The sequence below is a fragment of the Ursus americanus genome, chromosome 12 (assembly GCF_024610735.1).
Source record: "Ursus americanus isolate L20-20 chromosome 12, mUrsAme1.1.p, whole genome shotgun sequence".
In the NCBI taxonomy this organism is placed as follows: Eukaryota; Metazoa; Chordata; class Mammalia; order Carnivora; family Ursidae; genus Ursus; species Ursus americanus.
This window is the reverse complement of record NC_142138.1, coordinates 12,070,656-12,140,949: the sequence shown is the minus strand read 5'-3', so window position 1 is coordinate 12,140,949 and position 70,294 is coordinate 12,070,656. Positions and strand designations below refer to the sequence as shown.

At 51.3% G+C, this 70,294-nt stretch overlaps 2 protein-coding genes across 2 annotated transcripts in view; one reads left to right on the top strand and one right to left on the bottom strand.

The window, feature by feature from the left end:
* Positions 1–28,645: 28,645 nt before the first annotated feature.
* Positions 28,646–57,571, top strand: DHCR24 (24-dehydrocholesterol reductase). The gene is made up of 9 exons (XM_045802249.2): positions 28,646–28,977; positions 32,446–32,601; positions 39,536–39,641; positions 40,353–40,471; positions 42,407–42,670; positions 47,501–47,644; positions 53,315–53,512; positions 53,813–53,991; positions 54,759–57,571. Exons 1-9 carry the CDS (start codon positions 28,747–28,749, stop codon positions 54,910–54,912), a joined length of 1,551 nt encoding a protein of 516 aa, XP_045658205.1. The 5' UTR covers positions 28,646–28,746; the 3' UTR covers positions 54,913–57,571.
* Positions 57,572–64,685: 7,114 nt separating this feature from the next.
* Positions 64,686–70,294, bottom strand: part of CIMAP2 (ciliary microtubule associated protein 2) — a 24,490-nt gene continuing 18,881 nt past the window's right edge. The window contains exon 10 of the mRNA XM_045801328.2: positions 64,686–64,758. Coding sequence (XP_045657284.1) covers positions 64,686–64,758 — 73 coding nt within the window. The remainder of the gene's footprint in view (positions 64,759–70,294) is intronic.

The following is a 70,294-nucleotide window of genomic DNA, read 5'->3' as shown; positions in this document are numbered from 1 at the left end:
CGTTTCAGTTGGGGTCTCCTCTTGGAGAATTCGATCAAAGGCATAGACGTCCCTAAAAGTATATACATCCTCACAGAATTCTGCATGCAATTTCAAGAGATTTAGGGGCCCCTGGCTGGCTCAGGCAGTGGAGCATGTGACGCTTGATCTCGGGTTGTGAGTTCGAACCCCACGTTGGGTATAGAATTTACTTAAATAAAACTTAAAAAAAAAAAAGACACTGACAGATTTGTAAACCTTCTGAAGCTCAGTCTATGGGCTTCAAGTTAAGAATTCCCGCATTGGGGCGCCTGGGTGGCTTAGTCATTGAGCGTCTGCCTTCGGCTCAGGGCGTGATCCCGGTGTTCTGGGATCGAGCCCCATGTCAGGCTCCTCCACTGGAAGCCTGCTTCTTCCTCTCCCACTCCCCCGCTTGTGTTCCCTCTCTCACTGGCTGTCTCTATCTCTGTCAAATAAATAAATAAAATCTTTGAAAAAAAAAAAAAGAACTCCTGCATTGGCATAAAAGCCCTTTGTCTGGTTTCCTGGCATGATCTGGTGTCACCCCTCTCCCCGGCCCCCTGCCCCAGCACCTGGTCTCTAGCCGTGCCTGCTTCTCACACGCACAAGCTGCTTCGTGTTTTACTTTGCACTCCCCATGCCCACGCTACCCTTCCAGTTTACTCTGCAAAACTCAGCTCATGGGTCATCTCAGTGAAACATCCCTGTTTCCAGTCTACCCAAGCGGAGTTTCTAGATTCAAATAGGTCCTAGATACCCCCAACGTCATTACACATAATTCCTGGTAAAGCTTGAAAAAGTCTGGCGACTTTCCAGATAGGAACGACGCATAAAGCACAGACATTTATGAAGAGCAATTCTTGACCATGTCTCTGTAGATATTACTGTGGTCTGGGCGCAATGGGGCGAATCCAGCCGGCTTCCTGTTTTTGTCCTGTGAACTAAGTCTGTGAACAGCCTGTGGACAAAGAGTGCTTTTTACCTTCGTAAATGGCTGGGGGGAAAAATCAAAAGAGGAATAACATTTGTGACACATGAAAATTACACGAAGTTCAAAAGCCAGTGTCTATAAATAAAGTTTTATTGGTCACGGCCAGCCTCAGTCATTTACATACGGTCCATGTCTGCTTTTGCACTATAATGGCAGGGTTGAGTCGCTGTGGCAGAAACCATATGGCCTCCAGAGCCTTAAATACTCACCTTCTGGACCTTTGCAGAAAATGTTTGCTGACCTTTACTCTAAATAGTCCAAACAACCACCGCATTTCCCTGACAGTAAGATGTCATCAATCATATGACACCATTAGCTATGTACCACCAAGAAAGAAATGAGGCTGCTAATTTGATCTTTATGATGAATCCCAACGTCAGAGAAGTTAACGTTTGCTGGGGAGAAATGCCTCTTTGGAATTGATGAAATAGTTCTTGAATGCTTATTACGTGCCAAATAATATGCCAGTATTTTACATTCATTCTCTTCAATAATAATTCTTAATTATTATTATCCCTTATCCCTAATGAAACATTTCCCCAGAGGAAATAACAACTATATGTTCTAGCAGAGAAAACAGTTCAGAGAGGTTCAGTAAGTCACCCAAGGCCACACAGAGGAGGCAGAGTTGGCTAACTCGAAACCTGACTCTTTTCCACTCCACCAGGCTGCACTCTAACTCAATCCCTGTCCAGACCCTCAATCCCTTGCCCCTGAACTCTGCGCTCCAGCCATAGTCAAGAAGGAACTGAAGACTCTCTGGGTGCTGAGGCTTTGCAAATGCTGTTCCCTCTGCTGGCCCAGTCCCTGCCCTTCTCGTCCTTCCCATTCCAGCCCACACATCGCTTTCCTGAGGAAGATTTCCCAGATTGGATGAGTGGCCCTGTTTTTGGATTCCCGCTCAGAGTGCCAGCTTCTCTCTCTGTGTCCCCATGACTTAGATCGCATTCGTCAGAGGCGGGAGCTTTTCATCCCTACAGCCCAGTACCGAGCACAGTGCTTCGCGCAGCGTAGGTATCCAGTGCATGTGGGCTGTGCAAGCAAGCGGGGCAGCTGAGGGCCTAGGGCTTGAGCCCAGAGTAGGAGGACAGCAGAGAATGCCCCAGCCCGGGGGCTGACGACTCGGTCCCTTCTCGACAGCAGAGGTGACCTGGCATCCATCACTTCCCCACAATGAACCTCCGTATGCTTGTGTCCTGTGCTCTCTCTTGCAAGCCCATCAACAGGGAGCAAAACATGGCAGGTGGAGAAGACACGTGATAGCTTGCACTCACATAGCCCTGTATTCCATGACAGGCACTGCTCGAAGCGCTTTGCAAGGTGAGCTCATTTCATTCTCCCAGCAGCCCACGCGGTAGACGGGGACACAGAACTGCAGCCAAGTTAAGTCACCTGACTTGCTAGCAAGTCGCAGAGCCGGGATTTGAACTCACACCGTCTGGCTCCAGGGTCTGTGCTCATGACCACAGCGCTGTACTTCTAAGTCGGCAGAGCCTGCTGAAAGGGACAGAAAGAGTTACGGATGCCAGGCACTGGCAAAGAGCCGGTGACAATCGAATCTGACCCCCAGTCATTCCCCGGCTCAGAGACAGCAGGGAAAAATCAAGCTCACTTGTCTCTTGCCTAAGAGAAGAGAGCAGACCAAACCTTCCCCATGGAGGGGAACCCTCCTGGGAGTTTGATTCAAGGACAAGTGCATCACATGTTCCACCATCCAGGAGGCCCTGAGTCACCGAGTGGACAATGGCTCCTATTATGGTTTTGCTAAGTCCCAGACCTGCAGGAAACCATGTCATTTCTGGAAGCAATCTGACTCTGCTTCCTTGGAAATCCCAATGTTGGAGGGCAAGCTGGAGCCTAACTCACCAGGACTGGGCAGCCCCATGCCGCTGTGTTAACAGGCACCTGGCAGGTGTCAGAGGACACCTTGTTCTGCCCTCGAGAGCTGAAGTCACTGTTCTGAGTTCCTGTCATCTTGAGCCTGTGGTGAGGACACTCAGGGTCCAGCCCAGGTGGGCCATGCGCTGGCCGTGAGACCTCAGGGACGTCACTCACAATCCTGGGCCCAGGGAGGACGCATCCTCATGGGACACTCCCCCAGGTTATGGTGCCCACGTTCACCTTTGCAACCCCCTCCCCCACCAGCACCAGCACAGGACCAGGAACAGAGTGGGGACTCTGTGAATGTTGGAAGAATCTGAAGGAAACGGTAGTGCCGTGCCGGGTTTGAGGGACTCTGATGAGAAATAATAATAATAATACAACCTCCTTCCATGTGTTCCCCCAACAACTGTATGCGAAAGGCATGATCTTTATCCCAACTTTCCATTTTAGGAAAGCTGAGGTTCTGTGAAATTAAAGGACGTGCCCAAGGTCGTGCCACTGGTGGCTGCCATCCAGACTGAGCTGTTGGGTGAGGACCCTTGTTGTATTCTTAGAATCCTCGCCTGCATTTGTTGGGCCGGATTTCCCAGGCTGCAACATGGTAGGATAGGAGACATCACAGCACTCGGAGTCGGCCTCCTCACTTATGAACACTATGTCAGGGCTCAATTTGTTCAGCAACACCAGAACCCCAAGTTTGTCACTGGAGGGGATGGAAAGTAAAACTAAAGACAGCCTCTAAGTGCCACCTTGTGGTGAGTGTTGTCATCGTATGTCCAGTCGGGTGCTTCTACATCTAAGGACACACGGGCCACAGGAAAAGGGAGGGCTCCAGTGACCTCCACGTGGCTGTGTCCCCAGAGCCAGAAGCCCCATCTCCTAGGCCCAGAGAGTTCACCAATGGTCTTTAATGGCCCAGGGTTGAGGCCCCAGGCACTGCCCCCAGGAGCAATGGGGTCAGTTGCCCACCCGATGGTCCCTGATCCCAGGGGGTGCCATGTCCTGAGCTCCCGCCAGAGCCACTTCTCCCCTCCCTGCCTCAGTCTCCCTCTCCCTATCCCCCATGTCCATCAATAGCACCTACTTCCACACTGGAGCTCTTCCCAGCGCTCTCCACCTTCCCATCCTACCCCAGTTATCACACCCGAATATTATGGGCATTCCTCCATTTCTCTCTCCTTCCCATCACTGTGCTAGTCCAAGCCACCACCGTCTCTGCCCTGAACAACTTCTAAGGCCCGCTTACTGGCCTCCCCACCTCCGCTCTTGACCCCTGCACTTGCTCTCTGCATTATGACCTGAGTCAACCTTCTAGAAGGGAAATCTGAGCAGTGGAAATTTCTCTGTAGAAAACCTCCAGGTTGCAAAAGTAGGGTAAATGTACAAAATGGATATATAAAGGATGGAAAAATTAGTATGTAAAGAAGTTACGTTTAACAGTACCCAGTACTTGGCACATATCCACTAAACCCTTGCTCCTCAAAGCGCATCTGAGACCAGCAGTGTCTTTTGTCAAAGACCTAAGTACAAGACGTTAATGAAAGAAATTGAAGAAGACACAAAATAAATGGAAAGATATGCTGGGCTTGTGGATTGGAAGAATTAATACTGTTAAAATGTCCACACTCCCCAAAGCAATCTACAAAATTAATGCAATCCTTGTCAAAGTTCCAAAGGCACTTTTCACAGAAATGAAAAATACAATCCTAAAATGTATATAGAGCCACAAAAGACCCAGAATAGCCAAAGCAATCTTGAGAAAGAAGAACAAAGCCAGAGGCATTGTGCTCCCTGATTTCAAGCTATATGACAAACTTATAGTAATTAAAGTACTAGAAATAGTATTGGAATAAAAACAGACATTCAGATCAATGGAGCAGAACGGAGAGCCCCAAAATAAACCCACACATATATGGTCAATTAATTTACAACGAAGGAGCCAAGAATATACAACCAGGAAAGGACAGTCTCTTCAATAAGTGGTGTTGGGAAAAGTGGACAGCTACAAGCAGAAGAATGAAACTGGCCCACTTTCTTACGCCATGTGCAAAAATTAATTCAAAATGAATTAAAGACTTGCACGTAAGACCCACACCACAAAATTCCTAGAAGAAAACATAGGCACTAAGCTCTTTGACATGGGTCTTAGAGATGGTTTTTGTAATCTTACACTAAAAGCAAAAGCAGCAAAAGTAAAAATAAACAAGTAAAGTTTTATCAAACTACTAAGCTTCCACACAGCAAAGGAAACCATCCACAAAAGGCAACCTACAGAGTGGGAGAAAATATTTGCAAATTATATATATGATAAGGGGCTAATATATAAAATATATTAAGAATTCATACAACTCAACCTCAAAAAAACCAAACAATCCAATTAAAAACTGGGCAAATCTGAATAGACATTTTTCCAAAGAAGACATCCAGATGGCCAGCTCGATACCACTCATCATCGGGGAAATGCAATTCAAAACCGCTGTGAGGGAAAACTCAACAAGTTAAAAATAGAACTACCCTACAACCCAGCAATTGCACTACTGGGTTTTTATCGAAAGGATACGTAGTGATTCAAAGGGGCACGTGAACCCCAATGTTTGTAGCGGAAGTGTCCACAATCGCCAAAATATGGAAAGAGCCCAGATGTCCATCAGCTGATGAATGGATAAAGAAGACACGGCATGTATACACAATGGAATATTACTCAGCCATCCCCCGAAAGAATGAAATCTTGCCATTTGCAAGGACGTGGGTGGAACTAGAGGGTATTATGCTAAGCGAAATAAGTCAGTCTGAGAAAGACAATTACCATATGATCTCACTCATATGTGGAATTTAAGAAACAAAACAGATGAACATAGGGGGAGGGAAGGAAAAATAAAACAAGAGGAAAACAGAGAGGAAGGCAAACCATAAGAGACTCTTAACTCTAGGAAACAAACTGGGGGTTGCTGGAGGATAGATGGGTGGGGGGGTGGGGTAACTGGGTGATGGGCGTTAAGGAGGGCACTTGAAGGAATGAGCACGGGGTGTTATATGCAACTGATGAATCACTAAATTCTACCTCTGAAACTAATAATACAGTATATGTTAACCAAATTTAATTTAAAGAAAACATTTTTTTAATAAAAAGCCACAGTGAGGTATCACCTCGTCTATGGCCGAACCACCCTGAACTTGTCCAATCTCATCTGATCTCAGAAGCTAAGTGGGACTGGCTCTGTTCAGTACTTGGATGGGAAATACCAGCTGACTTCAGAATGACTATCACCAAAAAGACAAGACATAAGCGTTGGCAAGAATGTGGAGAAAAAAGAACCCTCCTGCACTGTTAGTGGCAATGCAAAGTGGTGCAGCCGCTGTGGAAGACAGCACGGAGGTTCCTCACAAAGTTGAAACAGAAACACCACCAGACCCAGCAATCCCACTGGGACCACCCTACAACCCAGCAATTGCACTACTGGGTACTTATCTGAAGAAAGATGAAAACTTGAAAAGCTATATGCATCCCATGCTCCTTGCAGCATTCTTCACAATAGCCAAGACAGGAAGCCACCCACGTGTCCTTCGGCGGATGAATGGGTAAAGAAATTGAGGCATATATATACAACGGATATCAGTCAGCCGTAAAAGAAGAATGAAATCTTGCCACTTGCGACAACATGGATGGACCTTGAGGGCATTATGCTTAGCGAAATAAGTCAGATCAAAAAAGACAAATACTGGCTGGTCCGTCTTAGATGTGGAATCTAACATACAAACAGACAAACGGACTAGAATAAAGACAAAAACACAAGCTTCCAAGTACAGAGGACGGATTGGTGGTTGCCAGAGGCGGGGGTTGGGGCGAGGTCCCTGATTCTGAGCTGCCAGGCCGTGTTCTGTTTTGTGGCTCTAGGTCTGACGGAGTGATGGAAAAAGCAGAAGCACTGGGGTCAGGTGGACAGATGGACATTTTTCTTTTTTTTTTTTTTTTTAAGATTTATTTATTTTGGGGGGCACCTGGGTGGCACAGCGGTTAAGCGCCTGCCTTCGGCTCAGGGCGTGATCCCGGCGTTCTGGGATCGAGCCCCACATCAGGCTCTTCAGCTATGAGCCTGCTTCTTCCTCTCCCACTCCCCCTGCTTGTGTTCCCTCTCTCGCTGGCTGTCTCTATCTCTGTCAAATAAATAAATAAAATCTTTAAAAAAAAAAAAGATTTATTTATTTTGGGGGGGAGGAGGCCAAAGGGAGAGAGAGAATCCTGAAGCAAACTCCCCGCCGAGTGCGGTCCCCTACGTGGGGCTGGATCCCAGGACCCTAAGATCATGACCTGAGCTGAAACCAAGAGTGAGCCACCGAGGCGCCCCCACAGATGACATTTCAACTGTGAGCGCAGCCCTTGCAGCTGGCCCACCTAACTAGCTGTGCTCCCTCCCCCCTCTCTCTCTCTCTGATTTCTTCTTCGAAATTGCGCCTTAACAGAGCCCAGGCCTTAGGGCAGCAGGAGGGCTGCATTGCCCTCATACTGCCGCGCCTGGCTCCTAGGGAGCGGGGAGTTTGTTTCTTTCCTCCTTTATTTCCCTAAAATGAATGCCAGAGTTAGCTTTGAAAATAAGTCCCCAAAAGGCTCTTGGGGATGGGGGTCGGTGTGCAGAGCCCAGCCCCAGACTTATAGAAGGCCAGAGTTCCATGGGATGTTACAGAGACGCCTGGGTGGCTCAGTTGGTTAAGCGTCTGCCTTTGGCTCAGGTCATGATCCCAGGGTGCTGGGATCGAGCCCTGCATGGGGCTCCCCACTCAGCGGGAAGTCTAATTCTCCCTCTCCCTCTGCTCCCCATCCCCGCTTGTGCTCTCTCAAATAAATAAATAAATAAATAAATAAATAAATAAATAAATAAATAAAATTCTTAAAAAAACAAAAACAGACCTCCGCATCACAGCTCAGGAAGGAATGTCGGGCAGTCTGTGAACTGATTTGTACAGAAAGAAGCCGTAGGCCTTTTTGCATGTTCCCCCCCACCCTACCCCCATCCCCTGGCTGCAACTACTTTAGCTACAGTCCCCGGAGCTGAGCCCCCACCTAGCCAGCTGCCAGCATCGCTGCGATGGTGGCGGGGGGGGGGCTTGGAGAAAGGAGTGGAAGGGAACTCGTATTTAGATACCTATAGGGGATGGATGCTTCACAGACAACACAACTATTGCATGAAATAGATAGAGTTTCCTTCTTTTACAGAAGAGGAAACTGAGGCTCAGAGAGGTAAAGCGACTTGCCCAAGGTCTCCTAGCTAGTTCAAGGCGGAGTTGGGGTTGCACTCAGGTCTGACTCCAAGGCTTGGCTTTTTTGCCATTGAGTGAGTATGCTTGTCCATCCTTCTGGATTCCAGGAGTGAGGGCCTCAGTCACCCCATTTTTCAGCCTGGGGCGGCTCTGATGAGTCACAGGGACACGCTTCACTCTGCTCTGCTGTTCCCTGGATAATATTGGGCAATGCAGGGACTGCTAGAGGGAAGAAGGGAGCCCATCAACCCCAAATTCATGCACACGTGTGCGAGCATGTTGCCCAGGTGGGTTCCACAATGCCGGAGCCCCCCAGGAGGGCTCTAGGTTCTCTCCCAAAGTTTTGTGTCCAGACCCCAAGTACTTAGCCGGGGACTGAGGGCTAGGGATCTCCTCGTCTTCCTGCTGGTCTCCCTGCCTGCTGTGCGGCTCTGTCACCATCTCTCTGTCACGGAGCCCTCCTGATCTCTCAGAGGCCTTCTGAGAACAGCAAAGAGTTCCAGCACCTTCCTTGAGGGTCTCCGTGACCCGCCCCTGCGCACCTCTCCACTACCCCCACCTCCCCACCTCCCACCGGACGAACCATCTCCGTCTTCGCTCCCTCTTGCCCCCTGCAAAGGCGGTTTCTTCTACCCAGCCCACCCTCCACCCCACCTGCCCTCTGCCAAGTCCCCTGCCACGCCCACACACTCCTTGTCTGCTACTCTGTGCCTCTCGCCCCTTGCCCTGAGCCATGCGAGTGAGTGCTTCTCACACTGCGGAGAGAGCCGGCTATTCACTGGGGCCCCGAGGCCCAGTCAGGTCTGGGAGGCTCTGGACATCGGCTCAAGAAGGAATAACAAGTGGCAGGGGAAGAAGGAGTGAACACTTGCCTTCATCCTTAGTTCAATGACTCCAGTCTTAGGGCCGGACACACGGGGGGCACGAGGCAGCCGAGTGTCAGTCTCCTGGAGTCCAGGATAAGCCAGCAGTGGCAGAGCCCAGACTTCTGAGTTTAAGGCTCCTTGTTGAGCCAGACCAGGGTCCCTGCCTGCTCCTCTCCCAGGAAGAAGGAGGGAACCCCCGTCCCTGCTGTCTCCTGCTACTTCGTGCTGCTACCGTGTGTGGCCTCACAGGGAGGGCTTGTGCTTTTTTCATCCCAAGGGCTAAAGTTTTAAAAGATTTGGAGTCAGGGGCGCCTGGGTGGCGCAGTGGTTAAGCATCTGCCTTTGGCTCAGGGCGTGATCCCAGCGTTCTGGGTTCAAGCCCCACATCAGGCTCCTCCACTAAGAGCCTGCTTCTTCCTCTCCCACTCCCCCTGCTTGTGTTCCCTCTCTCGCTGGCTGTCTCTCTCTGTCAAATAAATAAATAAAATCTTAAAAAAAAAATAAATTAAAGATTTGGAGTCAATCCTGTCTGAGTTGATTTAATCATAGTAAATTGACCTTCGACCTTCCCATCTCACTAATAAAAGGTAGACTCAAGTGCGAGTCCCCAGAGCCTCCCGACAAGAGGCCAGCCCGCCTACACCTTGACTCTGGCCTCTTGGGACTGGAAGCGGAAAAGCCGGGTGAGCCTCGCTGGGCTTGTAGCCTACGAGACTGTGACGTAACACGTCTGTCTGGTGTTAAGCTGTCGCCCGAGTGGTCACTTGTTATGCAGCAGCAGAAAACCATTCGGAGGGTCGGAAAGGGTGCGTTCTGAAGGAATGGTCACAGAGAGCTTTCTCTGTGGACAGCTGCTAATGTGCTGTGCTGTTTCCTTCACCTCAGTTCCAGAAAAGAGGCCTTCTGGACTCCGCTGAGTCCCCTGGAACTGCTCTCAGGCAGCCTGGAGCCTGACTACAGGGCGAAGCGCTGAGGAGGCTGCAGCAGGGGGAGCGGGACAGCTCCAAGGACCGCAGGGTACTCCCAAGCACCCAGTGGGCCATGCACAGAGTCGACCGGAGCCTGGGTGACTCTTGCAAGGGGGCCCACCTGACGGGTGATCGGCTCCAGCTGACAGTCGGGCTCTGACACACGGGAAGACAGGGGCTGAGGCAGGGGAGCATGGGCTGGAGAAGCAGAATGCAGGAGAGCCCCCCTCACGCGGGCCTGTGGGCAAGAGCCTGCTTTGTGCTGCGTAGAAAGCGCTGGTCCGTCAGATCCAATCTGCCTTGTGCCCCCTTTCCCTCTCTTCCCCCGGCTCCCACAGGGGGGTCGAGCTGTTAGCAAGCCTCAGCATTTACCATCATCACACCAAATCACACAGCTGTCCCACGCAGGGGTCTCTAGCCCCCGTTTACAGATAAAGAAACTGAGGCACGGAGTAGTGATTTGCCCAAGATCCCACAGGCAGTAAGAGCAGCCCTGAGACCAAGCCCGCCTCTGTCCAAACTCAGAATCCATGCTATTTTCACTATACTGCAAACCCTCTGAAAAGCAAGAGTGTGAAGGAGAAGGTGTGATGGAGACGCTAAGTGCACGACGGTACGGAGATTTCCTCGTTAGGAAGCACACCTAGGTAAACGATCTCATTTTGTCTTCACAGCGGCCCCATGAATGTTTTCTTTCCCGGCTCCCTGATGACGACCTAAGGCAGGAGAGGTTAGGGACTCTGCCAGCTCTTCTGATGCCTCGTCCTTTCCCTGGCCCTTTGCCTTTCACCCTCAGCTTGGACGGTAGTAATAAGAGAAGCTTCTAGAAGGTGGATGGAGTCTAGCCACACTGGGGAGATGAAGCAGATCTGGAAATTGAGGATGAGTGGAGCATCCCGGCTAGAGGCGGCATGAACAGAGCTTCTAAGACAGGAACACCAAGACTAAATATTCTGAAGACAGAGCAGGGAGACACATCCCAGCCGCCAGGGCTGCTGCCTTCCCAGCCTCCTACCAGGCTTCCCTGGGCCATCACACAGGATGCCTGCTAAGAGCAGAGCCCAGGGTCAGGCACCCCAGCTTGAACCTCAACTCTGCCCGTCACCATGTAACCGTGTTACTTCATTGCTCTGGGCCACTGTCTTCTCACCTGTAAAATGGGGCAGTGATCATAGCCTACACCTGGGCTACAGCACAGCTGCTCCCGCCCCAGCTGCACCCTGACACACCTGCCGGCCCTCTCCCGGAACCCCTCCTGCGGCCGGCACCTAGCACCCTGCTTCCTGCCCCCACTCAGGAGGGCCCCCCGCCCACCGTGTGGTCTAACTGCCACGTGTCTTTTGAACACTGCTCTGGGGATGCCCCCTTCCCGGGAGCCTCTCCCGTGCTCCCACAGTGTGTGCTGCCACTGTCATTGGACCCTTCACACTTGCTCACCGTCTCGCAGTACAGCTCAGCTTCTTGAGGGCAGGAGCAAGGTCGTACTAGACTCTGTATCCCTGTACCTGGAGTGGCCCACGTAGCCGGCATTCAGGAAATGTGTGTTAGATGAGAGACGGAGAGAGAAGGGGAGGGATGAGGGGGAGGAGACAGGAGAGGAGAAGAAAGGGGAGAGACAAGGAAGAGAGAGGAAGGGAAAGATGGAGAAAAATACTGGAAAAGTTCCAACTCTTTGTTTTGGCATTTGAGGCCCTGAAGAGCAGCTTCCTCGTGGGGCCCCTTCGTGACACCCCCCAGCCTGCTGAACGCCCTGCACGGCCAGAGCACGTGGGCTCGTCTATGTGTTCACGCCTGCTGTGACCTCTGCCCGGAACGTGGAAACCCCTCACTCACCCTCTCCCCCACTTCATGGTGAACTTCTGATCACCTCTCCCTCACCTCCCTCCAAATAGTAAAACTTCCTTCCCAGCCCTCCTTATTCTTCTTCACAGCTGTATTTCTCTTCATCTGTCATATCACCTGTCCAGCCGTCCACCCTTCTGTCCATCCATCCACCCGTCCATCTGTCATTTGGCTCCATCCCCACGGATGTAAGTTCCACGAAGGGAGGGTTTGTGTCTGTTTTGTTCGCCGCTGTTTTCCCAGCACAGAAAACTGTCCTGGCAGGAAGGTGTTCAATAGTCATTACTGAATGAGTGAATTCTTCGCTTAAAACCCAGTCCGACTCTTCCTTTCTTTGGAAAGCTTACCTGCTTCGCCTACCTCCCCACCAGGGAGATCCCTGTCTTGCTTACATTACTCCTGTGCCCCGTACAGTTCTGTTTTCCACCTGTCACGCTGCGGGGATCGATGGCTATCTTAGCCAGGTTTCCTACAAAGAGAACCTGAGGCAGAAGCTTTGTGAAAGGGTACCGTTCCCAGGAAGCAAGTGGGAGGGGAAGAGAAACGAGGCAGGGGAGGAGGGAGTGAATACAAGGGGCTGGGGAAGTCAGGGGGACCCTGCTATGGACTGAATTGTCCCCTGAGTTCATATATTGAAGCCCTAACCCCCAATGTGATGGAATTGGGAGCTCGTTCCTTTGGGAGGTAGTTACGTTTAGATGGGCTCCTGACGTGGAGCCCCATGATGGGATTAGGACCCTTGTGAGAAGAGACACCTGAGTGCTTGCTCTCTGTCTCTGCCATGTGCGGACACAACCAGAAGGCTGCTGTCCACAAGCGGGCAAGTGAGTTCTCACCAGAGACCGATCGTGCTGGCACCTCGATCTCAGCCTTGCAGCCTCCAGACAGTGAGAAAGTCAGTGTCTGCTGTCTCAGCCCCGGCTCTGGTGTTTAGTTATGGCGGCCCGAGCAGACTAACACGGACTCCCTGTATTTTGGAACAGTCCTGGAGTACACAGGGCACGGGGCAAGTGACTTATTGGCTGAATTCTTCCCCTCTCTTGCTCTCTCTGGGCATGAACCCGCTGCATGGGTCTGTTGTGCTGCTTGGCCCCTGGGTAGCTGCCAGGGAGTGTCGGGAAGTCCGCAGGTTTGGTCCAGCCCAGCCAGGAGACGAGCAGCAGCTCCTCCGCGTCGGCGGCACCAACACTGGTGCTCCTCGGCTTGTGCCAGCCCACCCGGGTTGGGAGGCGGGGGTTGTCACGAAGGCCACTCTGGCCAGGAAGTGAGGCAGGTGGGCCGAGCAGGTGCAGGGGGCAATGGTTTCTTGCCTCTGCCTTTAAACACCTCCATGGCTCTGAGCGGGGCTCACACTTCCTCTCTAAAAGTAGATTAATAGCACCTACTCATAGCATGGCTGAGCAAAGAAGGGAGAGAACGCCTATAACGTCGCTGGCTCACGGTGGCCAGGTATCGAGCATTTACTGTTGTTTCTGTGCACCCAGAGTCTAGCGTAGTGCCTGGCACATCCGTGCTCTCATCCAGTACGTCCTGAACTGCCCCCAGCAGGCTGTGTGATAACATGCTTACAGACATAGAAAGAACAACCAGGGTTTAAATGCAGTGGGGCAGGGGTACTGGTCAAAGAGGCCTTTGTCCGTAACCGAGCTTACTTCGGGGAACAGGCAAGGTTTCCCTGAGTGCAGCTGGGTGGGAGGAGAGAGTGGATTTATTGTCCCTTCTCTGCCTTATTTTTGGCTTCAACCCCTGCACCGTTCATGCCGCAGGTGCCTAGCACAGAGCTGACTTGCAAAAAAAAAAAAAAGAGTTGAATTTGTAAACACAAGATGACTTTGTTTACATCTTGCCCCCCATCACCACTCAACTGCGTGTCTTTGAGAGCGAGAACCAAGCCTTCTTCACGCTGTATCCCCAGAGCAGTGTCTAACACATTGATAGTGAGGTTCTTTTGCAAGCCATAGAATCCAACTCCAGACATTTAAACAGAAAAGCTATGCATTAAAGATCTTGACGATCTCAGTGCGTCTCTGGGAGGCCTGGAGAACCAGCCTTGGAGGGTACGTGGCCTCGAACAAGGCCCCTGAGAGCTCCTGCCCAGCCAACACCATGACCCAGACCCGGCACTGCCTTGGGAAACCAGACGGAGCTTCTGGCTGCTGCCACCACTCTCGCCATGACAGAGTCCCCACAGTCCCTGCTTCCTTGGCTCCTAGCTGCTGGGACCGGGCCAGGAGGCAGATGCGTCTGACTGCAAAGGCCCAGCTGCACGGGAGGCTGGGAAGGTGAGATCTGGCCTGCAGCTTCTGGGTATGGCGCTCGCCTCCCTCCAGGACTCGAAAGCTGGGGAGGGGCTCGGCAGTGAGGGATCTGGAAGAATTTTGCCTTGAGGACCCAGGCTGTATGCGTGTCCCATGCAGGGAAGAAGGTGCCATGCCCCCCACGCTGGCCCTGAGCTCAAGAGCCACGTCGTGGAGTAGATTAGAATAGAAGCCAGAAAGGTAGGGTTGGGGCCCATTCCGAGGGCCTCGAACGCCAGGGTTAGGAGGCTCTGCTTTAGTCTGTAGACAGCGGGGCCATCGAAGGCTTTTGAACAGCTGTCCAACATGAGAAGCACCAACGAACAGAGAGAGGCCGTGTCAGGTGATGGGATGGAAAGGGTATTGGAGTCAGACAACTGTATATGCCAAGGATGGGCTTCCCCTCAAAAAAAGAAGACCCCCTCATTCATTTCCTTCTCTAAAACCTCCCAGCTAAGTCACGTCCCTGGGGACTGAGATGGAGGTCCCCCCTCCTTCACAGAAACAGAAGAAATGGGAGATTTAGTCTTCTCAAGTAGATGCATATTTTCACCTTAGAGGATTACCTGAATATTACATGATTATCTGAATATTAAATGACATAAAGGACTTGAAGCACTCATCACATAATAGGACTTTAGTAAAAGGGAGCTAATAACTATTTATTGAGCAGTTAATATGTGCCAGGCACCCCTCACCCCATCCCTGTGAGGCAAGGTATTACCCCATTTCACAGATGAAGTCTGGCCCAGACTTGCCCAAGTCCACATTGGTAACAAGCCGCGGGACAAGCATTTGAACCCAGAGTCATCTCTGTTTCCTGAGCCAGAGTTCTCAGGCGCTCAGCTCTCCCTCGGGGCGGAGCTGAGCTGCAGGGGTGTGCATGCAGGGCGGTGAGTAAGCCGGATGGGCTGCAAAGGGAGTAACGGGAAGCCACAAGACTATTTCAACAGCAGGGTGCCCTCCGAGATTTATATCCATGTGGTTCTTTGGTGTCCCGTGCCCCTTATGAAATCCTGAATTCCTGAGGTCAGAGCCTGCTTTCATTCGCCCTTGTAGCCCCAGCCCCTGGCCCAGGGCCCAGCACCCGGTGGTGCGAGGGGCATGAACTGATGGAAAGGACCGTGTGCTTCCAAGACGACTGCCCCTTCCGTCCGTCTCTGCAGCCCCAGTGCCTGGCGGGGTCTGGCATGTGGAAGGTCCTCCTGTGCTCCTCCGGTCATCAGGCTCCTCGTAAACCCAGAACTTTCCCCGAGAAGCCTTTAGGCTTCCTCCATACCAGAAAATCACCTCCCATCTCTCTGGTCTTCATGCACAATTTAACCTACCTGGTTCCCGTGTGTTTCTTGTTCTTCGCCCCCGGAGCCTGATGGGGACATTGACTTAATCCCCTGTTCACACGGTGTGCCTGGCACACTCCAAGTGTGCGCGACCCGCAGCATCAGCCCTTTCCCTCCCCGACTTCTCACTCGAACAACAGCCCAGACGTGGGCGTTCTCATCTCCGGCTTCCCGAGTGGGTGACGGAGAGGAAGCCTGCCCAATAAATGAAGAGCTGGATCAGAAGCCCAAGTCCTGCGGATCCTGCAACCTGGCTTCTCTTCCGTCCTCACCACGTGTAGGAAGCCAAAAATGTATTTTCAGCTCCATCAGCCTATGTTTAATAAAAAGGCCTTTCTATGGGTCCAGCATTAGAGAAAAGTACTCAACAGCTTCATCCTTTCTGTGTGCCTGTGCGTGTGCGTGCACGTGCGTGTGTGTGCACGTGCACGTGTGCATATGCGTGTGTGCATGTGTGCGCGTGCCCACACACACGCAGACACCAGCATGCGTACTTGCTGCTGTGCACCCAGTGCTCACTCCCATGGATGCTGGACTCACCACAGTTGCCTCCAGGAATTCAGAGGCCAGTGGGGATGTTTGGTTTATTTTTAAATTAAAATATCATAGGATATATTAGTCAAGGTCCAGTTATCTTAACAGAGAATTTAGTGTGAAGAAATGGAAGCTGGTTTAAAGTTGCTGGCTCAGGGGCACCTGGGTGGCTCCGTCAGTGGGGCCCCGTGACTCTTGATCTCAAGGTTGTGAGTTCAAGCCCCACGATGGGTGTAAAGATCACTTAAAAATAAAATCTCTCTCTTTTTTTTAGATTTACTTATTTTAGAGAGAGAGAGCACACAAGAAGGGCAGGAACAGAGGGAGAGGGAGGGAATCTCGAGCAGACTCCCCGCTGAGCTCAAAGCCTGAGGCAGGCTTCATTCCATGACCCTGAGATCATGACCTAAGCCAAAATCAAGAGTAGGCCGCTTAGCCAACTGAGCCACCAGGCGTTCCCTGCCCTCCCCTCCCCCGTGCCAAAAATAAAATCTTAAAATGAAATAAAATAAAGTTGCTGACTCAGGAATTGAAAGGCCAAGAAGAAAACACTGAGATAGTGTGGAGGGAGCAAGGGCAGGAAGCCGCCTCCCTCCTCGGGCTGGGGGTGGGCGAAGCGGGGAGGCTGGATTATTAAATGTAAACACTTGGAGATGGGTCCTGCGGGCCTGGGACCCAACCCTGGGGAAGGGGTGCCCCAGAGGCTGAGGCATGGTGAGGGTGCTCTTCAAGGACGGGCAAAACCACCAACTGGATCCTTGCTGCTAAGGCAAGGAGCCGCTAGTGCGACAGCGGTGTCGCTGGGGTGAGACTCACAGGAAGAGCAAAGCGCACAGACGTCCTCAGGGAGCAGCCCCGAGGAGCAAGTCCCTTCTCTCCGACCCACCCCGCGATGGCCGAGGAGTTCCTCCCTCTCTCTCTCCTGTCCCCTTTCCCCAGTCCTCACTGGCCTGGAAGCATGTGCAGACCCTAACCCAGGGCCAGCGGACAGAGCAGAACAACGTGGTTTCCTCAGTGCCAGCTCCAGCCTCAGTGTGGAAGGGGGGGGCTGGAGATAAAAGGCGGCAGCTTACTACCTGACACACCAGGTAGGGAAGCCTCCGGGCTAGAAGCTGGTCTCCAACCCTGCCCCTTCCACTGACTTGCTCTGTGGCTTGAAGCGAGTCACGTCACTTCTCGAAGCCTCCGTTTCTTCTGCCACAGAACGAGAGGGGAACGCTAGCCTCCTGCTTCTCAAGCTGTGGTTCTCAGACCAGAAGCATCACAATCACTTGGGAACGTGTTGGAAATGAGGAAACTCCGACCCCCTTCCCAACGTCCAGGGTCAGACTGTGCGTCTCAGCAAGATTCCCACTGCAAGTCAAGTTTGAGAAGAGCTGTGCTAAGTGGCCCTCCGTGCCAGGCGCATGGCAGGTGATCACAGCAATGCAAGAGAAAGACGTGAGGCTTATGGTCAGACAAATCTGATTTAAATCCTCACTCTGCCCTTAGCTTCTCTCGACTTCAGTTTCCTCTTTTGAAAAAGCCAGGGGTGGAGGGGCATTCCATGAAACTCACAGGAACGTGGTAAGGATGAAATGAGGTGAGGTATGCAAATGCTCCCAGCACCCGCAGGGCTCGAGATGACCTTGTGGAAAGCCTTGTAGAGTCAGTGCTGATCAGGACACCGGGACAGGCTTCCTAGGAGTAATACTGAAGCCAGGCCTTCAGGAATTTAGAGGTTGTGAACAGACAAACCCCACTCCAAAGAAACTGGAATCTGAAAAGACTTTAAAAAAAAATCTGGAAAAAAAAAATCTGTGTTCTCTTCTCTAGAACTGTCTCTAGGTAATGCAGTAGGAAGGGAGGACTGCTTTGTATTGGTCATGTGACCTTGACGTCACGATGACGCTTCTGGCCTCAGTCCCCATAGCTGTAAAATGGAATCATTTTGTGATAGACATTACTTATATAATGATAAGATATTTGTGTAGTGGTTTATTTTGTTCTAAAGAATGATTCCAGTGCTTCCAGTTTGGGGAACTGATCGTGCCATAATCCAGAATGGGACCTTTAGGAGGATGAACTAGCTTGCAGTGGGAACTGGGGCATGCAGGAATTTAAGGTTCTTGTAGGACTCCAAGTAGAGATGTCCAGTAGCGTTGCCTGTATAGAATGAGAACAGGCTATGTTCGTGGACGTGTGCCTGATTTGTCCTACTTCACTGCTCAGTGTAAAGATATGGTCAATCTTTGTTCTTCAGATTAACTGCTCAAGCCCTCACCTGCTTGTCTCAACAGAAAGTTCAATCTCTCTCTTAAGACACCTGCCTCCTTCCCAACTAGCCAAGAATTCCAAAGGTTCTGCAGATTCAAGTCCTCACTTCACTGTTGCAATGACTGACCACTGTCAGAAGGTGTCGCTGTTTAACACCAGTCCTGCGCAAGTGCCTAAGGGCCACCCTCTCTTCCCTTTCCCTGAACAGAAACGCATGGCTAGGCACTGCCCAGAAATGAGCCCTCCGCCTCCATCAGTGGATGCTCAGCCACCGGACCCTTGTGGCGTGCTGTCCTTTGAGGCTTTTGATGCCCTTCCACCAGCTCTAGGACCAGGGACAAGATCACAGTGTCCTCCTGCTGGCTGTCGGGACTGTCAGCCCTCAGGAGCAAGTGCTTGGGGGGGTTGGAGGTCTCAGGCCTTCTTCTCCCCAGGAGTGCTGGATTCCTATATAAATTGGCCCATGCTCCCTTCAGATTCTCTCCTGGACCCATGACACCCTCTTTTCCCAGAACAGTGTGAGTGGCCGAGCCTGAGTCCAGAGACCCTGCACAGAACCAAAGGAGGTCAGCCCCAAGGCATTTTGCTTGAAAACTGCATTTCTGTCTTGCTGTTCTTCTGCTGTCTAGAAAGGTTTGGGAGTCTCTGCCTGGATTCCATGAGTGAGGTCACACTGGGACTGGGGCTGATGAACAATGGGAGCTCAACGAAGCAAGAAGCGACCTGAACCACCCCAAGGCTGTGGAGGGCAAAGCGTGGGCAGAGCCAGGCAGGGGGCTGAGCACGGAGACTGGTGGAAGGAGGGTGCTGGGTCCCAGGTCCGGGAGGATGGGAGGGCCGAGTCTCAAGGAGGAGGATGGAAAAGGGACCAGGCAGCTCTAAATCACGGGTGGTCTAAATGCAAGCCTTCGGGAGAGGGTCACGGACACGAGCGTGAGGCTGAAGTGGGGATAGGGATGAGGAAGTGGGGGTAGCTTTTGAATGAAGGAATGGCATAGCTGGAAGGAACACAAAGATTTATTCTTTTTTTTTCCTTAAAGATTTTATTTATTTATTTGATAGAGAGAGACAGCCAGCGAGAGAGGGGACACAAGCAGGGGGAGCGGGAGAGGAAGAAGCAGGCTCCTAGCAGAGGAGCCTGATGTAGGGCTCGATCCCATAACGCTGGGATCACGCCCTGAGCCGAAAGCAGACGCTTAACGACTGCGCCACCCAGGCGCCCCTAAAGATTTATTCTTAATATCACTAATTTTAAGGACAAAGATCCTGACGCTGAAAAGGTTAAGTGAACTGAGACCACTTAGCTAGTGAGAAGAAGTTCATTCCGTTTACCATGTGTTTATTGAGCGTCTGTATTTGAAGAATTATTCGGAGCCCTGTGAGCGATACCACCTGGTGAAGACAAAGTCCTTGCTGTCAACAAATGGGGGATAGAGGTCAGGTTATGCATGTCAGGGAGAAGGGAACGTGGTTGGACCAGGCTCTGAGCAGGGGCCTCACATCACCCAGTCTCCTTTCATCTTCACAGACACCACGTGAGTGGAACTTTATTATCTTTGATTGTCAGATAAGGACCTTAACCGCCAGGAGAAGATACACTAATTAGAGGAAGATTCAGAATCGAAACCCAGGTCTATCTGGTGGCAGGATCTAAGCTCCTTTCCTAACACTCTTCTAATTCAGGAAACGAAGGCCGGATGGGTTCAAAGGAAGAAACTGCCCCCATCTCTCTGGGCGTTGTGGGAAGCGTTTCGTGAGAAGAGTTAGTACTGGATCGGTGAGAAGACACGGACAGAAAGCCACGGGGCAGGGGAGGGTAAGGTGGAGAGGTGGCCATCGTGGACGGGAAGACTGCAAAGGAGATTTGTGTGCGAGGACAGGCACAGACCTCAGCAGCACTGGGACCAGAGTCCATGTGGGGCAACAGCAGGGACAAGGAGGGTGTGGGAATTTAGGGCCATATCATATACAGACCCTTGTAAGGCTGGAAGAGAAACTTGCACTTAATTTGCAGATGCTGTTTCAGCGGGGAGATGACACACGCTCAGAGCCGGGCTGTGGGAAACGGAACTTGTCAGCATCTGGATGTTGGTGTGAAAGTGAGAAACTGGAGACAGAGGACCCGTTCAGAAGTTGCTGAAATACACCAGGGCCAGAAATAAGTGGGTGTACTGTGGAGCTGGGAATACGATCATGACCTGATTTATGTAGTTATAATGTACAAGTGTCTCAATGCGACCCATCCATATCATAATGATATAATTGCTGAGTACATCTATTCAATAATAACAGAGATATCTGCTGAGTCCTTACTACATACTGAGCACTTTGCTAAGTGCTTTATAAGCACTAATTCATTTACTACTCGTAGCAGCCTTATGAAGGTGGAAACTATCATTACCCTCATTGTACAGCTGGGGAAATGAAGGCTTTGAGCAAATAGGAAACACACCCAAGGTCATATAATTAGTATCTGCAGAAAACGGAACTCAACCCCGATTTGTTTGACTGCAGAGTCCATGCTGTGCCCTGCATGTTGCATACTCAGCCCTCATGGCCATCTCTTCCTGGCTCGGCCTCCCCTAAATTAACAAGCTTTTGATGGAAATGTACCAGCAGCCTGGTAGAGCGGAACGCGGAATCCTGGTTCAACTACTCACGAGCCGAGTGCTGTCGGGCGTGTTGCTTGACCGCCCAAGTTTCTGTTCTTTCTGTGGAGTGGAGACCGCAGACCGACTTTGAGGGCTGCAGAGGTGATTACGCGTGGGAGTGCGTGGGTTATCCCTACGCAGTGCCTGTCACCTCGTCACAGGTCTTCGTTAAGTGCTGGTTGTTAATAATAATACTAAAAGGGCCTTCAGATGAGGGCATTCAGGCTGACGAAAAGACTAGAGATGACATCATGTGAGGACCAGTAAAGAGCAGTGGCGGGTTTTACCTGGAGGACGGCAGCAGTAATAGTCACCTTCAAATGTACAGGGTTGTCAAATGGGAGGAGACAGGGAAGACTCATTCTGTGTGGCTCGGAAGGGCAGAATCGGGACCAAGGAGGCTACTCTCAGAGTTTCTAATCACCTGAGGTGACTCACATTGAGAGAGGCTCCTTTTGAGGTGGCAGGATTGCATTACTGGAGGGTTTCCAGAGAAAACTTGTGCAATCCATTTAGAAGGGAGGTTTATGACAGCAAGTCTTCCGTGGGGGTGTGTAAGAATCACTCTGACAGCTTGCTAAAACACAGATCGATGAGTCTGCTTCCAGAAATTTTGCTTCATAAGACCTAGGGTGGGGTCTGAGACTTTGTGTCTGTAACCAGTCCCCAGGTGATATGCTGCGGCTGGTCCAGGTGTATGCTTGGGGACCCTTACACCCTCAAGAAAGCAGCCGTTTCTAAATCCCAGGCCTGTTTGGTTGGTTCGTGAAATGCATCAGTGTTTCACAATGCTATATGTGTTCAATTCGAAGGACTGTTCTTTATTCTGAGACTATGACCTTCTGACTTTTTCTGGTATTGAGATTTTCTTTCTTTAGTGTAAGGAGGACCAAGAGGTGGTGGTTCTTCGGTTCGTTGGTTTTTTTTTTTTTAAGATTTTATTTATGTATTTATTTTGAGGTAGAGAGAGAGCACACATGCGCGCACGAGTGGGGGGAGGGGCAGAGGCAGAGGGAGAAAGCAGGCTCCCCGCTGAGCAGGGAACCCGACCTGGGGCTGGATCCCAGGACCCTGGGATCATGACCTGAGTCAAAGACAAGACACTTAGCAGACGGAGCCACCCGGGCGCCCGGTTCGTTGGTTTCTTCACATGGCAGAATCACAGACTGGCAACTGTGGGATGGTCCTCAATTTTTTAAGCAATCTTTTTGGTCCATGTACTCCTAAAATTGAGGACACCCGGCCCTTGGGTGAGTAAGAGTTTAGGCGAAGTGGTTTCTCAAAGAGATCCCTTCCAAAGTGAAGTTCAGGTGTCTTTTAAAAAGGCATTACACACCTCTTTGCCTGGCTGAACAGCTTGCTCGGAACATATTTGATCTTTTATTGACGCTTCCAGTGATCATTAGGCACATCTATTACCATAACGAGCTCTCAGAGCCGCAACCATGCCCTCAGGGAGGGTCCTTAGAGAGGACTGTTTGTCCCTCATTAAACTGCCCAGGCTGCTTTTCTGTTCCCACGTAGCAATCCCAATACCTCTGCGGTTCGCTCCCACCACACAGCTGTCCCTTCATGTATCAGCTTGTTCCTCTGCCCATCATCCAAAGAACGTCAGGCTCCCGAGTTTATTAAATCAGTGGTTTCATTTTACGCATCAATTTAAGTCAACAGCCTGTGACTTTGAAACCATTTATCTCTTACAAGGGGTAAGGGCACAGAATCAGTAAAAGATCAAGGAGAGTTGCCCCTTTCTGTTGGGAAATGGTAATGACAGATAATTCTCACTGGAAACTCACTACATGCCGGAACTTATCTGGAGCAGTGAAGTAACTTTGCCCCGGGTTAATACATGGGAGTCAGGATTCAGATAGGACTGTCAGAATGAAATGGGCTCTGCTAGCCTTTACTCTATCTGGTTCACTGCTGTTGCCGACAGTGAGCAGCTAAAGCCTGGCCACCGAATAAATGAAGAGATACAGGTGTTATTGTCTGTAGGCAGTGCTTATCTGCTGATAGTTTTGGTTTAAGGGATGTTCTGACATTGTTCGAAGAAATTGAAATTATTCTCATTCGAGGATCAAATTGGGAATCAGATGAGTTGAGGACACTGACCTCGTGCTGGGCCCTGGGCACCTGGAGATTAGGAGAGCTGCCCTTGGGAAGGAGGGTAAAGCGGGGAAGTGCTCTGGGCTGCCGGTGCCAAGGATCGAAATGCAATGCCGTCATTTCTGCGCCAAGACCGGTCATTCTGAGACATTGGCTTCAGTCCGTCCTATCTAGAAAGCCCTGAGGACTGTTCATGACAGCAAGCTGGAAAAGGAGACCAGTGGCTGAATGTCCTTTGTCGTGGCTCGTCTCAAGCAAACTGCTGGCATGTGTGCTATGAGAGACACGGGACAGGCCAAATGGCACAACCAGTTACCGGGTCTGCAGTTACTACAGTTAAAATGACCATGACGGGGCGTCCAGCTGGCTCAATCGGTAGAGCGTGAGACTCTTGATCTCGGGGTGGTGAGTTCAAGCCCCACGTTGGGTGCAGAGATATGAATAAATAAACTTAAAAAAAAAAAGTAACCGTGACATTTCATAATGTTAGTAAGGGTGTGGGGAAAATGTTACTCTTAGACTCTGTGGATAGCATTTTTGGAGAGCAATTTGGCAATCAGTTTTAAACTATCAAAAGAAAGTTAAGATTTCATGAGTTCAAAAACATGTGTGATAATGAAAATTTACTGGAACTTTGCCCATCGTAACAAAACTTTGGAAACAACTTAAATGTCCTTTAATAGCATATTGATTGGCTACATTAAGCAATCTCTTATTAAGCAATACCCATGCACGCACACACACACACACACACGCCTATCTATGTATGCACACACATACATATTGAACTACAAAGAAGCCGTTAAAAATGTCTATAGCATGTGGTTAAGTTTTAAAAAGCAAATTATAAAGCTCACGTTGAGTTGATCTTGTTTTGTAAAATCATATAAATATGTGTACGTGGGCCTAAAGATACTTCTAGAAGTACGACCATAAATAGGTGAATTTCAGTTTTCTCTGGACAGCATTCCTCTCCTGAACTGCTCTCATTCCCTTGGACCCAAATAACTCACCTGGCTAACTCCTATTCATCCTATTCATTCCACTGCGTGTCTGCTGAGTCATTAATTTCTCCCAGAAGCCCTGCTGAACTGCGTATAAAAATGACTCGTCGCCTGTCTCCCTAGGACCACGTAATTCCTTATTGTAGTACTTACAGTGATTTATAATTGCTTCTTGATTGGTCCAGATCTCCCACAATGGTCTGTCAGAGAATGGACTGTGTCTAGTTCACTACTATATCCCCAGTACTTTTCACAGTTCCTACACATCAGTAATCACTGAATGAATGGCTATAGACACCGTTATTCTCCACCTAGAATCAATTCCCCTTCAACTGCTGGATGTTGCTCTATCTGCTGGAACCATGGACACTCTGGCCATCATTATAGAAGCTATCTTGGGAATGACAGGGTCATTCTCAGAGTCTGAGAAGATAGGAAGAACTGGGTCTTTCGAAATATCATTGAGCCAGTGAATTAACCAACTCTGGGTCAACGTACGTTCAGATTTCTTGCTCCAGGAGAATATAAACACCCTTCTTGTTGCAACTCTTTGAGCTACCTGCAGCCAAAAGCATCACAAGTGAGAGACTGAGTGAAGGAATGAATGAATGAATGAATGACTCCATCCACTAGCGTGGGAAAGCCAACTCCCCTACAATCAAATTAAGGTCTTGTCTTGGAAACTTGGAAAACTGCTTACTGTCCTTAAGAAAGTCAAGGTAATAAGACAATAAAATCTTGACTATCTGGAAGTTAGCTTATAGTTTTGTGGATAAACTTTGAGGTGAGAGCTGCACTTTGCAAGGGAAAGGAACCTCTTACTAGGGCTTAAAAGAATAACAAAGAACATTCTTAGAGAAGTTTCAGAGTCAATAAACATTCAGTCCAATGTCCTAATTGTTAGCAAGCATAAGCATAACTTGGAAACCTTTGTTAAAAGCCAATTCCTGGGCCTCACCTCTGAAGATTTAGATTCAATGTGATGTATGAGTCCAGAACCCTGCGTGTTAGCGTGTATTCTGATGTGGGTGGTCTGTAAGACTACACTTCAAGAAACCCAAGTCTTAAACTTCCACTTTATATCAATGGAACCGAATCAAGGAAATAGTGTTTCACCCAATAATCAAGGGAACATATTCCAATGATGGAAAGATCCAGAAGATGGGAGCCATATTTTGGCTTATCTATTCACCAGAATAAGACACTGATCAGGCAGGTCACTTAGGCCCCCCAAGTCTGCGTATAGCCATTTATTAAAAACAATGTGGATCAATAGTCCTTTGCATTGCTACCCCTCAGAACCATTGTAAGGACCAAATGATCTCAGTAGCTGTAATGTACAAATGTAAGAGAATGCTCTTTGCTAGGACTCTGGTGTTCATTGAGCTCCTTAACAAAAAATTTATTTGTGTTCTTTAGGTTATATTCGTTATGAAAGAAATAGGGACTCACATTTTAGAAAGACTGCTACATTGTCAAACTGTACAGGGGATTTTACTTACTTTCCGGTTGATCTGAGAACGTGTTAACCAAAACATCCCATTCCTAAGCTTTCATGTAAATAATGCACCTTTATTAACAATAATGTGCATTCATGAGGAGACTCCTCGTCTAAGGAAGCTTCCTTGAGGGGCGCCTGGGTGGCACAGTGGTTAAGCGTCTGCCTTCGGCTCAGGGCGTGATCCCAGCGTTGTGGGATCGAGCCCCGCATCAGGCTCCTCCGCTATGAGCCTGCTTCTTCCTCTCCCACTCCCCCTGCTTGTGTTCCCTCTCTCGCTGGCTGTCTCTGTCTGTGTTAAATAAATAAATAAAATCTTTTTTAAAAAAAAAAAAGGAAGCTTCCTTGACTTGGGCAAAAATTAATGGGCCTACCCCCCACAGAATGGAGGGAAGTATCTGCAAATCATATGTCTGATCGGGGTTAATATATAGAATACATAAAGAACCCCTAAAACTCAACAATAAAAAAAAAAGATTCAAAAATGGGCAAAGGATTTCAGAAGACGTTTCTCCATTTGAATGGCTAATAAGCACATGAAAAGATGCACAAGAGAGGGTGGGGAGGAGCAGAGGGAGAGGGAGAAGAAGACTCCCCACTTCCCCACTGAGCGGACCCTGAGATCATGACCTGAGCTGAAGGCAGACACTTAACCGACTGAGCCACCCAGGCGTTCCATGTGAACGTATTTCATACCACCGAACTGTACGCTTAAAAATAGTCAAAATGATCATTGTTACGGTATTTTACCACTGTAAGAAATCCGTGGGCCCAAGATAACAAACTGCATGATTCCATTGGTATTACCTTGACCTTTGAAAAAGAAGAAACTGTACTACTGAGAACAGAGCAGTGGTCTTCATGGGCTGAAGGTGGGGGAAGGATGTGACTTCAAAGGAGGGAGTTTTTTGGGGTGATGAAACTGTCTAGATCCTCATTGTGTTGGTGGTTACAAGAACCCTTACCTGTGCTAAAATTCATAAACTGTATGCTAATGATAAGCACCTTCACTCTATGTTAATTTAAAAGATAATATTAATTAACTGGCCCAACTTGAGGTTACTATTTTTCTTGCCTCAGCAATAGCAGCCCAAAAGGTTGAGGTTTATGGAGACACAAAAAAAGAATCAAAGAAGAAGGTGGGTAGGTAGGAAGAGAGAATGAGAAGATGCAGGCTGGGTTAACAACTGTTCTGAGCACTTTTTCATTGATTTTCTTTTTTGAGAGTTGTCCCCTAAAGCTCAGTCTTATTTACTTACTGAGGTGTCCTCCTCCTCTTCCCAAGGGTAAAACTATTCTGATTACCAGTAATTTCGTGGTTTCTCCTGCAAGGCATTAAACACTTTAGTCCAAAGTTGATTTTTAGGTGGAATGTAACTTTCCAGATTACCTCCTACCCCAACAATACTCAGAACGGTTAAGCTTTTTTTTTTTCAAGGTTTATTCATTTATTTGAGAGAGAGAGAGATCTAGAGATATAACTTGAAACAGATCTATAATTTTAAATTTTTTAGTAGCTACCTTTAAAAAGTAAACACAGCAAGTGAAATCAACTTTAATATTTTATTTAACCCAGTACATCAAAACATCATTTCAACATATAATCAATATAAAAATTATTAATGAAATGTTTTGCCTTCTCTTCTCTGAACTGCCTTTGAAATCCAGTGTGTTTTACACTTAAAGTACATCTCAATTTAGATAAGCCACATACCAGTAGTTAGTAGCTGTTGTATAAGACAGCACAGGTCTAAGACTATTCATTTTTAAAGCCCAATGCAAAGAGCCTTTCACCATCTGGACTTTGATCATTACGCAATATTTGATCCTCCTACATTGTTCATTCGTTCATTGGTCAACGAGCCCTGGGGTGTCTACGTGCTAGAAACTGGGAACACAAAAGCCAATGAAGAGGAGACATCGTGTGCCCTAAAGCTCAGTCTGCCAGGATGAGAGACACATAAACAGACAATTAGAAAATAACGCGTTAAGCATCATGAGGGGTGCACTTTATTTTATGAGCACCTGAAAGGGGAAGGAAGTGCCATAAATGTAGTTCTGGAGGTGGCCCCGAGCAGGCTTTGAGGATGTATAAGTTTAGCTCTATTAAGGGGATGGGTAAGGGCATTCCGGAGGTGTCAGCTGGAGCAAAGGCACTGAAAAATTGGGGCCAGGGAACCTCCTAAGAGTGCATGTTCCGGCAAAGATGAAAGAAAGTGGATTCGTGAGCAAAGCCCAGTGTAGATAGGACCTCATCGGTCAGGTTTAGCTCCTAAAATAAAAACCTCCTACACTTTTCTAAAATTTCAGAAGAGGTAACGGTCTAAGAATCGAGGTGAAACGCAAATGACACTGGATTTAACCTTTTGCTGGTAACAGTCACTGCTCCTCGGTACTGGCCGCTCCGGAGCACGCTACACCCCCACCCCCGCCCCCGCCCCCACCCCCACCCCCAGGCCGGCGCAGCGGCAGCTAGAGCATTCACAGCGGCTGGGGGTCCTTCCTTCATTCTTTGCCCTCCAGTCCTCCCTATCTGCCTCAGCCGAGTGCGAAAGGGGCGAGGGTGCCCACCGTCCAGAACTGCTGTATAACTCAAATGCATCTACAGAGAGCGCCTCGAGAAATGAAAAGGGGCATCGCGTGGCCTTGCGGGTACGGAGAGACCTGAATGCCGCGGTCAAGGCCAAGTTTGCACTCTCCCTGGCCGGGTCGGGAGTCCTCAGCCAAGCTGCAGGGTGACTGACCCAGGGCCCTGGGGCACCCCCAGCGCACCCCTTCGGAGGCAACCCAACGCGCGACCGCATAACGCGACCCTCGAGGAGGCGCCACCTAAGGAGGAGCTGCGGCAGCACCGGGCCCCTTCACGGCGGCCGCCAGCGCCCCTGCAGCCTCCCTCGCCGCAGGGCGCAGTTGACCCCACCAGCGCGCGTATCTCCCAACCACCCCTCCCGGTGCATCCGCGAGAAGAGGGTGGAGCGGCCTGACTCCCGCAGCCAATAAAAGCAGCGGCTTCCTGGTCCGATCCCCGGCGCGGCTCGCCATTGGTCGCCAGCCGGGTCTCGGCCCACCGAACCTTTGCGACCCGAGCCAATCGAGAGGCGGCGAGGCGACCCCCCCCCGCCCCCGACTCCCCGGGAGCGGGCGGCGGGCGGCGCGGGCGCAGGCGGGCGCAGGCGGGCGCGGAGCGGGTGGCGGTGACAGGCGGCGCGAGCCGGCAGCCCCCTCCCCCGCACGGCGCGCTGCCGGCCCCACCATGGAGCCCGCCGTGTCGCTGGCCGTGTGCGCGCTGCTCTTCCTGCTCTGGGTCCGCGTGAAGGGGCTGGAGTTCGTGCTCATCCACCAGCGCTGGGTGTTTGTGTGCCTCTTCCTCCTGCCGCTCTCGCTTATCTTCGACATCTACTACTACGTGCGCGCCTGGGTGGTGTTCAAGCTCAGCAGCGCGCCTCGGCTGCACGGGCAGCGCGTGCGGGACATCCAGAAGCAGGTGAGCGGCGCCGGGCGGCGCGGGAGCGGGTCCGCGGGACTCGGCGGTGTGCGCTGGGAGCTCCGCGCCGGGCTCGAGGTGGCGTGAGGTGCACCGGGAGCCCAGACTTCCCCGAGGAGGCGGCGTTGGAGGGGGATTTGAACTCAAAATGTGGTAGTGGGGGCCTCCCAGGGAGGGAACGGAGTGAGCAAAGGCATTCAGGGGACCAAACGTTGCTCGGTGTTTATGGAGTGTCTACTCTGTGCGGAGCACGTGCGGGTTCCCCAGAGGGATATAAAGGATGACGAGATAGGGGAAGGTGAGCCTTGCACAGGTGGCTGCCTCCGGCCTGAGCGATCTCAGAAACCGAAGGGCTTCTGGGAGGTGGATCTGGTTCTAGAGACTGGGAAGTGGGGGAATTGATAGGAGCGAGGTGTGTCAGGTGCAGGGTAGAGTGTGAGCCAAGGCCCAGAAGGGGAGAAGATTGGAAAGTCCCATCGGAACTAGGTTGGGGCGGGGTCTTGAGTTTAAAGTTTACCCTGTAGCAGCAAGGAGCCTTTGACTTACTTGGAACGGAGGACCACAGTGAGTAGGTAGCCCCGAGCCAGGGTGAAGAGCCTCGCGGCCGTGGGCCCTGCGCTCACTGCTTGAGGAGGCTTCCCCGCGCCCACAGAGCCTGTGCCCTGCTGCTGCTCACAGTGGAGCCTCCTCCGTGCCCAGGGTTGGTGTGGGCATTGGGCCTGGGCATTTTCTTGGCTCCCTCTGCCACTCCTTACGTTGCTCTTCGGAGTGTCGGGTTGCAAAGAGCTGCTGTTTCCCCGCCGCCGCGCTCAGCGCAGGTGTAACAGCCTCCATGTTCTGTGGGCGCAGTGGTGGGTTCTGCAAGCAAGGGTGGGCAGATGCATGCTGAGGGGCACCCCTAGGAGGGATGAGACCTCGGGCTGGTGGCAGGATGCAACATCTGCAACCGCTTTGCCTGAGCTGCCCTGGGTTCGGCCGGTCACAGTCACAGCTCCAGAGCCCTCCTACCCTCCGTCCCCAACTGCACCCTCTTTCCTAACTCTTTCCACGGGTTCAGATACTCCCATTTACTTGTTTATCGTTCCCCCATTCCCCTCCACTCCGAGTGTGAGCTTCTAGAAAGCAGGGACCGTTGTCCAGCTCACCTCTGACCCCTGGGGCCTGGCCCAGAGCAGCCCAGGGACTTTGTACCACATGGCCTCCCAGCCCAAATTCTTGCGGCCCAAATTTTTGCTCGGTTCCCATCAGGATCCAGTCCAACTGGTGGTTCCGGCTTTAAGGCTTCCGCACTCACTTCATGCGGCCCACCCAGCAGCTGGAAGGCAGCACCCACAATCCGTTCCCACACCACCAAATGTGTATGAAGCCCTTGTTTATCTGAACTAAGCCAAAGGTTCTCCCTGGACAGGAAGACGAGGGGCTCGGCCAAACCAGCCCACCGCCCTGGACCTGCCATGTGCCACAGCCCATGCCGCTGATGTCTGTCATTTCTAATCTCACAGCAACCCCAACAGGTCTTATACCTGTTTTGCAGATGGGAAAATTGAGGCTGAAGCGGTAGTCCTGTGTTCAAGGTGATCTAACTAGTAAATGGGGTTGGAACCCAGGTCAGCCTGGTTTTAGAGCCTGAACTCTGACCTTTCTCCTTTCCCATCCCATCCTATTCCACCCAGTAGGTTTGGTTCTGTTGCCTTTCACCTGGCTTGTGATAATAGCCCTCTGACTGGTTGCCCTTCTTTGTGGCCCGCCCCACCTCTCTCTGGCTTGCACATACTCACAAGAGGAACTTTGTAAGGCCTTGCCTCCCAGCTCAGATTCTTGCCCGGTTCCCATCAGGATCCAGTCCAACCGGTGGTTCAGACTTTAAGGCTTCCACGCTCACTTCATGTGGCCCACCCAACAGCTGGAATGCAGCACCCACAATCCGTTTCCCACACCACTGAGTGCCTATGAAGCCCTGGGATCGCAGAGTTAGCTGGGGACCCGATGATCAGGGGATCCCTCCTCTGGTCCCCTCACAGGAATCTCTTCCTCAGTAAGCCTCCTCTGCTCGTACACCTGTATTCACAGGGCACCCTGGCCTCGGATGGTTAGGAAAATTCTCCCCCATGTTGAGGTGTTCGCCCGGTCAGTTTCAACACAGACTTCTCCACGACTCTTGGTTGCAGGTGATAGGAACTCAACTCAGACTGGCCTGAGCAGAGAGGGATTTTGTTGACCTAGGTCCTGAAAAGCCCAGGAATAAAAGTGGCTCAGGTATGACTGGACGCAGGAGCCCCTGTCCCCCTATCTCCAGCTTTCCATCCATCTGCCGTCTGTTGGCTCGACCTTCCTCTGGGTCGACTTCATTCTCAGGGAGGCTGATCTCCCTGTGGAAACCCCAGCAGTTGCATCCAACCAGCTCAGCAATCCCACTAAAAGGAGAGTGCGTCTCCTAGAACTGGCCTTGCGGTCTTGACTTGGACCCTAGGCCCGTCCCTGAACCGGTCACTATGGCCAGAAGGATGGAATCAGACCTTAGTCCTGTGCCCACCTTCGGGGGCAGGAGGAGACTCAACCTCACCTGGACCAAAGGAAGATGGGACTGTTAGAAGCATATGAAGAGAAGACGGGTGGTCAGAGGCCGCAGCAACAGATGTCCATCTCAGCAGGGAGGGAAGACTTCCTCCTGTGTTCCTGATGGGCTTGGCATCTCCCGGGCCATTTGTTCTCTGTGTGTGTGCCGAGTCACTTACAGTAGAGGTTTTGTAAAAGCTCTTCCTTCCATCGGCTTGATGGTCCTTCCCTGCCCCTTCTCTCCCCCTCCGAGCGACGGCATGTGAGTTAACACATGCCCATACTTAGAACGGGGCTTGGCACATAAGCCCAGGAAGTGTTACCTGTTATTCTGTTCTTGACTATTAACACAAGCCCATCTGTCTTTCCAGGCCCGAAGTCGGACAGCCCTGGTCGTGGATCTGGGCTCTGCCCTTCATTGTTGAGGGACCAAGTGATTTTGCTTCTCAGCTTTCTCCCCTGCAAGAGGGGGCTAGCCATGCCCCCCCCCCCCGCCCGGGGTTGTTGTGAGGAGTACATGAGCCAGTGTATAGTGGGTGCCTGGGTGCCTGGCACAGTGGGGGCACGCAGTAGGTGCTAGTCACTCGTAGAGCTGTATCGTTACCGCTACAAAGCCTTCCTTAAGCTGCCCAGGTAGGGCGGGTTACAGAAGCACTTTGCTCCTGGGTTTTCGCTCTTTCTGCTGCTGGTGGCGTGGCAGCACCCCAGCCTTTCCGTCGGCCTCGCCGGCCGAGGAGGTTCCAGAGGGAAAGGGCTGTGTGCCTTCCGGGGCCCGGCAGGTGGCAGGGGCTCTGTAAATGTTTGTTGACACACGAAGGCATCCCTCCAAGCTTCCTCTCCTGAAAGCAGGGCTGCCAGCCGCTCTGGGGACCCTCCGGCGGGGCTAGCTGAGCCTCTGTCCCACGGTTGCAGGTGCGGGAATGGAAGGAGCAGGGGAGCAAGACTTTCATGTGCACGGGACGCCCTGGCTGGCTCACTGTCTCGCTGCGGGTTGGGAAGTACAAGAAGACACACAAAAACATCATGATCAACCTGATGGACATTCTGGAGGTGGACACCAAGAAACAGGTGAGGGGCCCGTTCCCGGGCTCTGGGAGCGGGCGGGGCGCCATCCCTGGTGTGAGTGACTCACAGGGAGACAACTGTAGCCAAGAGGATACCGGTCCTCGCAGAAGGCTCTGCCCTCCCTCAAAACCCCATAGCTTTGGAAGCGATCAGTCAGAGCCCATCCCCCAGGTGGGCACACTGAACTCAGGGATACTCGTTGATTGTCAGCAGTTCCACGGGAAAAAAGGATGGGGAAATCGTGGGCAAAGATGAGAGACAAAATGGGACCTATTTATCCCTTCCCAATAAGGAAGTGTGCTGGTAAAAACAATGGGCTATGGAGGTGGAGGGGAGGGTGGGCCTTCTTCCGGGCTTTCTTTTTTTTTTTAAAAGATTTATTTATTTGACAGAGATAGAGACAGCCAGCGAGAGAGGGAACACAAGCAGGGGGAGTGGGAGAGGAAGAAGCAGGCTCCCAGCGGAGGAGCCTGATGTGGGGCTCGATCCCAGAACGCCGGGATCACGCCCTGAGCCTAAGGCAGACACTTAACCGCTGTGCCACCCAGGCGCCCCTCTTCCGGGCTTTCTGGGGACCCACTTGTTAATAGCCTTACACATGTGCATACTCTTTGGCCTGCTCAGTAATTTTTCTTGAAACCTGGCACAAGAAAAAAGAAATAAGTTTAAATCAAAGACAACACAGAGGGATTGTGTCACTCCTCCCTCCCTCCTCCCTCCCCCTCTCCCTTCTTTCCTCCCTCCCTCCCTCCCTCCCTCCCTCCCTTCCTTCCTTCCTTCCTTCCTTCCTTCCTTCCTTCCTTCCTTCCTTCCTTCCTTCCCATCACAGCTTTATTTCTAATGGAAGACAGCACAACACCCTAATGGTAAGAAGTTATTAGATATGATATAGCCACATGATGGCATTTTGTTGTGAGGCCTTGGCCACATTGCTTAACGTTCCTTTGTCTTACCTTTTTTCCTAAGCAGCGTTATTGACACACACTTGGTATGCAATACTACAGAGGTGTCCAGCGATAATAAATTTTGGCATATGTACGCAACCGTGAAGCCATTACCACCACCAAGACAATGAACATATCCTTTGCTCCCAAAAGTTTCTTTGTGCCCCTTGTTAATCCCTGTTTAGCCCCCTCCCTGTCTCCTTCCACCCCACCCCACCCCCACATTCCTAGGCCAATAATGACCTGCTTTGCATGACTAATTTGTATTTAGAGTTTCGTATCAGTGGGATCAGGCATTATGTACTCTTTTTTATTTTGTCTGGCAACTTGCGCTCAGCATAATTATTTTGAAACTCATCGGTGTTGAAACGTATCAGAAGTCCATTCTGCGTTCCTGATGAGTAGTATTCCATTGTATGCAGAGATCACAGTTTATGCCTTCACTTACTGATGGACGTTTGGGTCGTTTCCAGTTTGGGGTTATGACCAAGAAAGTGGCTAGGAGCCTTTATGTATATTCTTTGTATGGAGATAGCCTTTTCGTTTCTTTTGGGTAAATAACTGGAAGTGGAGTGGCTGGATCATACGAGAGGTGTATGGTTAACTTTTTAAGAAACTGTTAAATTGTTTTCCAAGGTGGCTGTAGCATTTGCATTCCCACAAGTGTTTCAGTGGTTCCAAATCATCGTAGACTTAGTACGGTTGGTCTTCTTAATTTTAGCCATTCTAATAGGCGTGTAGTGGTAGCTCATTGTGGTTTTAACTTCCATTTTCCCAATGACTAATGATGTTGGGCATCTTTTCATGTGCATATTTGCCATTTGTAGATCTTTTTTGGTGAAGTACCTGTTCGGATCTTTTGCTAGATTTTTGTATTGGGTTGTTTGTTTTCTAATTCTATGTCCTAGAAACAAGTCCTTCATCAGATACGCAATTTGCAAATATTTTCTCCCAGTTTTTGACTTCTCTTTTGAAAACCAGAAGTTTTTAATATTGGTGGAGTCCCATATATTAATTTCTTCTTTCATAGATCGTGTTTGTGATTTCTTATTTAAGACGTCTTGCCCTAATCCTGTTTTACCATGGTTTTCTGTTTTACATTTAGGACCATGTCCATTTTGAGTTAATTTTTGCATATAGTATGAAATATGGGTGAAAAAAAAATTTTTTTTGCATGTGGATATCCTATTCTAGTCCCTTTTGTTGAAGAGATACTCTTTTCTCCACTGAATTGCCTCTGTTCCTTTGTTGAAAATCAGTTGTCCATATACATAGTTCTATTTCTGGACTCTTCGGGGCTGTTGATCTGTTTGCGCATCTGTATGCCAATACCATACTGTTTTGATTACTGTAGATTCGTAAGTCCCTAAAAATGAGTTGGAAAGTATTCCTTCCTTTTCATTTTTCTGGAGGAGTTTGTATAAAATTGGTATTATTTCTTTATGCAATAATTAGTAGAATTAACCAGTAAAGCCATCTGGGCCTGGAGTTTTCTTTGTGAGCAAGTTTTTATCTACAAATTAATATTTTTAATAGCCCTGTGGTTCTTTAGTTGTTTCTTCTTGGTGAGCTTTGGCATTTGTGTCTCTAAAGGTATTTTTATTTCAAGTGGTATAATGAATGACATTAGGTTATTCATAATATTCCTACTGTCTTTTGAACACCTGTAACGTCTGTAGTGATGTCACATGTTTCATTCCTGGTGTTGGTCATGTGTGACTGCTCTCTTTTCTTCCTGACCAGTCTGGCTACAGGTTAATCAACTATACTGAAGTTCTCAAAGAAGTAGCTTTCGGTTTCAATGATTTTTCTCTGTTTTTACTTTGTTTTCTATTTCATTGACTTCTGTTTTGATCTTTGTGAATTCCTTTCTTTTACTGATTTGCATTTAATTTTACTCTTCTTGGTCTAGTTTTTTAAGGTGAAAGCTGAGGTCATTGACTTAGACCTTAGGTGTTTAGTGCTATAAATTTCCCCCTAAGCAGTGTTTTAAAACCATCCCACAAATTTGGAATCTTTCCATCTTCCTTCAGTTCAAAATACTTTCTGGCTTCCCTTTTGATAGTGCTTTCACCCACGGGTTATTGAGAAGCCTGTTATTCAGTTTCCAAATATTTGGGAATTTTCCAGAGATCTTTCTATTGCCAATTTCTTTCTTTCTTTTTTTTAAATATTTTATTTATTTATTGGACAGAGATAGAGACAGCCAGTGAGAGAGGGAACACAAGCAGGGGGAGTCGGAGAGGAAGAAGCAGGCTCATATCAGAAGAGCCTGAAATGGGGCTCGATCCCATAACGCTGGGATTACGCCCTGAGCCAAAGGCAGACGCTTAACCGCTGTGCCACCCAGGTGCCCCAGCTATTGCCAATTTCTAATTTAATTCAGTTATTGTTAGAAAACATACTTTATATGATTAGAATGCTTTTCAACTTATTGAGACACTTTATGGCCCAGAAAATGGGCTGTCTTGGTAAGTGTTCCATGTGCATTTTTTTAAAAGGGCATAGTCTGCTGTTTCAGGGTGGTGTGTACTATAGATGTCAATTAGCTCAAGGTGGTTGATAATGTTGTTCAAGTTTTCTATAGTCTTACGAATTTTCTCTCTGTTCTATCAATGATTGAAAGACGTATTGAAATCTCTGCCTGTAATTGTGGATTTATTTCTCTTGTAGCTCCATCAGGTTTTGCTTCATGTGTTTTGAAGGTCCGTTAAGAGGTATATAAATGTTTAGGATTTTTATGTCCTCTTGATGAATCCCTTTACCATTATGAAATGACTGGTTTTATTTCTAGTTCCCTTCTTCGCTCTGAAATCGACTTGATCTGATATTATAAAAAAGCCACCCCAGCTCTCTTTTGACTAGTGATGGCATGGTGTACCTTTATATTTAAAGTCTGTTCCTTGAAGGCAGCATATAGTTAGGTATTGCTTTTTAACACGATCTGACAATCTCTGCCTTTTAATCAAGATGTTAAAACCATTTATGGGGCAGCTGGGTGGCTCAGTCGGTTGAGCATCCAACTCTTGATTTTGGCTCAGGTTGTGATCTCAGGGTCGTGAGACCCAGCCCTGTGTCAGCCTCCACGCTCAGCACAGAGTCTGCTTGAGATTCTCTCCCTCTCCTTCTGCACCCCTCTCCTGTTCACACTCTGTAAAAGAAAAAAAAAAAAAAACCCACACACATTTACATTTAATGTTATTATCAATAAGGTTTGGTTTAAATCTGCCACCTTGTTCTATTTTTTTTTTAAGTAGGCCCCACACCCAGTGGGGAACACAACACGCTGGACCCTGAGATCAAGACCTGAGCAGAGGTCAAGAAGAATCAGATGCTTGGGGCGCCTGGGCAGCTCAGGCGGTTAAGTGTCTGCCTTTGGCTCAGGTCATGATCTCAGGGTCCTGGGATTGAGTCCCTGCTGAACAGGGAGCCTGCTTCTCCCTCTCCCTCTCTCTCTCTCTCTCAATAAATAAATAAAATGAAAGAAAGAAAGAGAGAGAGGAAGAAAGAAAGAAAGAAAGAAAGAAAGAAAGAAAGAAAGAAAGAAAGAAAGAAAGAAAAGGAGAGGAGAAAGGAAAGGAGAGGAGAGGAGAGGAGAGGAGAGGAGAGGAAGAGTTGGATGAGTTGGATGCCTAACCAACTGAGCCACCCAGGCACCCCTGTTCTTTGTTTTCTGTTTGCCCCTTTGTTCTTTGTTCCCTTTTTCTTTTCTTTTCTTTTCTTTTCTTTTCTTTTCTTTTCTTTTCTTTTTTTCTTTTCTTTTCTTTTCTTTTCTTTCTGTCTTTTGGATTACTGAATAATTTTTGAAATCCTACTTTAGTTCTTTGGTTGGCTTATTAGCTGTAACTCTTTGTTTTGTTCTTTTAGCAGTTGTTTTAGGATTTATAGTTTGCATTTCCCTTATCACAGCCTACCTTCAAGTGATCGCATCCTGTGTCATGAATATTTTAAGAACTGTAAGCAATAATATACTTCCGGTTCTTTCCGGAATAGCACCTTTGCTATGAGACCCCTTGCAGTTGTTCCACAGCTGAGCTCACTGATGCCCCATAAATTCTGTAAACATTTTTTCTCTCTCTGTGTCCCGTTTAGGAGAGTCTCAGTTGCTGTGTGCTTGAGTGCACTGCTCTTTGCTCCTGCAAGGTCAATCCCGGCCAGTGTGTCTTTCGTCTCAGATGCTGTTTTCATGTCTGGAAGTTTGATTAAGGATCTTTTTACTATCTTTTTAATGTCTCCACTTGACTTTTTGAATATGGGGAATAGAGTCATAGAATTACTGGTTTATAATGATTATTTTAATGTTCTTGTTTGCTAATTTTAATATCCCTGAAAAAACCTGGACCTATTTTATCAAAGCAGATTGATTGATTTTCCTCCTTGTGAGTCGGATCTTTCTGCCTCCTTGCATACCTGGTAAACTTTGATTGGATTCTAGACATTGTGACTTTGACATTTTTGGGTGCTGGATATTTTTGTATTCTTATAAATCTTCTTGAGCTTTGTTCTGAGACACAGCTATATTACTGGGAAATAGTTTGATCCTGGTGGGTCTTGATTTTTCAGGTGAGGTCAGAGCAGCGTGTCATCTAAGGGTAGTTGATCCCCACCGCTGAGGCAAGATCATACTCTACCCGGGGCGCCTGGGTGGCACAGCGGTTAAGCGTCTGCCTTCAGCTCAGGGCGTGATCCCAGCGTTATGGGATCGAGCCCCACATCAGGCTCCTCCGCTATGAGCCTGCTTCTTCCTCTCCCACTCCCCCTGCTTGTGTTCCCTCTCTCGCTGGCTGTCTCTATCTCTGTTAAATAAATAAATAAAATCTTTAAAAAAAAAAAAAAGATTCCAGTGGTCCATCTGCTAATAATACATTAAAAAAAAAAAAAAAGATCATACTCTACCCATCGCCTTGTGAACCAAGAGGTTTTCCAGTCTGGCTTGTGAGAGCAGATATTCTTTCCTCCCCTGGGTGAGCCCCTGGCCCTGTTCCCTGTTACCCTTTCTGGTGCCACTTTCCCTGGCCTCAGCCTCAGGTAACTTCCTTATGCGTGCACACTGACCAGTACTCTGCTGAGGGCTCGGTGGGCATCCTCTGCAGTCCTTCAGAATCTTCTCTCTGTGCGGTTCTCTCCTCTCCAGTGCTCTGTCCTGCAAACCCTAGTCACCATGGTCTTCTGCGGCACTCAGCACAGAGTCCACTGGGCTCCCCGGCCTTTCCCGTGCCTGCTCTGCCTGACTCCAGGGAATTAGCCTGGGCGTTCACAGAGCCTCCCTCATTTGTTTCCTGTCTCTCAGCGGTCGCTAACTTCATTGCCTGGTGCCGACTATGTTGAAAACTCTTGTTTCGTTTTCACAGTTTCTTGCTTTCGGGCAGCAGGGTAAATGGGGTCCCCGTTGCTCCACCTTGGCTGGAAGTGGAAGTCCACATGTTGGTATATGGATGTGTCCATTAAGAGTTGTGGTTTCTAAGAATATTCCATGGCAAGGGATGATGGTCATAGTGTTAAATTTTAAAAAGCAAAACAGAAAAGTATGCGGACATGCACTTGAACTTGTGTGTGTGTGTGTGTGTGTGTGTGTGTGTTATATTACAACATACAAAATAGCAGTTTAGGCATGGAGGGAAAAAGCCTGGACATAAGGACACCACGGGATTAACACTGACAGCTAGGGTGACATGAAGAAGTAGGATGGATGACTTTTGTCTTCTTCGTATATGCCGTTTCTTGCAAATAAGGGAGTATTTCTAAGATAGTCTGGAAGAGAAATAAACTAAGTATTAAGTGTAAAGATATTTGGAAGGACACGGTCAAACATGAGCAGACCCAGCCCCAGAAACCACATTCACTATAATGAAAGGCAGTGGCATGTTCTAGCAAGAGGCTGCAAGGGGCACGTAGGAATCTTGTGTGATCACGTAGGAAGATCTGGGGTGACACCTTCCTTGTTGTGAGCCTGGCGGCCTCCCGGTGACCCAGGGTCTCTCTTGTGTCAACAGATTGTCCGTGTGGAGCCCTTGGTGACTATGGGTCAGGTGACCGCCCTGCTGACCTCCATTGGCTGGACGCTGCCTGTGTTGCCCGAGCTCGATGACCTCACAGTGGGTGAGGACTGAAGACAGGCCGGGGCTCAGAGCTGAGGCACCGCGGCCCACCTCCTGTCGGTGTGGCGGCCGCTGCTGTTCCATCTGTGACAGAAGTCACTCTCTGCTCGCCCAGCTCCAAAGGCAGGGCGTTGGCTGCCTGCCTTTCCGTCCCTGGAAAAGCTCAGCCTCTCAGGCAGCACCTTCCCCTCCCTGGCGCAAATCTGTATCCCCGTGACGCGCGTCCGCTCCTCCAGTCCTGCCTTGAGGAGGACACAGAATAAGTCTAGTCTGTCTCTCCCTCTGCAGGATTCATGGTCCCCAAAGCCTTTCCTTCTCCAGGAGAAACACCTCCACTTCCTGGAACTGTTCCCACAGGACACAGCTTCCTGCCACCAAGACAACCCCCCGACCCCGTTTAGTTAAGGTCCCTCTTAAGATGAATGCACCCGGGCATCAAGGCTGGGTCTGGCCAGACGTGAGGGTGTGAGTGCACTTGACGGGCTCCCAGTGGTCCCCCTACATCGGGGAAGCCCCTAGGCTCCCGTTCGAGCCCCTCCTTCCCTCTGCTGCCCTCCAGATCCACAGAGATGGGAAATCTCCCCCACGCGGCCAGCCCTATCACACCCCCCTCATGCTGTGAGCAACCCCAGCTCCGTTGAAGTGCCCTTTACCCGATCCCCCCGACCTTGCACCCCATGGCCCTGCCTGGCTAACATGTGTGTCTCCACAGGGGGCTTGATCATGGGCACGGGCATCGAGTCATCGTCCCACAAGTACGGCCTGTTCCAGCACATTTGCACTGCCTACGAGCTGGTCCTGGCCGACGGCAGCTTTGTGCGGTGCACGCCGGTGAGTTCAGAGATGGGGAACAGCCCCACCAGCCTGCCCTGGGCATCGAGGATCCTGGGGTTGGGGAGGTAGGGACTCTGAGGGTGCTTCCTTTCAAACACACCTGGTCAGTCTGGGTCTGTATCTGTAATAATAACAAAATTGATTCGGCCTCTTATATGTGCTCAGGTACTGTTGAAAATGCTTCATCTCTCTCTCTCTATTAAGCCATTTAACCCTTCAGTAACTTTATGAGGCCCTATTATTAGCCACATTGTAGAGATAGGAAATTAAAACACAGAGAGGTTAATAAACCTGCCCCAGGTCCCACAGCTAGGAAATCCCACACAGCTGGGATTCAAACCCAAGTTATCAGGCGCCCAGATCCATGCCCTTAGCCATTTATTATGCCATTCTGCCTCTGTAGGGCAAGTCGGGCCCGAGCCACTGAGCTCTATGCCAGGTGTTGTGAGGTGTAACTAACAGTGGCAAGAGGGGCTGTTTTGGAGAAACAAAGATAATTCTACTGCCCAAAGTGGGATGCGAACATTTAAGGCATGTTACCGTGATGAGTGGGACAAGATTGAAACTTTAAACAAACTCAGATTTCTGAGCATATCTAAGGGGCCCCCGGATGGCAGGGACAAAGTCACTCTTTACAAGAAAATGTTTTAGAGAGCCACCAGGGTTTTTGGCCTCACAGAAGAGAGTCCAGGGCAGGCTTGAGAGCCGTGGCCTTAGACAAGAGAGACCCCTTTCAGGATTCACAGCAATTTGGCACATTTTCCTAAACACTTGCCTGGGCCCTGCCTTCTGACCTGTTCATTCCCAGCAGAGAAAGGAGACTAACATTCGTGAGTGACTTCCCTTCTCTAAGGCCCATTTTCCTCATCTGACAAATGCATTGTCAGGGAGAGAAAGGAGAAGCCATATGTGGAGCTCCTAGCAGAGAGCTGGGTACCTGGCAGACACCTGGTTATCACTGCTGCTATCTGACAGCGTGCTTAGGTGGGGCCCCAGATGGCCCACTTCTGCTGTTCCAGAGACTTCTGCCAGCCTGCTGCGGAGCTTCCCTGCTTCAGTCCCCCACCCCCACCCCCCTGCCCTCCGCCACAGCCATACCAAGGGTGTGCAGCGTGAGCAGAGACCACACAGGACCGTCCTCTTGGTAAAGGGCCAGACAAGGCTGGACTTATTCAAAAGGAGCTTTGTGAGAATCGAAGAACTTGAATTAGAATGGCCAGATGAAAAGTCGGTTGTCTGTCTCTAAGACAAATACCAGAACAAGAAATGGTAAGGTTAAAAGCAGATTGTGGAACCAGATGAGGTCTTGCAGGAAAAATGCTGGGTTGGGAGTTAGGCAACCTTGCCTGAGCCCTGGCCTCTCTGTGCTGACTTGTGGGATGCCTGGGGGGAGCCATGTCACCTGTTAGAGCCTCACTTTCCTTCCCTGTTCACGTGGAAATGTTAGTGGTCTCCCTGAGCTTCAGGGGGGATTCCACTAAGAGACTGAAAAAGGCTTGTAAGTCTTAGTAATGGCCCATTTTAATGTCCCCTGCCGACCCTGACCCTCAGGAAGCTCTTTTTTTTAGCCTGGCCTGGGACCCTTTGCCCTTTACGCTCCGTTTTGGCTCTTTGGGCAGTGCTGGTCCTGGCCTCTTCCTGGGTAGCCTATGGTCCGGGGGCTGCAGGGGGGTAGAGGAGAGGGGCTGCGCTTTCTGTGAGCATCCCTGGTACAGGGGGCAGTAGAGGTTCACAGGTCATGCTGAAGCTGCAGAGGGAATACAGGCCCAGAAAGTCCTGTTTCTGAAGTTCCTTGTTAGGGTTTACACGACAAGATGGCGACAGAGCAGGAAGTAAGCTGAGACCCTGGGTTCTCTGCACCCCTGTTAACTGTGTGCCACACGGCGGGGTCCGGGAAGCAGGCTCTCAGCATGTATTGACTCTGCCTCATAGTCGGAAAACTCGGACCTGTTCTATGCTGTGCCGTGGTCCTGTGGGACCCTGGGCTTCCTGGTGGCCGCCGAGATCCGCATCATCCCCGCCAAGAAGTACGTCAAGCTGCGGTTTGAGCCAGTGCGGGGCCTGGAGGCTATCTGCGAAAAGTTCACCCGTGAGTCCCAGCGGCCGGAGAACCACTTCGTGGAAGGGCTGCTCTACTCCCTGGATGAGGCCGTCATCATGACGGGGGTCATGACAGACGAGGCAGAGCCCGGCAAGGTAGGCCAGGGCGTCAGCGGCCAAGGGCCAAGGCCTGGGGAGGAGGAAGGCCCGGGGGGGCTGGGGCTGAGCCTGTGCCCCCACCCTGACCCTGCCTGGTGGCCATATTCTTTGAGGCCTCTGTCAGCCCACCTGGGGGTGGGGCCCAGCATCTGCAGTCAGAGCTGTCTTAGACGGGGACGGAAGCCTCCGTTGACTCTGCCCTGAACACCTGGCAGACGCGTGTGTGCCCCTGGATCGGTGTAAGCTTTGATCCTTGCAGCAACCCCATTTTCTAGATTAGGGAACTGAGGCTCTAAGAGGTCTGGTAAACTTCCACGAGATGACGAACCAAGATTTGCATCATGGATCTGATGCCTCAGAATCTAGACGGATATTCCTTTGATGTATGTAATTTTCAAAAGCAGCTCTTTCTCTCGTGTGAAAGGATCTGTGTGTATGAGAGTTGGAGAGTATAGATGAGTAAAAGAAAAGAAAATTCTACCGATAAACATGACCCAAAGCCAGCTCTTGCTAACCGTTTGGCATATTTATTTCCTCTTTTTTCAGTGCATACAGGAAAGTGTTTAAATTATAGAAGTAGCGTCACAATGTTGAAATACATAAAGGAAAAGTTAAAGGGGGCTCTGCCTCCAGCCTCACGCCCGGCGTAGCCGCTCACCTCGCGGTGCATTCTTCAGGGTGTGTGCGCATGCGCGCGGGCACACCCTTCTGTCCCCCCACGGTGTCTCGTGGCAGTGTGCAAGTAGCTGGCCTAACCCAGTGCTTCCTGACGAGCAGTCATCTTGCTCCAGATGTCTTGCTCTTGCAAATGAGATTGCGTTGAAGATTCTCTGACATCCACCCTTGGCCTCTTGGACAAGCACTTCTGTAGGATTGAGTCCAAAAATTGGAATTCCTGTCTTAGGATTGGAGCACATTACGTACTGACAGCCACCGCCAAACAGCCCTTCAGAAGGGGGGTGCGCCTGCCCGCATCCAGCGTCGGTGTGTGAGAATGCCTTTCTCCAGCACTCTTGCCAACGCCGGATACGATCACTCCTTCATTTTTGCCAATCTGATAGGGTTAAAAATAGCATCTCGTTTTCTTTTGCGGCTCTCGGGTCACCTTTGGGGTTTGAACATCTCTTTGTACGCTTTTTTCCGTTTGTTTGTCTTTGGCCGGGACCATCTGTTCAAATTTGCGTTTTCTGGTTGAGTGTGATATGCGTTCCCCCACGTGGTTACGTGGCCTTCAAAATTGTCAGTTAGTGACAGCAGGGCACTGTGTTGAGCGAATGCCCTGTCATCTCCTAAAGCATGGCCTCATAGTTGGAAATACAGGTTGCTTCCAGTCTTTCCTTCTTTTCTTTAGAGAGAGAGAGCACGCAAGTGGCAAGGGAGGGGCAGAGGGAGTGGGAGACGGAGAATCTTAAGCAGGCTCCATGCCCCACGCAGAGCCCAACGCAGGGCTTGATCTCACCACCCCGGGATCATGACCCGAACCAAAACCAGAGTCGACGCTTAACCTACTGAGCCACCCAGGCGCCCCAGTCTTTCCTTATTTTAAGGAAGGTAGCCGTGAGCATCTTTTGTCTGTAATTGGAATAATATCGTAAGGTACATCAAAGGATAGGTACTCTTAAGGCTCTCGATCTATACTTGTATACTTAAAACCTCTTAAAATTGTAAAGGGCTTGAAGATCATCTGGTACAATTCCCTCTCTAGATAAGGAAACAAGGCCAGGAGGGGGAAGAGACTTCTGTGAGCACTCCTCGCCAACACGGGGGAGATGGAAGCTCAGGGCGTACTCCTAGCTCAGTGTTAGTTCCCCTGCATATCGGCTTCTCTAACCCAGCCGCAATCACAGACTCTGACCGAGGACCCCTCCTGGTGGGACACTATGGTGGGTGCCGGAACATGGGGATCCTGGAGCAGAAGCGGGAACACTGGACGCGGACACGGAGCCAATGTGCCGTGTCGCTCCCCAGGCCCCGGCTCTGCCTAACCCGGGCTGAGGCCCCGTCAGTGTGGGTCACCTAGCACCTGGTCACCCAGCGACGACATCTAGTGCAGATGTTTTCTACCTTCTCCCAGCATTCCCTTAGAGGGGTGTCCCAGTGTGTGTGCACCTTCTCCCAGCATTCCCTAAGAGGCTGACGGAGGGGCCGGCATCATGGCCGTGCTCACCCGGCACTCTCCTGGCCCTTCTGGTACCTGTTCGCTGTGTTAGATGCTACCTAAGGTTGTAATTGGGCAGCAGGGTTTGTATAACTTTTAAAATGTGGGAGCGCTGTAACCAATTCCCTTACCGTCCTAGAAGACCAAGGGCTTACTCCGAGGTTCGCCTGGTGTCAGTGGGAGAGGGGCCGGGCCCCCAGGCTGTCGAGTTTTAGAAAGTGTCCCAACAAGCGAGACCCCGACGCCCACCGGGAACAGGGCTGGGGGCGGAGAGTGGCAGATGCCATGAGACATATGGATATTTCATTTGAGGCACGTTTCTTCCGAACACCCCTGTTGGGCGGGCTGCTCTGGAATTTGACCCAGTGCTGGGATGGGCCCTCTGCAGGCCCAGAAGAGCCCCTGGGGGGAGGCAGCCCACCCCGATTTACAGGAGAGGCCCGGAGCTGGAGACTGGCGTGCTCTCTGAGCACTCGGGCTGGAACGGAAGCACACGTGGCCGTCTGGCTGCTGCAGCGGACCTGTACCCTGGGAGAGATGCGCAATCTGGGTTCTTAACATCTCCCGGGCTTGTCTGGCACGAAGGTTCCTCCTGAGTCGAGGAGCACAGGCAGCGCCCGAACCCGGGTATGCCCCAGTCTCGATTCCATCGTGCAGCTGTGCCGCTGCCAGGTGTGAGGCCAGGCCGCACCTGGGGTCGAGCAGGTTGCTCTGCTCCTGTTGGGTTTCACTGTCCCCTGTCCCAGCAGGCAGCGGCCAGCACACAGTGTGCTTTGTCCTGCCACGCTAGCCACGTTAAAACGGACTTGCACAAACAGGCTCTTTAGCCCAGCTTCTTGCCGGCATAGTGGCCTGTTGCACAACAGGACACCCAGATGCGCTGCAGTGTTGCTGCCGGAGATGGGGACCAAAAGGCTCCCGGGGGAGGGGCTGGCAAGGGGCTGGGGGGCAGAGGACAGCAAGAGGGCTGGGAACCGACCGCTGTGCCCTGTGGGCAGGCGCCATACCAGGCACTTTCCTCGTTGCCTCTTCTGGTCTCCGCAGCCACCCCAGGGTGGGTAATAGCTCCATTTTGCCAGTTCAAGGCTCAGAGTGACCTGCCCAGGGCCAGCCCCAGGTATTCAAAGTAGGACAGGTGAATCCGCAAACAGTGCACAGGACGATCCCATTTTTGTAAATCCATGTGTGTGCACAGAGAAGAAAACCTAATGAGTACACATCGGTGTTAGTTACTTCTGGAGGCTGAGGCTGCAAGCTGTCTCTCTGGCCAAGTAGCCGATTTCTGCAGTGTTCAAACTTCCCACAAGGCCTTTACTTTGCTTTTAGAATCAGGAGAAAATAGTGATAGATTTTTTTTTTTTTTTAAATAATGTTCCCATTCCAGGGCACACCATTCAAGTTCCCCGCTGCCCAGCCCTGGCCTCGTTGTGCCACGTGGAATAGGCTTGCGTCCTTGCCCTGCCCTTGCCAGCCCTGTGGCCTCGGGCGCTCTGTTCAACCTTGACGGTTCTGTCCTGTCCTCATCAGGGAGACAAGGACAGCTCCGCCTTGCAAGGTTAGGGAGGGGATACAGAGCACGCACGTGAACAGTGCCCGGAGCTTGTTGTGGTTAGTGTCTCCACGAGCCGCCCTGGGACTGCTCAGCTTGCCTCTGCTCCCGCTTTCACCTCCCCATGGTTCCCGGCAATATTCTGCCTCTGCTGTGTGGCCCCTGCTTTCTGCTCCCTCCTCACCCCGTGCTGCTCCCCGGCTGGGCGTGATCTCTCCTGCCCGTAGGACTCAGTGCCTCTCCCAGCCCCTAGGGAAGGTGGTCTGATGTGGGGCCTGAGTGTCGGTAGCATGTGTGAGTGATTTCTAACAGGCACAGAAAATCTCCCACAAAGTCTGTAGTTTTATTGCCATTTTATATGTGAAGAGATAGGCTGAGAGAGTGGCCGGCCCCAGGTCACAGAGCGGGGGGCTGACGGGTCTGGCGTCTCTCTGGAGCCCGTGCTCCTTCCAGGCTGCTGCCCTGCCTCTCTCCAAAAGCATCTGCCTGGAGTTCATTCCATGCACAAGGATGCTGAGGCCCAGAGAGGCTAAGTCATGCAGGGCAGGGCACGGCAGGTGAAGTCCTGAACCATTTAGGACTGAAGACTGTCTCAATATACGATCTAGGCATTGGAGGCCAGGGGGCCAGGGAAGCATTCAGTTCACACTGTGAGCTTCCTCCGCTGCTGGGGGCTGCCTGAGGGGAGCACGGCACCCAGAGGGTTGTGGGGCTTGGTCTCGGTGGCAGGGAAAGTGCCACAGTCAGTTAGTGCTGCTGGCCGGGGTCGGCCGAGTGGAAGGGAAGGAGGAAAGGGAGGGAGGAAGGAAGGGAGTCCCCTGCGTGGCCCTGTGTCCATAAACATTTGCACCTCGGTTCTGTCCGTGAGGGGGAGGCGTGGCTGAGCCCTCTAGACTGGGGAACCAGCTGTCGGGCCCTGGGCACAGCGCCTAACCGCGCTCTGCTACAGAACGCCCATTGTGCTTAGTCCCCCTGGGCTTTCAAGAGTCTCAGGGGTGGTGACAGACACGGAAACTTTGAAAAGGCCAGGGGGGCCGAACAGAAGCCGGGTATCACTGCTCCAGCCCGACGGCCTCAGGTCCTCGTCTGTGGGCTGACGCCGTGCCCCCCGTCATTTCAGCTGAATAGCATTGGCAACTACTACAAGCCCTGGTTCTTCAAGCACGTGGAGAACTACCTGAAGACGAACCGCGAGGGCCTGGAGTACATTCCCCTGAGACACTACTACCACCGCCACACGCGCAGCATCTTCTGGGAGCTCCAGGTGAGGCTCGGATTGCCCAGCCGGCCGGGCGGGGACCAGGGCGGCTAGCATGCAGCTGCTGTCCCTCCCTGAGGGCAAGAGTGGCTTTGGTCCGGGGACCCGGCGCGCCCGCTCACACAACACCCCAGTCCTCTCCTTCGGGGGGCAGCCTGTCCCAGCGCACCTGCTCCGTGCCGGGGCGCGGGCCGGGGCGCGGGCCGGGTACCTGGGGGCACACGCTCCTGCCCTGCCCTTGAGGAGCCGAGGCCTCGCCAGGCCGACAGACTCCGGCACGGCGAAGCGCCCCGGGAACGGGCCGGGACGTGGCTCGTTCTGCCGGAGGTCGAGCTTGGCCCTGAAAGGTGAGCAAGGGTTTGCTGTTGTGCGTGGAGGGGTGAGTGCAGTGACACTGGAAAGAGGGGCGACAGAGAAGGCCTCTCGGGGGAGGCCTGACTTGTGCTCAGGGACCTGAACACGGGGCTGGGGGGGACGAGCCAGGCAGAGGAAGAGCCGGAGCGTGGGTCCTCAACTGGGCTACGGGGGTTCTTTTTTTTCTGAGTCATATAACCTAGAAATAACCATTTTAATGTGTACCGTTCAGCGGTATCTAGTACATTTGTCATGTTGTGCAGCTCGCACCAAAGTTGCTGAGGAGAGGAGCAGCAATCCAGAAGCAGTAATGAGGCGCCAGGAGGAGCCCCCCTCACCTCCATCAACCCCAGACGGTCGTGGGAGAGGAAACGATGCCACTGAGGAGGCCTGCAGGGGCCAGCCAGGCCCCGGCTAAGAGCAGGGAGAGGAAGGCAATGTTGAGACAAGAGATTGAGGATGGAGGGGCTTTGCTGATGTCAGACCACGAGAACACGGAGGAGGGCTTGGGAGATGAGGGGACGGGGCTGGGTGGAGTCAGATTAAGACACGTTGCATCACGGGAGCAGGTCACGGGGCACCTGGAAGTCATGATGACTAGCTTAAACAGGGTGACAGGCATGAAGAAGTTAGACCTGGCAGTCTCCTAGGAGAGGTGGTCCGTTCTAACTGTGGGCCACGTCTCAGGCTGAAGTGATGGGGCCGTGGCGAGGGGTTGGAGGAGGGGGGGTGGAGGGCGCATGAGCACCTGGGAGCACGGGGCTCCCCACCTCCACGAGAGCTCCCTTGGGCAGTGTCGAGGCCCGGAGCAGCTGGTGGGCAGTTTTGCCAAACGCAGAAGACACCACAAGTCCCTCCTTGTCCCTGCCAAGAGCAGTGTTAAGTTGTGGGAGGTGTGTCAAGAGCTTTTGTCACGAGCAAGAACATTTAAGAGCCAGGAAAAGAAAGAGGACCAGCCAGGGACCCCGAGAAGAACATCAGGCAGGTAACACAGTAATCGCTCTGTACATGTTAGCTGTTACGCTGACCACCGTACACATGATCTCAAACTTCCTAACAGCCCTGGGAGTGCGGGTCCTCGTGTCTTCTCCATTTTACGGATGGGGAAACTGAGGCTTAGTTTGTCCAAAGTAACACAACTCAGGAAGAGGTTGAGTGTATTAGTGGTCTCTTGCTGCATAATGGACTATCTCAAACTTAGAGAATTAAAACAACTGTTTCTTTTTATTATTTTCTGTTATCTCAGTTTCTGAGGGTCAGGGATTGGGGAGGGACTCCTCTGGGTGGCTCCAGCTCAGGGTTGCAGTCCAGTGTCATGTGGAGGCTTGCACGGGGATGGAGGATCTGTTTTCCGGAAGGTTCCCTCACACAGTTGTTAACAAGAGGCCTCCGTTCCTTGCCACGTGGGCTGCTCAAGTGTCCACATGAAAGGGCAGCGGGAGCCATCCAGGAGACAGACCAAGGAGGAGCCTCGATGCCGTATGGGGCCTGTCTCCTCACACTCGAGGGGAGGCAAATCACACTCTACCTCTTGAAGAAAGGACTAGCAAAGCACTTGTGGGCTGTTTTTGTGTGTGTTTGTTTTTAATTCAAGTTCGTTAACATATAGCGTAGTACTGGTTTCAGGAGTAAGAATCTGTGTTGTTGTGTTTTTGAATCACAGAGCTAAGCTTCATAATGAGGTTTGTCTTACATTTTTGCGCCGTTAAGCGCTGGCTGTCCTGCCCAGGGTGAAAGGAAGGATCTGTTAGGAGGGGTGTTTTACAACTGAGACTTGCACACGGGGCGTCTGGGCAGAGCACCGCTACACCCACTCCGTGGATTTGCAGAAAGAATGTCAAGTGCATGCCTTCTCCCCGTCCCCTGCCATGAACTGCTTTTCCACGGGGCAGCCCTCCACCCTGGCTCCTCCTTGCTGAATCTACCCTTTGATCAACCACAGCCAGCTGACCGGGGCTGGAGCCGAACCTCTCAGTCCGATCCTGCCACCCCGGGGCCAGGCCTTCCTTCACCCAGCTCAGTTAATCAGCAGTCCTGGTCAAGGCTGGCCACCTGACCTGCAAGGGCCCAGTGCAAGAAGCAGGGAAAGAGTACCGTCAAAGATACTACCACAGTCTCTCTCAAGTTTGCTATGGAATGTTCTAAGTAAAGAAAAATTAGTACTTTACATGATTGGAAGGAATTCGCTGTTCATCTCTTAAATATGAACATAGGAGGATTGAACTCTTCACGTGCGTGTGTTTCCTTCTTAGTGGACCAGTGGAGACGCTGCACCAAGGTAGCTCAGCTGCGTTTATCTCCCTTCCTGGTAACATTTGCATTCTGCCGACACTCCAGTGTGGCTCACTGAGGAGTAAGGAAGGACTGAAGACAAAGAGGGCTCTGAGCAGCCCCCTTTTCTCTTCCCTTTTACGTCCTCCTTTCCAGCCAGCGTAAGTGGTTGGCCGATACGGGGAAGTAGCACCAGATAGGGTTCTTGGTGGTTCGTGTTTCTTAGAACGCCGTTGTCATGGGGTCTGCCTTTGGGACTTGGGGTCCGGGCTCAGGCCAGGCCCCCTGGATCTGTTGTGGGGCCCCACAAGGCAAAGCAGGCCAGTAGCAGACTGGACACAGGAAAATGGCAAGGGCAGGCGGAGAGCAGGGGACCGGGACTGAAGCCGGGGACACAGGACCTGGGGTCACTCAGAGGTAGAGGAATGAAGAATGGGAAAGACAGAAAGGAGGAGGGCAGGGCACACTGTTTAAAACCTGAACTTTCCTGAGGTTGAAATTTTGGAAAAGGAATGGTTCTAGCTGATACTTTTGGCTAACCATTGACTGTTTTTAGGGGGGGGGGAATGCAAATGGCTTTTAAACATGAGAGAGATAAGGGGTCTCATTCCATTAAAGCCGGGTGAAATGAAACTGTAGGAGTCCTGTCTTTCACCCGCAGGATGGCGGGAGGAGAAGTTTGGCCTGGTTGTGGGGAAATCGCACTCCCTGGTGTCGTTTGGGAGACTGACACGGCACACGCTCTTGCAATGATACCTATTAAAATGGCACACGCGGTTTGAACCAGAATTTTCCACTTCTAGGAATTTATTTTACAAATAAATGAACGTGTAAATAGGCAAAGACACATGTAGAAAGGATATGCGCTAGAATAGTCTGGAAATCATCTAAACGCCCATCAGTACAGAACTGATTAACTCAGTTAGGGTCCGTCCATACAGGAGGGCAGTGATCAGCACGTGTTGTCTGTAAAGGGCCAGATGATCGTTTGTTTGGGTTTCGTGGGCCACGAGCAGGTCTCTCTAGGGGCCGCTCCGCACTTACAGCCTGGAAGCCGCCACAGACCGTATGTAAACGCATGGGCATGGCTGTGTCCCAGTGACGCTTTGTCTGTGGACCGGGTTTGTCCCAGAAGCCATCGTCTGTGGGTCCCTGCAGGGCAGTGTTAGCACCCACAACCAAGCAGGTGCGGGCTGGCCGTGCACCGAGGCCCAGGAGGGAGGGAGAAGCACGAGGCTGTTCCATGCCACCGTTTGTGAGCTGTTGGTTTGTAAGCCCATCCATGCGTCTGCGCATCAAGTGTGTTTAGAAAGGGACACAGATCATTCCTAGCAATGGCTGCCTCTGGGGAGGGGGCAGCAGTCGGGATGGGGAGGAATGAAGTGGGGTTAGGACTGGGGGGAAACAGGGTGAAGGTCGTGAAAGGAGGCCTAACCTTTGGATGGCTGAGATTTCTGCTGTGGGTGTGTGTGGCTTTTCCAAAAACAAGCGAGGAAACAATAAAAGCCAAGCTGCACATTGTTCCCCGGTCATGTGCCAGGGTCAGGGTAGGTGCCAGGATCTAAGAACCCAGCAGAGCGCGGACGGGTCCCTCCCTCGTAGGAGTGGGCTGCCAGTTGGAGAGCTGGCTCTGGGGAGAGGAGGGAGGGTCACTCGGCCTCCAGAACTTACCACCCTAGTTCCTTTGGGAAGCCACCCCTGGCCCCTAGTCGGATGTGGGCCCTGCGTCTTCTTGTCCCAGCTCTTCCCACACTGTGGTCCTATGGCCTGTCTCTTCGACACCTGAGGACAGGGATAGCCGGTTATCTTGGTATCCCCAGCACCCGGCATGGAATGTCATACCTGACCTCATAGGCACCTCATAATTATTTAATGAATAAAGGAATGTCCTTGGGGGCGCCTGGGTGGCTTAGTCGGTTGAGCGTCTGACCCTTGATTTCGGCTCGGGCCCTGGTCTTGGGGTTGTCACATGGAGCCCCACGTCCGGCTTTGTGCTCAGCAGAGAATCTGCTTGTCTCTCTCCCTCTGCTCATCCCCCAGCTCACGCGCAGGTGCTCACTCTCTCTCTGAAATAAATAAATAAAATCTTAAAAAAAAAAAAAAAAGGAGCGTCCTTGGCTTCAAGAATGCTGCTTCGGGAAGATAGGCTTGGATCAAGGGAGGAAGACAGTGAGTGGAGGGAGGCCAAAGCCTTCACTGTCGGGGCCGGGCAGGATGGCCAGCTGGTGGGAGCCGTGGCGGAGCTGGGGGGCAGCACGGGGTATTGTCGGGAGCAGTGCTGAGGGAGGGGGCTCCTCCCTGGTGGTGGGTTGAGCATAAAAGAGGAAGAACAGCCTCGGCTCAGGAGGGTCTCCAGGGAGGCCGAGCTGGGGGAGGCAGGCAGGGTAGCACTGGGAAGGGCCGCAGGCACGAGAAGAGAAGGGGCTAGTTCTGCCTAGGGTTGGAGGTGAGCCGTCAAACTCGGCCTTGAAATTGCAGGTGACGGAGGATTTGCTTTTGTGCGTGGAGGGGCGGGGAGCAGTAACATTTTAAGTAGGAGTCGGAGAAGGCCTCTCAGGAGATGCTGTGAACCCGTGAGCTCGTGGATGACCCTGAGCCAGACCTTGCCCTCCCCAGGGAGAGCGGCCCCTGGCTGTGTGACACTAGGGACATGGCTTCAGCTCTCTGACTAGCGCTCTGCTCATTCAGTAACATCAATTTCTAACATTTACAAAATGCCTTCCGTGTGCCAGCCACTCTGACCTCGACAATAGCAATTAGTGCCATCTTATCTTGCTCCGGCCCTGGGCTCTGTGCCTTCTAGTTGGTATTTCATTATTCCCTCCAGTCCCGTTTTACAGATAAGGAAACTAAGCTCAAAGAGGTTACGTAACTAGCCGAAGGTCATGGCTGCAGGTGAATACCAGAGCTAAGGCTCAAACCCAGACGCTGCTGTTCCCCTCCAGACAGGAGTGCGCCCTGCCTTATGGAGCCGCGAACGCGGACCTGGCCCCTGGCCCACGGAGACACTCGCAGGGCCGCTTCTCTCCATCGCCAGCCTTTGTCTTTCAGGACATCATCCCCTTTGGCAACAACCCCGTCTTCCGCTACCTCTTTGGTTGGATGGTGCCTCCCAAGATCTCCCTGCTGAAGCTGACCCAGGGCGAGACCCTGCGCAAGCTGTACGAGCAGCACCACGTGGTGCAGGACATGCTGGTGCCCATGAAGTGCCTGTCGCAGGCGGTGCACACCTTCCACAACGACATCCACGTGAGCCGGGCTCGGGACCCTCTGGGCCTGTTTTCCCAGCTGTAAAACGGGCCTGCTCCTCGATGGCCCTGACAGGAGAGAAGGCGTGGGGGCTGCTGCCGAGCCCTTCTGTGAACTGTTCGCATTTGTGTCCTCTAATGTGGTGAAGTGGAGGTGCTGTCGGCCTTAGCCTCGGGGATTGGGAGCGAAGCTGTGGACAGCCAGAGAGAGGGGTTCCTGGGTGGGGGTGGCATGGGCCCGCCATGAGCCTGGCACCTGTCGGAGGAAAAGCACCAACGCCCCTCTCCCTGGTCCACCCAGGTCTACCCCATCTGGCTGTGCCCATTCATCCTGCCCAGCCAGCCGGGCCTGGTGCACCCCAAGGGAGACGAGGCCGAGCTCTACGTCGACATTGGAGCATATGGGGAGCCACGCGTGAAGCACTTTGAAGCCAGGTCCTGCATGCGGCAGTTGGAGAAGTTCGTCCGAAGCGTGCATGGGTGAGTGGCCAGAGCGTGGCACACTTCCTCAGGCCGCCAGCCCCAGGGTACTGCTGCCGGGGGTGCAGAGTAAGGTCAAGGTGGCCGAGCCCGGAGCCAGACTCGCTGGCCGCCCCGGGAGTGTGAAGCTGCAGTAGCCTCTGGTTTGGAAAGCACCTTGCAAAAGTCCAGAGGTGGGATTTCTCACCGCTCTTCCTCACACCCCTCCCGTGAACACACCGGCATCCCCCAAGGCCCAGGCCAGAGCCCCAGGATCACCCTGCCCCACTCCGCAGGCCAGTGGTGGTCTTGTTTTAGATAGGTTCCGGGCTGCTACTTCGGGTTGGAAGAGCACAGCGAAGGAGGGAGGGATTCAAGACTGAAAGCCACACAGAGGCCCAGGACAGCATAGTTCAGAAAGCAGCCTGGAACAGACACTCGATGTATTTAACACAGACGCATCCCAAAATAGTCATGCTGATTGAAGAAAACAGGAAAAAGGAGTACTGTGTGATTCCATGGATACGAAAGTCCAGAATCCATGGTGACAGAAAGCCAAGCCGCCTGGGTGGAGGAGGGCAATGGACAACACAGGCCCATGATAAAGTTTGGGGGGTGGTGGGTGTGGGGGCAAGCCCTCCTGCCCTGCCCCCACCCCCACCCCACTGGGTCAGCAGGGGGTACATGAGAAATCCCCCATGAGCGCTTCCTGAGGCGCATCGGGGACACGGCTGGGGCCTCTCGGGTCCCTTCCCCTCCCTGCAGCCTCCCCCTCCTTTGCTTCCCAGGTTCCAGATGCTGTATGCCGACTGCTACATGAGCCGGGAGGAGTTCTGGGAGATGTTCGACGGCTCCCTGTACCACAGGCTGCGGGAGCGGCTCGGTTGCCAGGACGCCTTCCCCGAGGTGTACGACAAGATCTGCAAGGCTGCCAGGCACTGAGCCGGGCCCCCCCCCGGAAAGAGACAGACACGAGGGTGGGCCCTGTCCCCAGGTCCAGGAGGCATCTTCTCTTCACTCAAGCTTGCTCTCCCACATCCACACTTCCAGAAAGAACCCCCTCCAGAAATCCCACCCAGACTGGCCCGACGGCTAACTCGGCTAACTCCGGCTCCATGGGGCCGCCGTGTGGGGGGCAAAGGTCGTGGGCTCTGGAGTCAGACATACCTGAGTCCAGTTCCCAGTTCAGCCACTCATGAGCTGTGTGACTCTGCGAGTCACTCAGCTGCTCTGAACCCAGCTGTCCATCTGCTGAAAGGGGGTCACAGTGCCTGCCCGCAGGCCATTGGCACCCGGGCCCTGCGGCGGTCTCGCTGGAGGTGCAGCTGTGGGGACTGTGGCTTCCCGTTCAGCACCGTGTCTGCCTGCTGAGCAGTGGAGTCAGCACTGAGTCCGGGAAGGCTCCTCGTGAGGTCACCTGGGCGCAGGTTTGGCGGGAAGGGTAAAGGGGAGGCTCTCGAGTCGCACTGCTGTTGCTTCAGTCAGCCAGAAGTGCCCCTCATGGAGAGGAGGAAGGAAGGTTCCTCTGTCTCCCTGGGCTCTCTGGAAGGTAACAAATGGGGCAGGCAGGCCGAAGATGAGCTGTGCCAAAGCCAGGTCCCAGTCCAAAGTTCCCTCCGCCGTCCTTGGTGACTCCCTGCCCCTTCCTCCTTCCCGCCCAGGCTTGCAGGCCCACCGCAGCCATCACCCACGTCTCAGAGAGGACCATGTCCTCGGAGAAGACGTTTCAGGGCTGGCTTCTGTCCCAGCCCAGGCGGAGTGGCTCCCGCTCTGAACTGGGTCCGGAGCACCTGCGCCCATCTGTGGCTCCCCGACCCTCTGTGCCTCTTCTGGTCCCCAGAGCCTGCCTAGTCACAGTGGGGGTGCATCGACGCTGCTCTGCGGCATGCGGTGGGGGGTGGGGGTGGGGGTGGACCCCACCAAGCAGGAAGATGGAGGCTTGGTGTGGATTCTCACCATGGGGCCCAAAGGAAAGACCATCAACTTGTTTTCTCCAACCGCTCCTCCTCCCTTCGTTCGCCCTGCCCACAGCTGTAGTTAATTTCAGTGCCTTACAAATCCTAAGCTCAGAGAAAATTAGCCCCGGTTCCCTTCCAGAAGGAAGGGAGCCTCCCTAGGTCCTTCCCAACTTGTTAAAGCTTGGTTGTTTACGCAACTCCATCTGAAGAACGGCCCGGCCTCTGCTGAGGACCCAGCGTCTGAGAAGGAAGTGTGGGATTGAGTGACCTGTGCCAGGCAGTGGCGTGCTGAGAGAGAGACACAGCGAGAGCGAGCACGGCACTAGGAGGCAGGGGCTGGCTCTCAGTCCCCGCTGCCTTATCGGCAAGCTGTGCGACTGTGGGGAGTCATCTGGCCTCTGAGCTGCAGCCCCTCACCTCCCCGGTGGGTATAGCCAAGACCTCCCCCGGCCCTCCGCTGTGGGAGCACATGGCTGTCCTAGACCGTGGGCTTGCAGTGCCTGTGCGAGGCCAGACCAAACGTAAGTCCTCCCAGTGGACACTTGGGTTGTCTCATGTAAGTAAGGTCCTTCCTTCAGCCCAAGGCCAAGCGCACTGATGGTTTGCAGGGAAGTTCTGTCTGGTCACTGCAGGTCGCCAGAATCCCGGTGGAGCCAGGCTTTCCCAGGTGGAGGCTCGGCTGTCCCACTGTGGGCTCGACACACTGCCAGGTGTCCTCACATGGCCCTGTGAGCGCTGGGTGCATTGGTGGCACTCAGAAGGCACAGGAGCCCCCCACCCCGCTCCCCTTACCCATTTGGCCTCTGGAGAGGGCATGAGAAAAAAGTACGAAACTTCACCCTCCAGCTTGTCTGCAGAGCGCGTGCAGTCTGGCCTTGGCCCCCATGGTGGGCTCCCGCGCCTCGCACTCGTTGCGAAACTGATGATCCTACTTCTCGTGGAGGAACGGTTAGCCCGAGCAGAGGGAGCCCGCGAAGGCGGCCCTGGGGGTTCCCCCCGACGGGCCTCCATCCTTACACCACTGGGAGGGTAGCCAGAGATGCCAGCAGCCTCTATCGCCCTGAGCCCTAGAAAAACCAAACTCCTGCCCTTCGCAGACCTCACCCGGAAACTGGGGCTTGGAAGGGAAGGTCTCGGGATCACAGCAGCCTCAGGTTTAGGTTTCACTCCCGTCAAATCCTGCTTCAACGGGGGCAGACTTCCAAGCATGGCAGGCCACGTGACCGGCTTTTTCCCCGTAGCCAGCCCCGCCCCTGTCCATCCCTGTGGTGGTTTCAGGGGAGCAAAACTTGGCACTGGGGGGAGTGTGTGTGGAAAGTGAAGGAATAAGCCTCTCGCCTCCAGAGCCCCAAGTTTCTGGGCTGCACGAAGGTTTTCTGTAGAATCCACACTGTGGCCAATTTCTTCGGCTGGAAGGACACATCATTTCATCAGCTCTTCCGGAAGGGGAAGGGGTGGGGGGGTGCGTGCAGCAGCGCATGGTGTGTGGTTTTTATTTTTCCCATGAGCATGGGGACCAAGGAGAAAGGCTGAGTGTCCCCTAGCAGGCTCTTTCAGCCGCAGAAGCTGTGCCCGCTGTCCAGAACACTTCACATCCCCGTGGCCGCTGCTTCTGTAAAAATAAAAGCGTGACCTGGAAACCAGCCTTTGTCGTTTCTTGTTTGGGGGACCACAACGTGGAGTCAGGCTTGGGCTCTGGTGCCGGGCAGCTTTCCGCCTCTGGACCTGCGTGCCCGTGGACAGGGGCTGAAGGAGTGCCAGGTGTGGTCAGACCAGGGGATTGTGGGCAATTTTCTCCGTTTTTGGACTTCTGCCACTGGTCACAGTGTGACCTGGCATAGGTGTAAATGGGATCCCGCCGATCGCAGGCAGAGAGGCTGGAAGCCAGAGGACCAGTGAGAAGGGCCCAAGTGAGGGGTGATGGTAGCTCAGATCAGAAAGGGGACAGCTTTTCAGGGCATCAAACATGGTCACCAGGAGCTACAGTCCTGGCTTGTCCACTTGGTCACAAAGACCCCTTCTTCGAACTACTAGAGCCGCATTTCCCAGCCTCCCTTGCACTCAGGTGTCTCCTGTCTTCAGATGTGAACAGGAGTGGGAAAGACCGTCCACAGGAGGTTCTGGCACTTTCCCCTTTCTTAGCTGGATGCCGGTGACAACCAGGCCATAGGCTTTGGCAGGGTCACCAGTTGAAAGGAGGCCGGATCCTGAGTATGCAAAACTGCCCGTCACTGGACCCCTGGCCTGGCCTGCTACACGCGCCAGAAATAAGAGCTTGGTAGCTGCGTCCCCACGACTTGGGAGTGTTCGCTAGAGCACTTGAATTCACCCTCGTCAGGCCTAAATGAGCGGAGCTAAGAGCTGCGTTTAGTACGCATGGATCTGCACGACGGACATTTTCCTAAAGTATGTGTGACATGGGGGTCCCATTCTAAGGTTGTTTGGGAGAACCCTTTAGGACATTTCCGGTCGTTCAGCCTCACCAATCTGTATTTTTGTGAACTCTCCTTGAAGGAGAAATCTTTAATGTTCCTTAAAACAGATTCTGTATCTTAAGCCTTAAACATCAGGCGACACAACCTCGTTTTGGATCTTCACCCCTTACCGGAAGCCGGTCAGTTTACACCCCCATTTTACGGTGAGGAAGCTCAAGGAAGGTCAAGTGATTTGCCGGAAGGTCACGTGGACGCTAGGAGCGAATTCAACAAGGACGCAGAGCTGTGTCCCGTCTCGCAGCACTGAAGCAGGGAATGAGCCTAGGCCAGCGCCAGCTCTATGGTCGCTCCATCTCTGGAGGCAGTGAAATGAGCCCCCCACGTCCCGGGGCCTCACCTGTAGCGGGAGGTCGGGCGGGGTTCACCGCGTCATCTGCCGAGAAGGGAGGCAGGGGGTGCTCGGCTCCGAGCCAGGGCCGTTCCTCCCACCGGAGCCCCTCTTGCCTAAACACCCTCGGCCCACACCCGCGGGGTCCACACACTGGCGTTCACGCTACAGTAGCGACAGTTGGTTTTCCAAACTTGGCTTAGTGGTGCAAGGAATCACACAACGCAAGTTAAATGTAGACATATTTTTAGACGAGGCTCCCTAGTTCTGTCGTGCTGATTCAATGGTCTACAGGTTTCATCTTGCATGACTACTCGAATTATTCAGGCGACTGGCCAGGCAGACTGTGTTGAGAAAGATAGCGAGGCTTTGCTGAGGTCTAGGAAGGGGTATTGCGATGGTGCTGGGTAGGGACGTGTATGTTGACGCCCTAATGTAATGGTTGGTATTGGGAGGTGGGACCTTCTGGGAGTAAGCAGGTCATGAGGGTGGAATCCGCATGGTGGGATTGGTGTCCTTAGAAGAAGAGACTCCGGAGATCTAGCCCTCTCTCTGATTGCTGCCATGTGAGGATACGAGATGTCCATCTGCAAACCAGTAGGAAGGCTCTTACCAGACACGGGATCTGGACTCGTCAGCCTCCAGAACTGTGAGACATAAATCTTGTTTAATTCACCCAGTCTATGGTAAGTCGTTATAGCAGCTTGAACAGCTGAAGACAGATGGTGTGACAATTGTTGACCCAACGGACCCAAAAGTAGCTGAATCCCGATCTGTCCATCCCCTCTCCTCCCCACGGGGATCCCTAGGGAGCTGTCCCAGGGAATGAGTTTTTTAATGGGGCACTGCAAGGTAATAGAAAAAATATATAGTGGTTTCTGTCCCCAGTTCTCGGCACAGGGCTCCTAAAACAAAAAACAAAAAACAAAAACCTTTGTAATTGCCTAAGGGATAAGAGCACTAGAAACACCTTTCTTCTAATATTTGGCCTTTGACCCTGATTCCTGACTCTGAGCTCCTAAATCCCTTGGAATTTTCTGGGTGATAGGAATATCTTTTGTCCTAATGAGGCAACTCTGGGTGGGCTTTTGGTGGGCTCGGGGATGGAGCTCCAAGGGTCCAGTTAGAGAAGGTGAAACTCCCTTTAGGGCCAAAGGACCAAGATAGGACCAACAGCAAGGGTCAGGCTTGCTGAGGCCCAGAGCGGGCAGCGAAGAGCCCACATGACAAGGATTCAGCATGCGAGCTCTGAACAGGAGGGGCTTTCCCTCTCACCTGGCCTGGCTGTCGTGCCTGGGGTCACCGTGGACTCGAGGTACAAGGCACTGGATAGGGTTCCTGATGGTCAAAACCATCACCCTCGGTTACTGAGAACCTGACACAGCCAAGAAAAGTCTCATCCGACTAACTGTGCTACGGAAGCAGAAGTGCTGTGCAGCCCGGGGAAACCCGTCCCTTCGCTGAGCCTGTTTCCTCTTGCAAAAAGCCAGCAGAGCTCGATCGTGCCGAGGTGGTAGACGACCAGCTAGCTAGTTGCAGCAGGACTGCCTACGGTGTTACGTTACCTGTGGCCTAGGTGGCAGGGTGGTGCTGGAGTTGCAGGTCCGGTGACATGGTTTGTGAAAGGTAGTGTTTGCTCTGCTCGGGGCTTCCCACAAATACAACTGCTAGTTGAAGAAGAAACTGCTAGAAGAAACTGCTACCCCGCTAAGTGACCAGGGAGAGGCTAGATCCTGACGTGACTTCTATGAGATGTATGTGCCAGAGAGCTCACCCCAGTCTTTCGGGAACTTCTGCAAGAGATTGACCTGGAACTGGTGGTGGGCAAACGTTTTCCCTGCCGGGGAACTCTTTCTCTCCAAAGCTTTTCGTCCAACATACAACAAACAGGCTTTGTACTTTGGTTCAAGCAGCGCAAAGCTAAGAGCCCAGCGCTCATGGCCAGCCCTCCTGCCTTCCTTCCCCGGAGGTCACCGGACGCCTCAGCAGAGCCCAGGGAACAAACCTCCGCTTTCCGTCTCTGCCCTGCCAGGCGAAAAAGGGCAAAGGTCACAAGGAGCCGGATTTCAGCTCGGCGTCCATAGGACCCTTTTGCAGGGCACGCTGCCCCGTGCTGGAGGGGCTGTCTCGTCGGTGTGTAAGGAGCTGGACAGACAGTTAACTGTTGTGGAGTAAAGCAGGAGTCCCCAAAGTCAGATGCCCAAGCCAGATGTCTGGCAAGGAGGCACAGTGGGATGCTAGAAAAAAGTATTAGTGCTTGTGTTGGTCTGGGTCAGAAGCAGACCCTGAGACAAGGATGTGAGCGCACGTCATTCACGTGGTGGTGAAGGAAACAACAGCGGGTTACCGCTGTGGGCCGCTGGAGTCGAATCGTGGGGGGGGGGGGGGACTCTGAGAGCCAGAGTAGGACGTACACCTCAGAGTATATCCCACAAGGAGTGAGTTTGCTGGGTGTTTCTATGACAACTCCATCAGTCACATTCGAGGGCAGTTCCTGAGGGGTGTTAATTCCTGTGGCCCTTCCAACCTTCCATGGAAGGAAGCCTTCCACAGCAGCCAGAGAACCTTCCACTCCGTTACGGCTGGATGTCCCTTCTTGGCATACGTGACTTTCCTAACACACAGAAGTTCACTGGTATTTCGAGACAAAGCACTTAAAGGAACTGCCTCATTTAAAGTTGTCACACAGGTTTCTCTTACAAAGAGGCATGCATTCCAAAATTGCTAGCCTGCTCCGTGCTGACAGTGTCAGGAATATGACAGCTAACAAATATATTTGGAAAAATGCACTTATTCTATAAGGTAAAGGGATGTTTTTTCTTTTTTCTTTTTCTTTTCTTTCTTTCTTTCTTTTTCTTTTTTTTTTTTTTTAGAGAAAGCAAGGGAGAGCCCGTGCATGCATGCCTGTAGACAGGGGGTGGAGAGGGCCAGAGGGAGAGGGAAAGAGAGAGAATCTTAAGCAGGCTCCATGCCCAGCGCAGAGCCTGACAAGGGGCTCAATTGCACGACCCTGAGATCATGACCTTAGCCGAAATTAAGAGTCAGATGTTTAACCCACTGAGCCACCCAGACGCCCCAAAGGTAGAGTGATCTTTTAAAAAAGTTTTTTTGTGTATATTTTTAACTTTTTATTTTGAATTAATTTTAGACTTACGGAAAAATTGCAATGATAATACAGAGTTCCCATGCCCCCCTCACCCAGCTCCCTCCAACACCAGCATCTTCCACATAGCCACAGTAGAATGATCAAAACCGAGAAATTAACATCGGCTTCCTGTTATTAACTAAACCACAGACCTTATTTGTATCTCACCAATTTTTACACGAATGAGCTTTCCTTTCCAGAATTGATTCTACATTGCACTTCGTTGTTCATTATTTTCTTCAAATGTAATCATTTACATCGGATAAGCTGCACATCGTTCAACTGTACAGTCTGGTCAGGCTTGATATTTGTATGGACACACCACAGTTGGGTTTATTCGTTCACCTGTTGATGGACATTGAGGCTCTTTCTAGTTTGCGGCCACCACAAATAAAGTGGCTGGGAACGTTACAGTCTTCGTATGGACATACGCTCTCATTTCTCTTGGGTAAATACCCAGGAGAGGAGAGACTGGATTAGATGGCAGGTGTGCAGTGAGTGTTTTATCAAACTGTTTTCCAGTGTAGTTGAATCACTTTACATTTTCCACCAGCAGTCTATGAGAGTTCCAGTTTCTCCACATCCTCACCAACACTGTGCACCGTCAATCTTCTTAATTTCAGCTTTTTTAATGGGTGGGTAGTGGTACCTCATGAGGGCTTTAATTTGCATTTCCTTAATGACTAATATATATATTCTGGAGGTAACTCCTTTATCAGATCTATGATTTGCAAATATTTTCTCCCAGCCTATGGCTTGTCTTTCCATTCTCTCAATACTGTCTTTGAGAAAACAGAATTTTTTAATTTTAATTAAGTCCAATTGAAGAATGTAACGAATTGTTCATACCATACCCAAGTATGATCCAGAAGAGCAAAGAGATACATTTGTAGCTAAGAAACGTCTGCCTGATCCAGAGTCCAAAGATCTTCCTTATCCTAAGCTTTCATAATTTAGGATTTACATTTCGGGTTATGATTCATTTTGAGTTAATTTTTGTATATGATCTGATCATTGGTCACAGTTCATTTTTTTTGTATATTGATATTCAATCATTCCAGCACCATCTGTCAGGAGGATTATTCTTCTTCCACTGAACCGTCTTTTTACCTTTGTTGAAAATCAGTTGTCCACTGGCGTGGGTCTGTTTCTACATTTTCTATTCTGTTCCTTTGTTTGTTTTTTTTGTTTGTTTTTTGTTTTTTTTTTTAGATTTTATTTATTTATTTGACAGAGAGAGAGAGAGAGACAGTCAGCGAGAGAGGGAACACAAGCAGGGGGAGTGGGAGAGGAAGAAGCAGGCTCCCAGCGCAGGAGCCCGATGTGGGACTCGATCCCGGAACGCTGGGATCACGCCCTGAGCTGAAGGCAGACGCTTAACGACTGAGCCACCCAGGCGCCCCCTATTCTGTTCCTTTGATCTGTCGATGTTGACACCAGTTTCATGCTATGGAATAAGGTAATGTTACTCCTCCAGTTTTGTTCCTCTTTCTCAAAGTGGTTTTGGCTATGTTAGGTCTTTTGTATTTCCTTGTGTTTTAGGAACATTTTGTCGACTTAGAAACAATAACTGGGATTTTGATTGATATTGCCTTGTGTCTACAGATCAAATTGGGGGGAACCGATATCTTAGCAACATTGTGTCTTTTGATTCCGAACATGGTATATCTCTCCTTTATTTAAGTCTTCCTTAATTTCTCTTGGCAGTATTTTGTAGTTTTTAGTGTAAACATCTTGTACACCTTTGGTCAAATGTATACCTAAATATTTCACAATTTTGAGGCTATTATAAGTGGCATTTTAGACTTCCAATTTTTTATTATCACTAATAGAAATATCTGATTTTGATAGATTGATCTTGATCTTATTTCCTGAAAATCAGCTAGGCTGATTTATTAGATATGTTTGCACCTATTTCGGCTCATCAGCTTTCTTGAGGATTCACAGGATTTTTTTTTCCGCACAGGCAACATGTCTGTGAATTAAGACAGTTTTACTTCTTCTAAAAATGTCATTCTGACATGAGTGAGAAAGTAACTGCTTTTCGTAAGGCACTCACACTCTGAAGAGAGCATTTCTCATCGTTATTGGAGTTTTGTGGCTGAGTTTTGTGGTGTCCCAGCCTTTTTTTCTAGGGACAATGCAATCCTGCCACCCTACGTAATCTCTTACCAGCAAGAAACAGTGAAGGAAGTCGCTCAGGACATTGTGACCAACCCCACAGACCCATCTTTGGGCTAGACTCTTGCACCCACAAGGCCGAACTCCAAGGATGAAACTGTCCCCAATGGCTGCCCACGGCCTGGGGGCCAGCGGCCTCCTTATAATAGTGTCAGGCCCTGCTGAGCTTCTGGAAGCATTCTGGGATGGAGATGGAGTTCCCGGATGGGGCCTACAGCTGTCTTCTGACATATGCTACACTTTTCTGCCTCTTTTTGGATTTTAATAATCAGGGAGTCAAGCCATTTGGCTTTAGAATAGAAGAGGTTCCATTAGTCCATCTGCTTTCGCGTCCGTGCCACTGGCTAATTTGAATTCTCAGGATAGTTGATCTTCCCTATCAAAAGGTATCTGGCCCCAGCTGTCCTAGCAGACATCGTGACCTCCAGGTAGATGTCTCCAGCAAAAGTGACCCCACCGTATCCCTCCCCGTTCCCAGGCATGCCCATGTGTCCTTTCTCTAAGACCCTTCCTGCCCTCCCAGTTCCCACTCTTACCCTCCCATCCCCAAATTTGTCTTCGGGCCTTTGGGCCCTCTGGTCATCCCGGGCTGTCCTTCATATGCAGTTTTAAGGAGTAGGATCTGAATTGTAATCCACCATCGGAGGGCACTTCCCCTTCGTAAAAGGTGTGATCCTTTCCCTTTCAAAAGACAGAGAGAAAGAGAAAATGAAACCGGTCCCTTGGAAGGACATGAGTGCCACCCCCCCCCAGGGGCACCCAGGGGGGATGAACAGGTACCTGTTGGCTGTGCTTCCCAAGGGATCCTATACTGGGCGAGAGGACCAAACGGATGACCCCAGCAACAGAACAGCCAGGTTCTAAAGAGAAGATTCCTTCCCTTTGCATCCAGTTTGGTCCATCAGAGCCCCAGAGCTGGTTTTAAGAACTCCAAATACAAAATCCTAGCACTTGAAAGATCGTGTAGCCCACCCCGAGAGGGAGACTGAGGGCCAGAGAGAGGAAAGAAGTGGCCTGAGGTTACCCCGGTGGCCAGAGTCAGAGCCAGAATTCCAGCCCAGAGCCCCTGACCTCAGTCTAGTGTCCCTTGCATTGTTCTGATTCTTTCCTCCAAAGGGAACCCCTGAAGACTCTGGTTTCATCCCCAGAGCCATTTGGAAGATGGCATTTCAAGAAGAACCCTTTGCTTTGTGTATCAAATAGCATCTAGCCGTCATTACATGACACACGTTTATGTGTCTGTTTATTGTCTGTCTTTCATGTAACCTTGCATGGACTTCGATTTCTTTATGGATGTTTTCTCCCCGTGTTTAGCAGGTGCTCCACAAATATCTGTCCAAGGAAGAAAGGTGGGAGGGTGGGCTCACCGGGGTAAAAGAGGCCTTTACTCTCATCTGCTGGGTCTTCACTCCTCCCGGTCCCACAGCCCCTGGCCTGGCTCAGAGCCAAAGCTCTTCTCTGACCATTAGGACGGCCTCCTTGTCTCCACCCCATCCCACTGCCGCACCCCACAGTGCCACAGAGCACATCTTCAAAACCCAAGAGTTACTTCCTATTAAAAGCCTTCCTAGAGTCTGGGAGAAAATATTTGCAAAACACATATCTGATAAAGGATCTATATAAGGAGCTCTCAGAACTTAATAGAAGAAAACAGGCAACTCTTTTTTTTTTTTTCAAATGTGCCAAAGAAGAGATACAGAGGAAGTACGTGCAGAGATGCCCAACATCTGTCATTGGCAAAATGCAAATTCAAGCCACAAGGAGCTACACCTCTCAGGATGGCTAACACTGGGGGGGAAAAACCCCAAACTGACAATACCAAATGCTGACAAGGCTATGAAGCAAGGAGAACCCACATACGTGGCTGGTGGGAATACAGGATAGTATAGCCATTTCAGAAAACAGTTTGGCAGTTTGTTATAAAGTTATACATACCCGGTGACCTAGAAATCCCATGGGAGATACTTGCCAAAGAGAAACAAAAGCACGTGTCTACACACACACCTCTATGTGACTGTTCACAGCAGCTTTATTCAAAACGGCCCGAACTGGAAACAATCCAGATGTCCTTCACCTGGGAAATGGGTTTTCAAAAAGCCTGCGGGACGTCCATACGGAGGAATACAGCCCAGCATTCCAAGGAGCTGCTGTTCCGCACGACCACACGGGTGGACCTCAACAGCATCGCATAAAATGTAAGAAAAGATGCAGAATTCTACATATGGCGCGATTCCACTCACACAACATTCTGGAAAAGGCAAAACTATAGGGATGGAAATCCCGGCAGTAGCGGCCAGAGGCTGGGGGAGGGGAAGGAGATTGACTGCAAACGGCACAAGGAAGCCCCTTGGGGCGAGTGCCACATTCTACATCTTGCCTGCCTTGGTGATTACGTGACCATAGGCATTTGTCAAAACGTGTGGAACTATATTCCTATAAAGGGTGAATTTTACTGTACGCAGTGATACTATTATAAATCTGACTTTTAAAGAAAACCTCCCGTGGCTTTTCGCAGGCAGGATAAACTCTCAGCAGCTGAGCTTGGCACTCGGAGTCCCTGAGGACTGACCTAGCCAGTCTCATCAGCCCTCTTCTCTGCTATTCTCCCTGTACGCGCTCCACACGTCATCCAATGTGAGCCATCTCGTCTCTTCCAGACACGTCCTCAGCTTTTTTTCACTCCGTCCTTTACGCATGCTCTTCTCCATCCTAAATGTTTTCTCCTCCCTGGAAAGAAGTAAACCCTCCTGGAAAGACCACAGCTTGGAGCAGCTGGACTAGTGAGGCAGCCCTGCTCTGCCACGGCAGACAGAGTGCAAAAATGGTCCCAGTCTCTGTTCTCCGTGTATCCGCGCCCTTTGCAACGTGATGCTGCAGCTTCCCCCATCCAGACGTAGCGTCTGCTCGCCGCCCCCTCGCCTTGAATATGGGCCGGACTTGTAGCTTGCTTTGGCCAACAGACTGTGGAAGAAGTCATGGTGTGCCACTCTGAGCCTCGGCTGCGAAAGGCCTTGAACACGGCCTCTCTCCAACCCCTGCGTCCTCTGTGAGAACAAGCCTGGGCTGGACTGCTGAAGGGTGAGTCCCTGTGGAAGGGCGTCTAGGTGGGTCATCCAAGCCCATCCCAGACCAGCCAGCCCCAGCCAACCAAAAGACCCATCTCCTCCCCTGACCCAGAGCCCATTTTTTAGGGTCTACTGTAAAGTCTCATTACCCCCTAAGGTCCCTGTCTGAGCAACTGCGATTTCAGACATGAAGAAGTAAAGCCAAGTCCCACCCCCAATTTTACATCTTCCCAGCGGCCCTTTCCTCCTCCCGTGTTGACAGCACTCTGAGCACAGCTTGTTGGCTACTTGAATTGCAGGTATCTGTCTGCAAAAAAGCCAAACTCCTACATTACGACGCCGCAGTCCCGCTGTGCCATCTCTCTCCATCACTTGCCGCCTCCTCTCCTGTGCCCCGCCCGCCCACCACTCAGCTGCCCCCAACGAGCCAGGCTTGTTCATCCCTCCATGCCCACGCCAGCAGCCTGGGACACCCTCCAACTCTGCAAAACCTTCCCGGGCAGACTGCGGCTCCTCTCTCTGCACACCTTGCTCCCACTGCATCTTTCTGGGCCCTCTGTTGTGGACCTGATTCTAAACCAATCCCTCCCCTCTGCCCCATTTGCCTAGGACTTTCTGAGCAAAACCCCCTGGCCCCCTGGTCCCTAGCAATCGTTGGCTTACATTTAACTGGCTCGTCAACCTCTATGTCTTCCCTGCCTCCTGCCCTCATCCAAGGTCAACCTTTTCCTGCACTCGGGAGACTGCCCCTCCGGCCTGAACAAGGAGTGGGTTCCACCACTTTGCAATGGAATCACCTGTTTCTTCCTTGCCCATCAACCTGGAAACACGCTCAAGCCTCTATCCCCACCCACTCCTACCAAAAATAAAGGAGGATAGAAGTTAGGAAGGAAGGGAGGAAGGAAAGGTAAAAATATGACCTCCTCTCCTCTCTGCCTTCCCTTGGAGCTTAAGGCCCCATATTTCCTTGGTGCCACTTTGCCTCTATGGCAGTCACCAGACTCCCACAGTAAATGTGTAGTGGGATTGTGGAGGGAGGGGACTCCGTGCTGAGCTTCCTAAGGGTTCCCTCTTCTAGCCCAAACTCCTAAATCTCCCACCAAAGCAGCATATACCAGGGCCCAGGACGTCAGAGGAAACTGACCCGTCGGGGACGGTGGAGTGAGGACGGGGAGACGAGTCACAGTGAGGGCTTTCTCTGCCTTCGCCTGCCTGGGTTGGAAGAGCCCCCCCCCCCCCCCCCGGTCTCATCGTCCAGAAGGCCGCGGGGAAAGATCGAGGGAAGTGTCTCGGTGTGGAGACAGAAGTCCTGGCTCCACTTGCCCTGATGCTCCCTCTTAGCTGCTCTGTCACTCTAGGAAGGGGTGAGCATCTCCGCAGGAAGCCGGGCGCCGCTGAGGGGCAGAGCTGGTGGCTGGCTCACTTCCACCATGTCCCAGCAGCCAGGATGGGCCTGGCACGCAGCAGCTGGGCCGTGACCCTCTGAAGCCTCCGCACGTGAATGCCACTGACTGGCAGTGGCTTTTTAGGAAATCGCTCTCCAGATTTCAGTTGTCCCAACTGGAAAACATCGAGAGTCAGATCTCCCTTTTAAAGTCGTTGTATATAGTAAGTGCCTACAAAATCACTTGGTAGGTTATACATGTGCTCCAAGAATAATTATCGTTATTATTACAAAGATTGGATATTTAGGATTTCAACTTCAGATTTCCGGACAAGGAACATGGCTTTAGTTTAAAATGGGAAAAAGGTAGTATGCATGCTGAAGTATTCAGGAGGAAATGTATTGATGTCTGCCGTCTACTTGACACGTATCAAATCATAAGACGATTCACAGAGGAACAAAAGAGGATTAATAGAGGGACAGAAGGACGGAGAGGTAGAGAGGGGTGTCATGGAGCAAGAAGAGTAACATGAATGATACACTCTCAGAGGCAAGTGTAGAGGTGTGTATGGTAAAAATCCTTTCCATTTTTCTGTCTGCCTGAAATTTTTCATAATAAAAAACTGTCAGGTGAAAAATCTTAAAAGGAAAAATAATCTTCTGTCAAATCAAACTGGAAGTTTCCCATGGGTTCCTCTCATGGAGTCATCCAGACTCTGGACCATCTCATCCGTTAATGCCCTGACTCACCCTTTAACGAATATTCCTTGAGCTCCTTCTGCGCAGGCCAGGGAGACTCTCGAGCTCCAGAATCGAGAAGCTGTAGCTAGGAGGGACCCCAGCATGCGAATACATAGTTACAACGCAAGGGGGAAAAGTGCCTCGACCGGGGGATCACAAGAGATGGAGAATAGACACTCTCTGGACAAATCGGGAAAGGGTTCCTACTTAAGCAGAGTTGGGGAGAATGAATAGGAGTTTTCCAGACAGGAACCAGCAGGAGGGTGTTCCAAGAACAGGTCACTGCGTGGCCCGAGCATGGAGGGTGGTGCAAAGGGTGGCCTGGCTAGAGCACAGAGTGCTCTTGTCCACACAGCAGGAGGGTGGGCCGGATGGAATAGAAAGACCTGGCTGTGGGGCACCTGGCTGGCTCAGTGGGTAGAACATGAGACTCTCGATCTCAGGGTCATTAGTTCAAGTCCCAGGTTGGGTTCGGAGACTACTTAAAAAAAAAAAAAAGAGGGGGCACCTGGGTACCTCAGTCCGTTGAGCATCTGACTCTTGGTTTCGGATCAGGTCATCATCTCAGAGTAGTGGGATGGAGCCCCGCCCTGGGCTCCATGGTCAGCGGGGAGTCTGCTGGAGATTCTCTCTCCTTCTCCCTCTGCTCCTCCCCCCACTCACATGCACTCTCTCTCTCTAATAAATACATAAAATCTTTTAAAAAAGAAAGAAACATTAAAATCAGAAATCTGTTTAAAAAAAAAAAAAAAGACCTGGCTGTAAGAGCCAGAAAGGTGGCCAGATGGAAACCGTGGTCCATGAGTCAGTCAAGCACATTTATGAAACACCTACCACATACCCAGCTCTAAAGAATGAAAACCTAAAGGCTACCCTTCCCACACAGGCACTGCATCCAGGCTGCCAAGCTGGAAGACCAGAACCCTGTGGTCTGGCAGGAAAGGCAGGTGAGGCTTGGAGACTGAGAGGTGACAGATAAGCTGTCAGTACACACCCAGAAAGAGATTTCACAACTCTCCCACACACG

Excerpts from the sequence above, each read along its gene's own strand:
- DHCR24 (XM_045802249.2), top strand. The coding sequence starts at position 28,747 with ATGGAGCCCGCCGTGTCGCTGGCCGTGTGCGCGCTGCTCTTCCTGCTC. Across the intron at positions 39,642-40,352 it reads GCTCGATGACCTCACAGTGG|GGGGCTTGATCATGGGCACG; the intron begins GTGAGGACTGAA and ends GTGTCTCCACAG. Across the intron at positions 53,513-53,812 it reads CCTTCCACAACGACATCCAC|GTCTACCCCATCTGGCTGTG; the intron begins GTGAGCCGGGCT and ends TGGTCCACCCAG.